Source organism: Numida meleagris, chromosome Z, assembly GCF_002078875.1.
Source record: "Numida meleagris isolate 19003 breed g44 Domestic line chromosome Z, NumMel1.0, whole genome shotgun sequence".
Lineage (NCBI taxonomy): Eukaryota > Metazoa > Chordata > Aves > Galliformes > Numididae > Numida > Numida meleagris.
The window spans coordinates 44,567,837-44,639,925 of record NC_034438.1 but is presented as its reverse complement, the minus strand read 5'-3'; the positions used below and the strand labels follow the sequence as shown (position 1 = coordinate 44,639,925).

General features: G+C 39.8%; 1 protein-coding gene across 2 annotated transcripts; it reads left to right on the top strand.

The window, feature by feature from the left end:
- Positions 20,717–54,569, top strand: SPTLC1 (serine palmitoyltransferase long chain base subunit 1). Of its 2 annotated transcripts, XM_021380598.1 has the most exons (15): positions 20,719–20,909; positions 23,038–23,145; positions 29,970–30,064; positions 32,145–32,238; positions 32,560–32,632; positions 39,388–39,520; positions 41,029–41,158; positions 41,909–41,998; positions 42,736–42,843; positions 44,212–44,307; positions 44,578–44,674; positions 45,627–45,681; positions 51,625–51,742; positions 52,657–52,730; positions 53,143–54,569. In XM_021380598.1, the coding sequence occupies exons 1-15, from the start codon at positions 20,844–20,846 to the stop codon at positions 53,234–53,236; spliced, it is 1,431 nt and encodes a 476-aa protein (XP_021236273.1). In that variant the 5' UTR covers positions 20,719–20,843; the 3' UTR covers positions 53,237–54,569. The 2 variants fall into 2 exon arrangements, with proteins under 2 accessions (XP_021236274.1, XP_021236273.1); XM_021380599.1 differs by lacking the exon at positions 23,038–23,145 and having other exon boundaries at positions 20,717–20,909.

The window sequence follows — 72,089 nt, the reverse complement described above, 5'->3', positions numbered from 1 at the left end:
CTCCCCCTCCAGACCTTTCACATCTTTGTAGCCCTCCTTTGGATGCTCTCTAATAATTTTTTAGATTCAAATGTGTAAAACAGCTAAAATAGTGTTTGTGGGCCAACTGCTATGACTTTGATAATAAAATGGGAAATGAATTAGTTATTCTTTATACATCAAACTCACTGCTCAATACATTCTGTTTCTCCATCATCCTAGCATGAAAGCTTTCTGAAGCAGTGGTGAGAGTGGTTTTATTTCAGCACCTTGCAACCCCTTTAGGAATCCCCTGGAGAAGACCACCTTCACTTGGTTTGGTTTGCTTTTTGTTGGTTGCAGGCTTTCCTGTTTTCTGTTCAGTTGTTTGGTTTTGTTTTTAGAATATGTGGAAAGTTAATTTATCTGTGGTTTGGCCCAGAAAAGATATATTCTATCAGACTTACCATGACAACATCACCGAGTCTGAACCTACACTCTTTTGGGTACAAAACTCTTTTGGACACTCAAAACCTACACTTTTTTGAGTCAGTAAAGTATGAGACAACTGTCACAGTTAATGCACTGAGCATTTGTTAAAACTGGGTAGTGAAAAGATATTTGAAAAATCCCAAAGGTAGATGAGAGAAACACAATTATTTTTAATGTCTTCTTTTTCTCAGTATTTGCTTTGCCTCTTGAATTTTAGGCTAAATGCCCTTATTAATAGGACTACACTGACTGAAGGAAGCAGACTTGTTTAGCATTCATGATGAATAAATATCTCAAAAAAAAAAAAAGATAAATTATTTCTGAAAAAGTTTCAACAGTTGCCTAATGACAGACACCACGGTACAGATTTTCCACATGGAAAACTAATGTAACTGTGTTACTTGAAAGTGACATAACTACAGAGGGAAGTCCCAGGAATAAACAGTAGATAGTTTTTCCAGAGAAGTATCATTGTATGCCTGGTCTAAAATGACTCTGACAATTTCTCCCTTTCCACACTGAATAGATTTTTTTAAAGTTTGTCAGTATTATTTTTACCCATTCATGTATTTGCTGGACTGTCTCAGGATTGCTAACCAGCCTGTGCAACTCACATACATGTTAAATATAACTCAGTTGTGATGGGACCACTCGCAAAGTTGTGGCACTCCTACTAATTTCCAGGGCACACTGTTCAGTGTAAGTGCTTCCCACTGCTAATCTTGCAGGTTGCTTATAGATGCAATAGCTATAGTAAATAATATAACCATCAATTCAGTTGCTGAGGCATGTGGGTGAGGAGTCCTTCTTACAGCTCTGAGGTAAATAAATCAAGAAATAAAGTCTGTTCTTCCAGCTCCCCTATCTTGCCTTCCTACTTCCCTATCCTACCATAAACACTAAAGGAACAAGTAGAATTAAAAAATAAAAAGAACAGAAAGGAAAAGATGGCAAGTAGAAAGGCCCCTTCTCCCACTCTTTCTTAGATCTGCATAAACACGTAAGGTAAATATAATGATATCTGTCAATTTTACCTTCTTAGAACACTGTTGCATGAACTAGCAGTTAAGTAGTGTCAGTGCACTGCCTCTCATTGGCAGCAGATGTCCCCTTACGTCCATCACTTTGCATTTCTAAAAGAGGCTAGTAGCTGCAAAATTAAATGAACAGTCAACTGCTGAAACTTTGTTTTCCATAAAGGTCTGGGAAAATGCAAAATATGTTGCTCCTATATATTCAACAACAAAGGATTGAGAGAAACTGTCAAAAATCTGTGGATCTATTTAGTTTTCATTTTATGCTTTCAAAGGAGGAAAATTAGCATGATACTTTTTAATTAATTTTGCCATCTTCCCACAGAAATAATGAGAAACTCCATGAGTATTTCTTGACTGGCATTTAAGCACATTTCCTCTCTAACACAGTGCTTCTGTTACATAACTGATCACCTAAACATCCGTTCTCAGATTCTGGCTTTGGCAAGTTAGAGATATAAATCAGACAGTCAGTAAAATATTTCAAATTTCTGAATTTAATGTTTTGTACTTCAGCCTGCATGTCTGATGGTAGCTGAATTCATTTCTGAATGTGTATTGTTTGAATAAAAGCATAATTTTACGGGTTGGAACACTAGGACAGTACAGTTCTTCTACATCAGTGGGAGCAGGAGTAATCTTCATAAGTCATTTAAAAGAGACTCCTACTTTCAGCTGTCAGAGCTACTTCAGAGACATTATGGAAAGCTTACACCACTCACCAAGAACTGCCTTGGTGGAGGAGGCTCAGAATCTGACTGGTAATGTTGCTCTTTCAGATCCTGCAATGTACTTTTTCAGATTTCTAGGGACAACAATCAGGTACAGATATTTTGCACAAGTTACTGTATGAGGCAACAGAAGTGTGGTTAAGAGGGAAAAAAAAAGCCTTATTCTTGTGTCTAGCCACACATATCCAATTCTGGTTGAAATACTTAACTGAAAAATCACTTGGAAAACATATTATAATTTTGCAAATTGTTTTGACACATTTTTTTCCTCATATGGAATAAAGAAATGTGTCTGAGAATGCTGGCACCATAGTGCTAAATTCTTATTGCCTTGCTCATTTCCTGATGAGATCCATACACAAAAGGCTTTGAAATAGAAATTGACTGTGAAGACTCCTGCTGTACAAGCCACTGCTTTAATGATAAGGCTGTTAGGCAGCTTAACAGTATATGATCGCTGTTTCACCAGCTGTGCTTGGAGCAGAAGGAAACGCAGGTAATGTTACAACATCCCAAAAAACTAACGTAGAAATCTAAGGAACTACTGAAGGAAAGAACACCAGAACATACCAGTTTCCTTTTCTCCATAAATGCGGACATGACCTAAGGAATCAGGACTTTTTACCTTCCAGGTACAGAAGGAACTCAGATTTGTTTAGAAGTAGCTCTAAACATCCTAAGTGTTTCTCTCTTTTTGATAAAAAGTAAATGTATTATAACTGAAAAAACTGAAAAGCCTCCAAGTATAGTGGCTGGATTAATTTACTGATAGCAACTGTCAAAGCTGGTAAGGCTGATTATTTTCTTTTGTCAAAGAAATTTAGCAAAAAATATTTCTTTAAAGAAAGATGCATTTGTCAGACTTTTCTTTAATTAAGCCTCTCCCTACAAAAATCAAGTATTTGTATTTGAATCTATCAGTAGACACTTAGTAGTGGAAAGTAAGCTTTCATCTTATTCTTCTGTGTTTGATTACTGCCCAGACAGTGAACATGTTTGTCCTTTCTTGTCTCTTGGAAAATGAAATTGGAATCTTTAAAGAGTTATTACATTTGGTGTTCAAGCAAAGAATAACGGATTTTAAGATGCTTTATCACCGTCAATGGTTTTGGACTGGTTCAACTGTAGGAGTGTTTTTTTTTATGCCACTTCTTCATATCTTCTCCATGCTCATGTAGGTAAGTCCACAAGGCATACGCAATGTAGACTTACTATTGTCACTTGTTCTAGCAGGAGGACATCTGCTTTTGATAGCTGAGGTATTGGATGATACAGGTAGGGAGCAGATCAATTTGATCAGCCCCTTCAGTAGACTGTTTTGATAATCCTGATTCTCATCAGGTGTCTCTGATGCCACCACAAGTTCATTGGGCTCATCACGATGAAGCAATGTACGCAGTTCCTCAATCAAATCTTCCTGTTTACTCTCCATTCTATCCATACTTTCGAAATGGCCGATATACAAGCTTGTGGAGCGGTTAAATATTGATCAAAGTCATGAAGTCTAATAATCAGTTCAAATAAAAGGGGTCTTCTTTGCCCTCTGTCATACATTCCTGCTAGTGTACTGGCTTACTTTTCTGGTGCAGTTCTTGTGCATTTCCACCGCATATTTGGTGTACATCTGACCCTTCCAGGATCGTGCTTTTGGTGTGAATCATCAGGAATGAATGTGGAGTCATGTAACATTTCCACCATGGCGAAATCTCTCAATTAATGGATGCCTTTTTCCACAGTAGTCCATTTCTTTATCTCAGGCATCAGATTGTCTTTGAAGGGGCATTTTTCCTTCATTGCTAATAACAACTATTTCCAGAGGGTGAAGGCCTCATCCTGACATCTACTATAACTTTGTCAATGGCTGAGTCCTTAGCAATGCTTCCCAGCTGGTGAGCTTTACTTTCTAGTGACACATTGTTGGCCCCACTGTCCCAGTATTGAAGTAACCAGGTGACAATGGGTTCATTTGGGTACTGTGAAAAGTCTTTTCTTGAACCTCAAATTTCAGCCATTTTCAGAGATCAAGTAGTAATACTGACACTGTCTTTCTCACCTTCTTCTCTTTTAGTTTTTGCTGTTGCCTTCCTTGGTGTTGCTTACAGTTGTCTTGTGGAAGGTCCCTCCCCTGAATATTTTTCCTCTCCTTTCTCCTCCTCTTCTTTCTTCCATTCTAAACAAGGTGATATCCATTTCAATTTTTGTCCTTGCCCATGGGCAATTGACATCGATACTGGTGCCTCCTTTGATTGATCAGGTTGCACAGTTTCAATGCCCTTTCTCTCTAGCTCAACTTGGAGGCAGTCCTCTTCAGATTCAAGTCTGTCTCATTCAGATTGGAGACAGTCTCGTTCATTTCAGAGATTTCTTTGGTGTGGAGACAGTCTCGCTTGACTTGGAAATGGTCTTGTTTGGATTGGAGGGTGTCTCGTTCAGATTGGAAGAGGCCTCATTCAGATTGGAGATTCTCTCTCTCAGTTTTGATTTTCTCTCTCAGCTCAGAGATTTTCCCTTTCAGATTGGAGACTTTCTTTCTCAGTTGGAGACTCTCTTGCTCAGCTTGGAGATTCTTGATGAGGAGACTCTCTTTCTCAACCTGGAGATTCTCCCTCTCAGTTTGGATTCTCTCAGAGACTCTCCCTTTTGGCTTGGAGACTCTCTTGCTCAGTTTGTACTCTCTTGGAGACTCTCCCTTTCAGCTTGGAGATTCTTCCTTTCGGCTCAGAGACCTTCTTGCTCAGTTTTGGAGACTCTCTCCCTCTCTGGGCTAGTATTGAATAATGCCTGGTAGGCATAAGCCAGGCTCAAAATAATTTGTGGCTCCTCAGATCTACCTGAGTTGCAATCTCTCTGTCTCAAATATCTGCTTAGGTTCCTAGGATCTTGCAGGTGTTCAGGAGTAAAGTTCTATGACACCAGCAATGCTCATCTCTCTAAAGTCTCTTCCAAGGCCCTCCACATTCCCTGCTATTCAGTATTCTCTGGCTTTGGGGAAGGCTTCCTCAAAATATTATAAATACAGATACTGAGTGAGAGGATGAGGAGTACATTCAGGGAGACTGACAACATGATCATCGAATGAGCATTCAAAAAACACATAAGGGATTCAAGGGAAAAGCCTGTTTAAAAATCACACGTTCTGTAAAATTAGGAACTCCCTCTCGGACATAATTTTCAATATCCAATTGAATACCACATTGTATGCAGACACCAGATAGGAATTTCCGTCAGTGTTTTTAATTTACGATATATACTAATAGCTCCACGGAGCAGAGTGTCGGACTTAATAAAGGCCCAGTATGTTCTGAGTATTAAAAGAGGAAAAATGATAGAATGTAATCTCTTGAAGAACAGTTTTACAAGAAAAAGCAAACACTTTTTTTTTTCTCTTTACAAAAGAGAAACATCTCATTTTTGGCACAGTGCCAAAAAAAATTGGTGCAGCACTAAGACAGTTCACAAATATCTAAGAATATTGGCAGTCTGCCTAGACGTCAAGGCCTTGTTTGCAGGCCTTCAGCTAAGATGAAGCAGCTAAGCTTTCTGCAAAACTCTTGGAGAGTACAGAGAGGTTTGTTCTAAAAGTACGTTTTTCCTGGACAACGCACCAATAAATGTCAATGGTTTTGGGCCAGTTCGACCCAATTCCATTACTAATGGGGTGGAAGGACCCACCGACCCACACCCCAGGAGAGAGGGAAAGGGGAAAAGGCAGGGAGATGGGCCTAAAAACAAAACAGCAGCAATGAGCTAAGAGAGAAAACTAATGACTAAATATAAAAGTGAAATGAGAGATAACACAATATAATACAACATAATTGGAATTGATGCTAATAAATCAAAATGAAAGAGAGAATGTCCAAAACCAAAGGCCTTACTCTAATGCTGAAGGATAGATGGCTAGGGAGCAAACACTGCAGAGATGAGCAGTAATTTAAGGGGCAGTCTTGTAACTTGCAAGCAGTTTTATCTTTCTCTCTAAATGGAAAATGGAAATGGAACAATGAAAATCTTCTGGGATATGTAGTTCTTCTCTTCTGAGAACAAGGTACACGGAAAAATCAACAATCCACAGAACTGGAGCATTGACTCTTTAACTCCCAGTGCACTACATGATATTATGATACAGATAACAAAAAAAATCATAAAACCATGACAATCATCTAACATGTTAATTAAAACTAGTGTCTTATTTTTAAATAATTAGTTAGAATGCAACCCAAGGGTATAGAAATAAAAGTCGCAAAGAAAAACAGCAACTGAAAATTAACTTGCTTGTTTTCAGAAAGAAAAAAAAAAACAGTCTAAAGAGACATCAATTCACTAAATTTCTCAGAAGACTGTCCTAAAATATCAGCTGTCCCACTTTTAACATTCATTCTAAGTGAAACAAGGGTATAAATAGGAATTTACATTTAAAATATTCTATCATTATAGTTGCAAAATTGCAGTAATTTCATTTTCTCTCAAAAGAAGGGGAAATTTATTAGGATAGTCAGGAATAACTAGAACATTAAGAGGAAGCACAAGCTAAGTTGTGCTAGTTTTTACACTTGAAATTGTACAGTGAATTCAGCAGCTGACACTCACAACTGTGTGCAGTAGACTTGTCCTCCCACGCAAACCTCTTACAGAAACTAAGCCTGAACTGCTATTACTACTACTACAACTAAGTTGAATTTCTGGCTGTATACAGAGCTACCGAAAAGTCAAATCATATTTCTGAGCTCTCTAACAGTTTTATGCCTGCAGTGCAGAGTCATACAATCCCTTCCCTTGCCCGGTAGCAGCTCTGGGCCTGATGCACTCCAGAGTACGGTTGCCAGGGCTCATTGCTGACTGAGACTGAATGTACACAAGTCTATGGGGCTGGATGACATGCATCCCAGGGTCCTAAACGAGCTGGCTGAGGTGGTTGCTGAGCCACTCTTGATCATATCTGAAAAGTCCTGGCTGTCGGGCAAAGTCCCCAGGGACTGGAAACAAGGAAACGTCACTCCCATTAACAAGAAAGGGAGGAAGGAGGACCCAGTGAACAACAGGCTGGTGAGCCTCGCCTCTGTGCCTGGGAACAGATGGAACAGATGTTTCTGGAACACATGTTAAGGCACATGAGGGATGAGCAGGTGATCCACAACAGCCAGCATGCCTTTACCGAGGGAAAGTCGTGCCTGACCAAACTGGTGGCCTTCTGTAATGGAGTGACAACATCAGTGGACAAAGGGAAGGCAACCAATGTCATCTACCTGGACTTGTGCAAGGCCTTTGACCTGGTCCCCCACCACATCCTTCTCTCTAAATTGGAGAGACAAGGATTTGAGGGGTAGACTATTTGGTGGATAAGGAATTGGTTGGAAGGCCATAGACAGAGGGTTGCGTTGAATGGCACTATGTCCAAGTGGAGGCTGGTGACAAGTGGTGTTCCCCAGGGGTCTGTCTTGGGACCGGTGCTCTTCAAAATCTTCATCAGTGACACTGATGACGGGTTCGAGTATATCCTCAGTTGGATATGTGTTGGATAATGGCAAGTTTGCCAGTGACACGAAGCTGTGTGGTGCAGTTGACACGTTAGGAGGAAGTGAAGCCATGCAGAGGGACCTTGAAAAACTCAAAAGGTAGGCCTGTGTGAACCTAATGAGGTTCAACATAGCGAAGCACAAGGTTTTGCACTTGGGTCAGAGTTACCCGATACATACACAGACTGGGAGAAGAACTCCTTGATAGTATTCCTACAGAGAACAACCTGGGGGTCCTGGTGGATGAAAAACTGAACCTGAGCCAGCAGTGTGCTCTTGCAGCATGAAAACAAATTATATTCTGGGCTCCATTAGAAGAGGGGTGGCCAGCAGGGACAGGGAGGTGACTGTCCCTCCTGACTTTCCCCTGGTGAAGCCATGCTGGCTGTCTCAGATCACACACTCATTCCTCATGTGATCTAGCATGTCATCAAATAGGGTCTGTTCCACGATCTTCCCAGGCACAGAGGTGAGACTCACTGGCCCGCAGTTCCCCGAGTCCTCCTTGCTCCCTTCTTTAGAAACGGGAGTGACGTGACCCTTTTCCAGTCACCTGGGACCTCACCTGATAGCCACAATTTTTCAAATATAATGGAGAGTGGCTCAGCAATCACCTCAGCCAGCTCCTTCAGAACCCTGGGATGCATATCAACCGTACGCATTCCTTGTACGCATTCAGTCTCAGGAATTGGTCTCAGACTTGCTCTGCCCTCACCGTGGGGGAGGATTTACTCCCCGAGTTCCCACCTAGAGGTTTAGGGATGCAGGATTCAGGGACATGAGAATTATTAGAATCCTGGCTGCCAGTGAAGACTGAGGCAAAGAATTCATTCAGTACCTCAGCCTTCTCCACATCTGTTGAAGCCAGCTCTCTTTTACATTTACTAAAGGAGGTACAATCACTTTGGCCTGTCTCATCTGGCCAATGTACCTGTAGAATGTCTTCTTATTGTTTTTAACGTCCATCACCAAGTTCAGATCCGCCTGTGCCTTGGCTTTCCTGATCCCACCTCTGCAAGTCCGGACAGCATCCCTGTATGCTTCCCAGGTGACGCGCCCATGTTTCCAAAGCTTGTGTGTACCTTTCTTTGCCCTCAGTTTGCCCAGCAGGTCCTTGCTAAGCCATGCTGGTTTCCTGCCTCCTCTACCCGCTTTCTTATTCAGAGGGATGGAGAGCTCTTGTGCTCTCACAAAGGCATCCTTGAAGAGTAGCCAGCTTTCCTCAACATCTTTGTCTCTAACGACAGCATCCCAGGAGATCTCGGCCAACAATTCCTTGAACAGCCTGAAGTTTGCTCTTCTGAAGTTCAGGGTCCTGACCCCACTCTTTGCCAGGCCCACATGCCTTGAGATCACGAACTCAACTAGGGCACGGTCACTGCAGCCCAGGCTGCCTCCAGCCTTCACGCCTTTCTCCTCCGCACTGGTGAGCAGCAGGTCCAGCAATGCTTCACCTCTGGTTGGTTTGTCCAATACCTGAACCAGAAAGTTATCATCAATGGATTCCAGGAGTCTCCTGGATCTCTTGCAGCTTGCTGTGTGGTTTTTCCAACAGATATCTAGATGGCTGAAGTCCCCCACCAGAACAAGAGCCTCTGAGCACGATGCCTCCCACAGCTGAAGCAAGAAGGCCTTGTCAACAGGCTCCCCTTGGTCAGGTGGCCTGTAGTATACTCCTATCACCAGCTGGCCTTTATTAGTCCTATCCCTAATTCTAACCCACAGGCTCTCAACCTGTTCCTGACTGTTTCTCAGAAGGAGCTCTTCACAGTCTATCCTCTCATTGACATAGAGGGCAACTCCCCCACCCTTCCTACCTTGTCTATTCCTTCTAAAGAGCCAATACCCCTCAATGGTGGTATTCCAGTTATGGGAGTCATCCCACCATGTTTCCGTGATAGCAACAAGGTCATAATTTTCCAAGTACATCACAGTTTCCAACTCATCCTGCATTCATTCCCATCAGCAAGGGCTCATTATTTTCTTAATTTCTACTGTTAAGGTTGCTCTGAAAGATCTATTTCAACACTAACTTCGTGTGAGAAAGGTTCTCAGTTTTTTTTCCTGGAATTATTATTTTATTATGTTTATTTTATCTTTTAGATTTTAACTGCTCACAATTACTTAGCTATGTGAGACATCTGGGGAGACTATGGATGCTTAATAATGCACAGTTGTACACCACTAATTTGCTATGAAATAGAAGTTGAAGAGGGAAATGTGTTTTCACTCAGACCTCACTCAGGTAAACTCATAGAGACTAAAAGCCAGGTAAGATTTTCAGAGCTTGAAAGACTAATGCTCTGTCAGTTCAAAAATGTTTCAGCTACGTGTGTTCTGAATTCAGAGCATTTACATTGCAACTCTCTGGGTAGCGAATGAATGCAAGGTATTGCCTTTCAGACTTGAACAGCTCTGCCAACACATTCACACAAGTTTTACCTGTAACCACAAAGAATTTCAGCTTGTGTACTGGTACGTGTTACATGAATGTGTAAACATTACAGTGCCTTTATCAACTTCAGTACATTGGCAAGAATCACAAGTTGGCAAATGACTATTTTGCATTTTTCTAGCTGAAATTTAGTTGCTTCTTCTACATGCCATTTTACAAAAATATTTTCAAGTGAGCAAAAACTTTTCAAGCCTCTCTCTATTCTGATAACCCCATCTGAAGTTTCTAAATTCAAGTATGCTATTAACAGCTTTACAGTCATATGCTGCAGACCGCACTGTGACCATTAAAATGCAGAACCATCTAGACAGCATAGGAACTGAACAAAAGGAAAAACGAAAACAAAACATATACCGGTAGAAAGTGTCACAAAGTCAATGACTATATTACAAATCAGTCCCTGTTACAGTCAGCACAATGGAGTTACCGAAAACACTCAGTATTCTGCAGACATCGGTGAAGAAACCCAGTCAGCTACAAGGAAAAAATGTTATGCTCTCACACATAGCGCAAGCTGCTCCCAAAATTCCTGGAAATAGTTTGTAAAGATTTCTTGCTTGCTTAAAACTTGAATTAAACATTCAGTTCTGACAACCTGAGGATGTTAAGACACTTCATGCTAAAATACTTCAATGCTCTATGATGCTACATGAATGTATGAAGCTACCAGACATTGAGCCATGTGCACTATGATCAAGTTAGGATCAAGAAATGCTCTTGCTTTTATGGAAATCTGCAGGAAATCTAATTTCTGTAGTTCCATCTTTCCCCAGGCCAAAAAAAAAACGATTGCACACAGCACAACTTCATCCTGCTTTTGATCTGAGTTCTGGAATATTGCAGGCCTGAAAAAATGTAAGAATTATTTTCACCAGAAAGCCTTGCTGACAATTAACTGTGGAAAAATGAGGAGGATAAATCTGTTTTTAATCTCTGAATTTGATCAGCTGCCTTGATTTAACATGCATACAAATATAAGACCCAGAATTGGATCGGTGGTACTTGATCCAAAGCCAATTTATTGAGGCTGGTGCTGGAAGGTAGGTACCTTCTGCAATTCAGGAAGACAATATTGCAATTTTAATTTAAAAAAGAAAAATCTTCAAATCCAGTACCATTCCTGTAAAGTTCCTGGCATCTGAACCACACTCTAAAGTTCAGATTTTGGAGGAACACTTACAGTTCAGAGTAAGAAAGAGATCACAGACTATCTGTGGCATGGACACAGACTTTCACAAGCTTTACATATGAACTCTGTGGAAACTGAAGTTAGACACTTACCTACAGTATCATGATTATGCAACCACCTCTTTATCTTCCCATTCTTTGCAAGCAAATGAGATCCACAGTACTTGCTACTCTTTTTTACTAAAATAGATTAACTGTCTTACTTCAAAAGGTCCTAGTATCTGACTAGAACAACCAAATTCTCACCTTCATCTTGTAGTCAAAGCATACCTGTGTACTTATAACTTCAGCCCAGCAGCTTAATGTTCATTTGTTTTTTTTTAATGAGTTACTTGAGGCATCTAGTTGCAATTATGAAAAGTGAAAGCTGCATACATCACACATCTATGCTTCTAAGCATTGCAGTGTTTGAAGTTCCCAGCATCAGAATAACCTATAAAGGATAACCCCACCGCTTAGTATAGGAAAGTACTCATTTCAGACCCCATCTTTATGGATGTCAGCCAGTGGATAACTGTACTGTAAAAGCAGAGGCATTTGTACAAACCAGAGTGACCTCCATGTAAGCACAGAGGTTAAAGGGTATTTAGGCTGGATTAGAAGACAGCATTTTTAGGTAGTTGGGGTATCAAAATTGTTCTAGGTAGACGACAGAACATGAAATCCTCTAAAATTTATACCACAAACCAGTAAGTACTGACAAGAAAGCTTCTTAGACATTCTTCAAGTAAATAAGCTTAAGTGATTCAGGGTTAATTTCCCTGTGCTTCTCTTCTAGTTTCATTCTTAAGAGGTTAGCCCTATAAAATGATAATTGAAGGATGGGTGTGACACGAGGTTTCAGTGCTTCTTAGGCTTTTGTTGTCCTCCCTATCAACAGCTAAAATTTAAGCCAACTGTATTTTTCTTTCCCATCTTCTTTCAGGTCAGGAGCTCTACACTGCATATGATAAATGCTAGGCATGTTACCTGCAAGATGTGTCAGATTACTCCACTGGGCCAAATTTAAATATACCATATGAAATGTATTTTTCAGCCTAAAAAAAGTTTTTCAGTCTGATGCAAACATGTAACTTTATGACATAAAGCACTTTGAACTGATACATTTGAATCTACACAGTTTGGACACTTTGCACATGGAGAGTTGATGGTATTTCACAGCACACTCCATTCTTTATTTTGACTGACACTCTTAATGAAGCAAATTAGAGTTCACGTGATCAGCCTGCTTTAACTCTATCACATAATCATAGAATGGCTGAAGTTGGAAGGGATCTCTGGAGGTCATCTGGTCCAACCTCCTGTTCAAGCAGGGGCATCTAGAGCAGTATGCCCAGGACCACCTCCAGGTGGCTTTTGATGATTACAAGGAGGAAGATCTTAGAACTTCTATTCCAGTGCTCTGTCACCTGCACAGTAAAGAAGTGTTTCCTGATATTCACGCAGATCCTCTTGCAGTCCAGTTTGTGCCCACTGCCTCTTGTCCTGTTACTGGGCACCACAAAGAAGAGCCTGGTTCCATCATCTTTGCACTCTCCCTTCAGGCAGACATTGATGAGATCCCTCTGAGCCTTCTCTTCTCCAGGCTGAACAGTTCCAACTCTCTCATCTTCTCCTCATAGGAGATATGCTCCAGTCCCTCCATCATCTTCCTGGCCCTCTAATGGACTGTTTTCAGTATGTTCATATGTATCACACTGGGGAGCCTAGGACCGGACACAGGTGTGTCCTCACCAATGCTGAGTAGAGGGAAAATATCACCTCACTTGAATGGTTGGTGATACTTTGCCTAGTGCAGCCAAGAATACCATTAACCTTCCTCACAGCAAGGACACACTACTGACTCATGTTCACCTTGGTGTCTATCAAGAGCCCTATGTCTTCTTCTGCAGAACTGTTTTTCAGCTGGGTGTCCCCCAGCATGTCCTGGTGCCTGGGACTGTTTCTCCCTAGGGCTGTAAGACTCTGCATTTCTCCTTGTTGAACTTCAGAAGGTTCTTGTCAGCCTTTCCAGCCTGTCAAAAGTCCCTCTGGATGGCTGCATGGCCCTCTGGTGTGTCAGCCACTCCCTCAAGTTTCATGTCATCTGCAAATGTACTGAGGTGCACTCCACCCCATCATCCACATTCTTAATTAAGATGTTAAACAGGTCTAACCTACTATTAACTGCTGGAGTCATTACAGTGACTTTGGATAAAAGTTTGCCTGTCACATCTGCCATATTTTTAATCCAAAGATGCAGATAGACAATTCACTGTGAAGAAAAGGTGGGGCAAAAATAAGTGAAAAACACAAATTCCACGTTGTTGTATTACAGTACTTGTGTTTCTAGAAGATGAGAGATTCAAAATGAAGCAATTTAGAGTAAGTGTCATGCTGTTTTGACTATGGTTTTGTAGTAAAAGGTGGATATCAATCCAGACGCATATTTTTGTAGAGGAATGGGTGAACCATCCATCTACATCCTTCTGCAGTATAGCAAACAGCCCAAGAGAAAGTTCTGGTCTGCAAATCCCCAACCTGAATATACCTGAAGTATGATTTGAATCAGAGAGATGTGGGATTTAACCACACGACAGAAAACTTAGCTCAGCATTGCAACACTGCATATGGGTAACTGTCTCTCTGTAAGGCAAGCATTCACATTTAGCGTCTGTTCTGCTAGTGATCTTAGCAGTCTGATTAAGACGCTCTTGCAAGTTCCTAATACAAGTTTTCTCTAATCATCACAGAACTGGGCTTATCTGTTGTCAATTCCATGTTAAGATATTTTAATCTGCCATTTATTGGAAACTTAAGTGCTTAGCCCAGTGCTGAAAAGCTCACCTAGTCACTGTTTCTTGAACGCCTCCAGGGCCAGTGACTCCACCACCTCCCTGGGTAGCCCAATCCAGCGCCTGACCACTCTTTCAGAAAAGTAGTATTTTCTAACATCCAGCCTGAATCTCACCTGGTGAGGGGAGAGAGGCTATTCCCCCTCATCTTGTCATTAGCTACAAGAGAGAAAAGGCAGACCTCCAGCTCACTGCAACCTCCCTTCAGGTAGTCACCTCTGAGCCTTCTCTTCTCCAGACTGAACAACCCCAGCTTCCTCAGCCACTCCTCATAAGGCCTGTGCTCCAGACCCCTCACCAGCTTTGTCGCCCTCCTCTGAACATGCTCCAGGGCTTCAATGTCTTTCTTGTAGTGAGGGGCCCAAAACTGGACACAGTACTCGAGGTGCGTCCTCACGAGTGCTGAGTACAGAGGGACAATTACTTCCCTACTCCTACTGGAAACACTATTTCTGATACAAGCCAGGATGCCATTGGCCTTCTTGGCCACCTGGGCACACTGCTGGCTCATGTTCAGTCAAGCATCAACCAATACCCCCAAGTCGGTTTCCTCCATGCAGTCTTCCAGCCACTCCACCCCAAGCCTGTAGTGTTGCCTGGGGTTGTTGTGGCCAAAGTGCAGGACCTGGCACTTGGTCTTGTTGAACCTCATCCCATTGGCTTCAGCCCAGCGATCCAGCCTGTCCAGATCCCTCTGTAGGGCCTTGCTACCCCCAAGCAGATGGACACTTCCTGCCAGCTTGGTGTCATCTGCAAACTTACTGAGGGTGCTCTCAATGCCCTCATCCAGGTCATCAATAAAGATATTGAAGAGGACAGGCCCCAGCACCGATCCCCAGGGAACACCACTTATGACCAGCTGGATTTAACTCCAGTCACCACCATTCTCTGTGCCTGGGCCTCCAGCCAGCTCCTTACCCAGCAAAGATTGCCCTTGTCCAAGCCATGGGTTGCCAGCTTCTCCAGGAGAATACTGTGGGAGACAGTGTCGAAGGCTTTGCTGAAGTCTAGGTAGACCACATCACACACACACACCAACAGCCTTTCCCTCATCCACCAGGCAGGTCACTCAATCATAGAGGAAGATCAGGTTGGTCAAGCAGGACCTGCCCTTCACAAACCCATGCTGGCTAGGCCTGATCCCCTGGTTGTTCTGCAAATGCCGCATGATCTCCCTCAAGACAATCTGCTCCATAACCTTCCCTGGCACTGAGGTCAGGCTGACAGGCCTGTAGTTCCCCGAATCCTCCTTATGGCCCTTCTTGTGGATGGGAGTCACACTGGCAAGTCTCCAGTCTTCTGGGAACTCTCCACCTGACCAGGAACACTGACAGATGATGGAAAGTGGTTTGGCTATCACCTCTGCCAGCTCCCTCAGTACTCTCAGATGGATCTCATCCAGCCCCATGGACTTGTGGCAGTCCAGGTGGGTCTCTGACCGTTTCCTCCTGAATCGTTGGAAGTTTTATTCTGCTCCTCATCTGAGAATTCCAGGTCAGAGAGTAGAGTACCCCAAGGACAACTGGTCTGAGTTTTAAAGACAGATGTAAAGAAGGCATTGAGAACCTCACCCTTTTCATTATCCTCAGGCCAAGTTGAGTTTGAGCTGGGCCTTTGCCTTTCTAATTTTCTCCCTGCACCTCCTAACAATCTCTGTGTAGTCTCCCCGAGTTGCATGTCCCTTCTTCTGCAGGAGGTAGATTCTCTTTTTCTCCTGGAGCCTCAGGAAAAGCTCCCTGTTCAACCATGCCGGTCTTCTTCTCCACTGGCTCATCTTGCGACTCAGGGGGACAGCCTGCTCCTGTGCCTTAAGGACTTCCTTCTTGAGGAGCAACCAGCCTTCCTGGACCCCTTTACCCTCCAACACTGAATCCCAAGGGACCCTCCCTACCAGTCTCCTGAACAGCTCAAAGTCCGCCCTCTGGAAGTCCAAGGTAGCAGTTTTGCTATCCCCTCTCCTGGCTCCACCAAGAATTGAGAACTCTACCATTCACGGTCACTCTGTCCAAGACAGCCCCTGACCTCCGCATCTCCCACCAGATCTTCCCTGTTTGTGAATAGTAGGTCTAGCAGGGCACCTCCCCTGGTAGGCTCTCTCACCAGCTGCAGAAGGAAGTTATCTTCCATACACTCTAGAAACCTCCTAGACTGCTTCTTCTGCACTGTGTTGGACTCCCAGCATATATCGGGGAAGTTGCAGTCCCCCATGAGGACAAGGGCTGGTGATCGCGCAACTTCTGCCAGCTGCTCGTAGAACACCTCATCTGCCCCTTCATCATGGTTAGGTGGTCTTTAACAGACCCCCACCAGGATGTCTGCCTTACAGCCCTTCCCTTGATCCTTACCCATAGAGATTCAATCTTATCTTCCCCAGCTGCAAGCTCAATAACATCAAAACACTCTCTAACATAGAGAGCCATGCCACCATCCCTCCTTCCTTGCCTATCCTTTCTGAACAGCTTGTAGCCATCCATTGCAGCACTCCAGTCATGGGAGCGATCCCACCATGTTTCTGTAATGGCATTAAGTCATAGTTTGCCTGCCACACAATGGCTTCCAGCTTCTCCTGTTTGTTGCCCATGCTGCGTGCATTGGCATAGACGCACTTCAGCTGAGCCCCTTGCCTCACCATTAATCCCGTTGTTGCTCCCCTTTTTTTATTATTTATTATTTCCAAGAGGCAATGGTATGTGGCTTGAGACAATACTAAACTTATCCTGTGCTCCACTTGCCTTACTCTTATGCATATCAAGTAAATTTAGAACTCAATATTCAAGTTCTCCTTGGTGCTTGCACAGTACAGCCTTGCAACATCTTTCTGCTCCCCACTAGGAGTTGAGACATGTTTTTGGGGCTTAAGACTAAGCTCCCAACTGGCTTGGTACATTTTTTGTGGCTGCAACCAACACCACCTTGGTTGAGCATCAGGTTTCAAGACAACAACAAAAAATGCCAAACTAGCACTGCTGCTGTACTCTCCTTGCTGGTACAGGATAACATTCCCAGTACTTTAAGAAAAAGCTCTGGGATTATTTTTTCAGGGAAGCCACAGAGTCAAGAAGTTACAACTAGGCACACTGAAAACACAAAAATATAAGCTAAGCTTTTTTCACCCAGAATGTGTCAGAATGGTTGCAAAGACTCCTTTATGTCCCTCATCTCCTTTGTTATCATCCCCCTTCTATATACGTGTGTGTGTGTGTGTGTGTGTTTGGAGGAGGTAGGGAGAAAGTGAATGATCCTCAGGACCTATTCCTGCCATTTCTAACATTTTTCCTCTTACCATCTCTTCCATGTGCATATATTCAAGACAGCAATACCAGTAGGTACCAGCAGTCATCACTATCCTGTGCACAGTTACGTGACACTTCCTACTGCTATTATCCCCCATTCTTTGTTAATACTGTAACCAAGTCAAAAGATGCCAGGAGTGAGACCCAAGAATGTAGGAGGAGGGTAGAAATCATTTCCTCATGTCCACTCCTAGCTCCTGTTATCTGCTTCAGGCTTGACAGAGTAAGAATGGAAAAATCAGAGGAAGAACTAATGGGGTAAAGAAGGCAGAAGGTAACTGGTGCTGGCTATCTCTGTGATATTTAGGAAAAATAAAATTCCTGATAGCTGTATCAAGTCTCATTTTCTGCTTCTGGAGTGACCTGAGAACAACTGAAAGTAAGTGGAACGCGCGTGCTGACCTGTGGAACTGGAAATTTTGAGCAGAGTCAGGGAAATGAGTGAGTTGATGAGGAAGTCTGGAGTAAGTCCACTTTAGGAAAACTGTGCAACTGAAGGCTATAGAGAAGACAAAATTTTACACTTAAAGAGCAGGAATTTCCAAAGGACACTATCTCAATAGCTTTCATTGCAACTTTAGAGACAGACTCAGGTATTTTTTACTCTCATTTTCCTTCCCAGCCATAAATTGCCATTGCAAAGGAGTTCTCTCTTCACCACCCTTTTTTTTTTTTTGCTGTCAGAAGCATAGCAGCCTAAAGCTACTAGCAGCAGTTGCTCTGTGTTGGAACAATGAAAATACTGAACAATAGGAATAGGATCACTATTACAAGAGGCCAAGCCCTAAGATAATCCAGGCCAGGAACTCAGAATTCACTACCAGAAGAATTACTGGTTGGTATGTTATTGACTGTGCTATATTTCAAACTGGAAACAACTCTCCCAGTGTCTCACAAAATGAATTTTTAGTCTCCCAATCATATATGTATGTGTCAAACATTTTAAAAATCAGAACCTGCAACTGAGAGTACGAGGTTACTTACTCTGCCCCCACCAGGATGATTAATGTGGCCTACTGTTTGGGAGTCAGTCTGAGACTGGGATGCATACTAGACACTTTCTTTCAGGCTGGTAGTAGCAGCCATATCCCAAGAGCCGGACTCCTCTCCAGCGGCCGCAGCAGTGCTTGACAGTGAACAGAATATTCTTCATGCAACTAAAATACAAAGGAGACACTTATTGTCTCTGTCCTGACTCTTGAGATAGCCTAAAACCATGATTTTCTCTATACTGTGTAAAGCTTGGAATTTTAGAAGTGTATCATTAAGTTCAGAAACTGAGGGTGAATAACTTATACACTTGTCAGCAGTCAAAATGAAATTCACTGATTTGAGTAATTCACTACTGTAAAACTATAACTTAGTGCTTGTGTATTGTTAGCCACAGTGCTCAAATTTTTCACTATCATCCGTCTACCCAACAGCTGCCCCAAGTTTTTCTTTTCTAACCATGATGAAGAATACTGAGTGAAGCCCCAAAGAAGGTAGCTGCATGGTGGTCTCCAAATGGTCACCAGAAGCCCCCTGCAGCTACTTACCTCCAGAGAAGCAACTCCCAAACACTTCCTTGAACAGCAGCACCCTTTGTTTCTTTTCAACAAGCACTAACTCACTTCCTAAGCAAATTTCTTTCCAGCTCCCCCTTCCCATCCATTCCTCGCGTCTTAGGCACTCAACCACTTCCCTGTGCTCAAATGCATTCAGGCACACTCATCAGAGTTGCCCTTCTTGTTCAGGGGTCAATCTCTCCCCTGCTCAGCTTTTAATGCTGTTCACCTCTTCAGGGTTCTTAGGGTTGTAATTGCTCTACTTATTTGAATTTACCTGTAAAGTCTTTTCCACTACAATCTGGTTTTGCTTTTGCCATTCAATTCATTAACCACATTCTTTTGAAACTGTTTTTGGGAAGCCAGTCACTGCTCTGTGTGCAGACAGCAAGCACTGTGTATACTAAGGAGAGAAGAAAATGCAGGCTCTGCCTCCCTGCTTACAGGCGAGGACAGTAAGCACTGAGAAAAGTGAACCATTAGGCTGGCATGTTTAATGAACAGGACTGTTTCTAATATGTGGTGAGGAGGGATACACTAACACATAGACTCATAGAATCACTGAATGGCTTGGGTTGGGAGGGACCTTGAAGGCCTCCCATTTCCAACCCCCTGCCATCCACTGGATCAGACTGCCCAGGGCCCCATCCAACCTGGCCTTGAACAACTCCAGGAACTGGGCATCCAAGGCTCTTCTGGGCAGCCTGTTCCAGTGCCTCACCCCCTATGAGGAAAATAATTTCTTCCTAATACCTAATCTTTTAATTTAAAATTCTCCCCCCTTCTCTTATGACTATCAGATCTTGTAAAAAGTTGGACTCCCTCCTGCTTATAAACTCCCCCCAAGTACTGGAAGGCCACAATGAGGTCTCCCTGCAGCCTTCTCTTCTCCAAGCTAAACAAGCACAGATTCCTCACCTTTCTTCACAGGAAAGGTGCTGCACACCTCTTTATCATCCTTGTGGTCATTCTCTGGACCCATTCAAGAAGCTCTGCATCTTTCCTGTCCTGGGGCCCTAGGCTTGGACACAGTACGCCAGATGGGGCCTCATGAGGGCTGAGCAGAGGGGACAACCACCTCCCCCACCCTGTTGGTCACCCTTCTTTTGATGCAGCCCAGGATATGATTCGCCTTCCAAGCTGCAAGTGCACAGTGCTGGCTCACATCCATCTTTTCATCCATCCAAGACTGTCTTCTTATGCAACTCCATTTTATAACTACTTGAATTTACATGAGCAAGTTCCCAGCCCAGCCTCGCCCCTCACCAAAGGAGGTAAGCGCTGCTGTGACATGCCAGGCTCATGGCACAGGACTTGCACAAGCACCACCAGGTGAGCTACTTAACACCCACCACTATGCAAGGCTACCAGTTCCCTGCCAGGTTTCATGGTACTGTGTGCGTGTCGGGAACATTGCTCCAACATGCCCAGCAATCCCATTATGAGAATGCATCAGTCCCTTTGGTAGGGGCTGAGCCATGTTCCTCTCGAGCTTCTCCCAGCTTTGCGCTCCACTCTTCCCATCTGTCAGCCTTCAGCACAGGCAGCCTCAAACGCCACCCCGGCACTACGCCTCCTCCCGCCCGCCGGGGCTGGCGCCGGGCCCAGCCCAGCACGCGGCCCACAGTGGCGCCGCCGCGGCCCCCGCTGCACTGCAGCCGTCAACGGTCTGCCCCTCCCCCTCAGGGCGGCAGGGAGGGCTCTCCTCGGGCTGCGGGCGGCGGCCCCTCCCCTCAGGCCGGCGTCGGGCGGCCGGGGCGGAAGCTGATGGGCTGTGACTCGACAGGCGTACGCGGCCATGGCGGCGGCGGCGGGCATAGGGCAGCAGTGGGTCCTGGTGGAGATGGTGCAGGCCTTTTATGAGGTGCGTCGCTTCGTGTCGCGTCGGCAGGCGGGTATGCTGGGTGGTGGGAGCTGCCGCCCGAAGGAGTCGCGGCGGGCATCGAGCAAACGGCGGCGGGCCCGAGGCCCAGCCGAAGCGACTGAGGTCTTTCGCGGCGGCTTCCTGCGGCTTTGGCCCTTGTGGTTGGCATTTTCTGCACAGACAGCGGAAAGCAAGGCTCCGACTGGCCGGGTCGCAAGGACGACGCAGCGGCGGGCTAGCGCGGTGCCTTGCCGGCGGTGCAGTCAGCGCCTTGCGCCTGTGTTGAGCGTGCAAGGCTGCAACTGTGAGTATGGCATCAGAGTATCTCAACTGGAGATCATCACTTGGGAATCATCAAGTCCTGTATATTCCTGCGCTGTATTTGTACATATAGATGTAAAAGCGCACGTTTGTCTTTCTGTATCTTCTAAGTTCTGGAAAGCTATGTTTGAGATTTATATATGAACATTAAAATTTAATAAGATGGATGGCATTCTTTGAATATAAGATCAAGGCTGGTGTTTTATAAGGTTTATAAACAGGGGTTATAAACGTTTACAAATGGGATTTGTAGTTCTCTTTTGGAGAAATCAACATGGCATCCTTGTTCCCAGATTTCATTTCATGATGTAAAAAAAGGGTCTGCTAGTGATGGGCAGTATTCTGTATCGACAGTTCATTTTTTTCCCATTCTTTTGTAAATTCATCATTAGGAAAATAGTACGGGCTTTTGAAAGCAGAGAGAGGTCAAATATATGATGTTTTAAAGATGCAGACGGCTGAAAAACCTACAGTCTGTGGAATGGCTGCAGTGTGTGAATTGAAGTGAGCGATTCAACAAGTGCTTGACTTGCCTCCGGTTACAAACAGGTGCTTTTGTTTCTTTCCAAACGGTGTTTTAAGCTGCTAGCAAGTGGCATGTTCTCCTCACTCTGTTGTTTGTGGCTTTACTTTGATGCAGATCAGGAGCTCAGCAAAGCTATCTGGAAAGAGTTACTTATTTGTTTTCCTTCTTTTGCAGGTGGTACGGAAAACTAGGCAGGTGGTAAGGAAATAGAAGTCTCAGTTGGGAAGCCTAGTTTACTGAATAGTTCATTCACAAAAGTTAGGTGTTTTGACAAGTTTTATTCTCAGTCAAATGTGAACAGATAGTGTGAGTTTGGATTCAAGCTCTGTCTTATATCTGCATAGCATTGCTGGTAATGCTTGGGCAAAATCCTGAGGGCTGTGCTCAAAATGTGAGCTGAAGATCTAGCACTCAAGGAAATACCGTCTTTCTACTATGTGTGTGCTTTGAGTCTTTTAAAAATAGTAGGCATCTACAGTATAGACTGTAGCCTTACTGAAATGAATTAACTGAACCTGTCCTTCAAACTACATGTCAAATAATGATGCCATAACTCCACGAAGACCTTAAATTGCTTCTGCTGCTAGAGACGATTGACTTTCCTCCCTCTGAGTATCCAAAAAGGCTAACTCTAACTTGGATCTACTCTGTTTTTGTTTGCTGTATAAGTTTCTGGATATTGTTTCCACAGAAAAGAGTAAATGGTATGGAACAAAACTGCTTCTTGTGATTTTTGTTTGGTTATACCTATTCAAAGTCCTTGTGAATGTAAGCAAAAATGAGTTCTGTGGGCCAGATTAGGTCTCTTTTTGTAAACACTAGCTAGTATTGCTGCTGGTGGGCTTTAAGTTATAAGAATTCAGGGTTGAAGTTGGTTTGTGTAGATGACACAAACCTAGAAGTTTCTGTCTGTGATTGTAAAAACTTTCTGCCCTCATAGACACCGGTGTGACCCACAGGGCTTATCTGCAGTTCCTTCACTCTCAGTATTCAACTGATGTGTGTTTATAGCTAAGACTACTTAACAATGTAGTCTGAACCTTGTTCATCAGCAGTAGGACAACTCCATTCATACTCAACGGCTAAATTTGGTGGTTGAGAAATAGTGCATTTTTTATATTATCGTAAGTTTTGCTGGAAATGCTTATCAGCTTTTGATCAGCTTTGACTTTCCGAGAATGTAACTAGAGGAGACAAAACTGTTGGAAAGTATCAGACTAGTTCAAATAGAATTAAGGGTAGTTTTTGTGCATTTTTGTGCTTTTTGTGCTTCATTTTCAGGCTCCTGCTTACCATCTTATTTTGGAAGGAATTCTAATTCTATGGATAATCAGACTTATTTTCTCCAAAACATACAAGCTTCAAGAGCGATCTGATCTAACACCTAAGGTATGGTGGAAAAAATATTTTTCTTTATGGAAACAGTTGATAGATGTGTTGACTGTTGAACCACTCCAGTAAAAGAGCAAATTATGCTAGTTTTTCTAGGGAGCATTTCAAGAGCTAAAATTCTGAGTAAGAAATTGCTTAAACTCTTCAGTTCATGGTTTTAAAGTAGGCATGATATTTGGGAGTCTAAAAATATTTAAAAAAAAAAAGTAACAAAGCTAATGTAACCATGGAAAGACTGATGAGCTGGTAAAAAGTGACTTTAGTCTAGGGTGAGTTTAGTCTAGTCTGGAATAGGTTGCCCAGTGAAGCTGTGACAAACAGAAATGAATACAGTTTGTTTTACAAATATCCCTGGACTGCATACAGTAAGTTCTTGCTGTGATACTTCTTGTGAGATTCGTTCGAAGTTTCTTGAACTTGAGAGGTGGAAAGGAATGTTAATTGCTAGGAAAAAAAAAATAATTACATTATATAGGTATTGGATACAGTAATTCTCAGTTGCAGGGCACAGAAAAATAGAAGTTGAAGTGCTAAGAGCTGCATTACTGCAAAGGGTATAACTTGAGATGTTAATAATTAACACCTCTAGCTTTTTGTTATCTGAATCTGGGTGATCTGATTTCCTGGGTGACCTGCTCTAGATGTCTCTGCTTGATCAAGGAGCTTGGACCAGATTACCTCTGGAAGTCCTGTCCAGCCTTAACCATTCTTGATGGGAAGTATAGTTTGAGGAAATGCTTTTTAGTCTGATAATATATTTAGGTTATTTTACTGATAAAGGACATGTAAATTGATCTGATCTCTGAAAATTGAAGGAATGTTTTCAATATGAACTGCTGTATTTAGAAGGGAATGTCTTGGAAAATAATGCTTATATACTCTAAATAATGTACAATGCTTGCATTACAATAACACAATGTAAATATGCAATATGCAAAACAATTCTGTAGTTTACTGAAAGTAAGCATAAATACAGAAGTGAAGTAAAAATGTGAATTAGCCTTCTACAGCTGGAGGAGTGCTTAAGCAGACTGAAAGATCAAAGCTATAGTGGAATTCTGTCACTCTTCTATAATGCAGGTGATGTGAAAAAGCTCTTTTACGTGTGAAATGGTTGCAGGTGGGGAAGAAAACCTTAATCTTCACTAAATATCCTCAGATTGTTTACCTGTTCACAGGTAGTTTATCTGTCTAATGCAATATGGGTTTCTACCCAAGCAGGTTTCTCTGTCTCTGTTGAGCTACATGTAGTGACATGCCAGCAAGGAGAGTGCTGTTTATTTGCCCTCTTATTTGTTCTAGTTCAATTCATGCTGTGGTGTCTGGTCTCTGCCACACAAGGAGTGACTGGGTTGTTTGTGTGACGGCAGTGGAGATACGTCAGCTCACACAGAGGAGCTCAGACTTCCTTTATGTCAGCCAGTTATGTAACGATACTTGGTATTTCTCAGTGACTTGCTGTTGGGGGTGCTGCCAGAGAAGAGCTGACTTCACATGATAAATATTACCAAAGAATACCACTGTAGCACAGCTATATGGCATGATCTGTCAGGACCAGTCTGACCTGGGGAACCAGAATTAGATTATATGTTGTGCAACCTCATGAACATACAAGTCACACTTCTAAAACGATGAAGAAATCCACCAAAACATGTCTTCTGGGTTTAGGCAAATGTGTAGCAATAGTGCTGTGAAATCTAGTGCAGCAATTAGCTTTCAGGCTGACTGTCATCATTCATAACAGCGCTTGCAGGTATTGCTATTGATTCTATTAAAAAAAAAAATGAAGCTCTTGAATAATTAACTAATAAACTGGAGTACTTTCTCTGACTGTAACTTCTTGATAGTTTGGGATTTCAGGAGGTACGAATAAATCTATGTCTAGACAGAATACTAGACATACAGATTCTTGTGGACTTCTTATTCAAAATAAAATCTACAGAAAAGTAGCAAAGTGCCAGTGAGGATTGGTCTGGGTTGCCGAAGATTGCATTCCATCATTTAGCTACAAACTCACTGTCCATCCAAGAACAACTTGTGCAAAAGAAAAAAACCTTCTAGATCTGGTTGTCTTTCACTCTGCAATAACTAATACTGAACTTTTCTCAATCTGCAAAACACTACTAGGAGCCATGTCTTATACTTCTGTATGCAAGAAAAAGTTGTGGGTTTTTTTTAGTTTTAGAATGTTCATTGTGGTAGTAGTAGAATACATTTAATTAGAGTAGTATTCATGTGGAGACTAGAAAGTTATTTTCAGAGAATGTTTAATGCATGGACAGGAAGTACTGTAGGCCATGAGAGCTGTCTCTTGCACACATAATGCTCAAGAATTGATCGGGATCAGAAGGTATTTAAAGAGAAAAGCAGATGTAGTTCCTTCCTGTGAAGGTTTCCTGTTCTTTCAGGCCAAGATTCCCACATAGGTAAGGACATTTACCTATTGATGGCATGATTCTGTAGATACCAATAATAGCTATTATTTGAGGACTGGTATGACTGCAAATAAAAATTTGTATATTAATCTTTGCATATTGACACAGGTGTATGCATTACACTGTTTCAAAACACTTGTGCTAGTAAAGACGTGTCTCATGAAGATAATTGCTTCGTACTAGTAAGGGAGGTGATTATAGAATCATTATGCTCTAATGCTCTGCCCTTGTGTGGCCCCATTTGGACTGCTGTGTTCAGGCCTGGGACTCTAGCACAGGAAAGATGTAAAGCTGTTTGAGGAGGTCCAGAGGAGAGCCACAAAGAAAATTAGAGGGCTGGAACACCTCCTGTGAAGAAAGGTTGAGGGAGCTGGGCTTCTTCAGCTTGGAGAGGAGAAGGCTCTGGGGAGACCTCATTGTGGCCTTTCAGTAGCTAAGGGGGGACAACAAGAAAAACCGGGAGAAACTCTTTACCAGGGTGTGTGATGACAGGACAAGGAAGAATGGCTTTAAACGAGAAGAGAGGAGAGGTTTTATGCTAGGAAGAAATTCTTGTTCTGGGAGTGTGATGAGGCACTGGAACAGACTGCCCAGAGAAGCTGTGGATACCCCATCCCTGGAGATGGTCAGGGCCAGGTTGGGTGGGGCCCTGGGCAGCTTGATCTGGTGGGTGGCAGCCCTGCCCAAGGCAGGGATGTTGGAATCAGGTGGTCTTTAGTTACCTTTTCAAACTAGTGCATTCCATGATTCTATGACTTCTTGAAAATCAGGGTTAAAAAAAAAAGCAACAACTTGTTTAATTAATTTGGATTGGATGTATTTACATCGAAGTATTTCTTGTACCAAGGTGCATGGTTTTCAAATATTAAAACCCACCACTGATTAAAAAAATAATTATTATTTGTGTGTGTATATTTAGATACAAAAGAAGTTTATATACTTCTTACCTCTTTGTAAGATAGTCTTACAAAACAAAATATTCTATTTTGTTTTATGAAACAAAACATGAAGACAGGCTGAGAAAGTTGAGGCTGTTCAGCCTAGAGAAGAGGAGGCTCTGAGGAGACCTTACAGTGGCCTTCCAATACTTAAAGGGAGCCTATAAGAAAGCAGAAGAGGGAGATTCTGTAAGGTAAAGTGTGGTGACAGAACAAGGATAATAGTTTTAAATTAAAAGAGTGAAGATTTAGAATAGATAGAAGAAATTCATCACTGTGAGAGCGATGATACATTGGGACAGGCTGCGCAGAGACACTGTGGATGCCCCGTCCCTGAAAGTATTGAAGGCCAGGCTGGATGGGGCTTTGGGCAGCTGGGTCTAGAGGGAGGTGTGCCTGCCCATAGCAGAATGGTTGAAACTGGATGAGCTTTAAGGTCTCTTCCAACTCAGACTATCCTATGATTTTATTTCATGTAGAAGAAGAAGACAGGACTTTGCCGTATCTTGTCGGTGGCTTGTCATCTGTGATGCAGTTCCTGCATACTGCAAACTTTTCAAATGGAAGATTGGAAACTCCTACCAATTTAGTATGAGTAGTAGGGAGAGAATTACTAACTCCAGATTGCTAATTATGTTTACAGATCTCGATTTCATTTGCACTGTGCTAATTTAGTGTAGTTAGTTTCTTTCTGTAAATACACTTTTCTTCTATAAGTAGAATTTTTGAGCTGCTACCTTCCTTTTCAAAAAGATTTTTGTTGAATTGATGTTCCAGTTGTTGAGCTGCTTGGTGTTATTTTATACCCTTAAAAATAAATAAATAACAGCAACAAAAAACTAAACTCCCAGATAAATAAAAAAAGCAAAGCATGTGCTTGCCTGGTTTTAATTCTGCCCACTTTGGAAAAAAAGACACTCTGCCTTTAAGCTACGTTATATGAAAGTCATCCAGATGTTTTTTGAGATTAAACATTAACCAGCTCAGCAGAAAATGCACCATACTTTCTAAGTTCTTCCTCTGGAGGCGTTGGAGCTTATTTATTGCTCTTCTTTTTTGTCTATCTGTAACTGACAGGCTGCAGCATTTCTCATCTGAATTTGGCTGATTTCTAAAAATAATGTGAAAAGTACTTTAAAAGAGACACAAAACTGTTGGTGCAGGCAACATTATGTTTCAGGGCTTTGAGGCCTTTATCACCAGCTACATTGGAGCAAACTGCAGGCTACATGGGCAGACATCTTGCTTTCTGACCTTCAGAAATCTTTCTGAAGCCTTATGAAAAGGTACAGGGTACTGCTGGGCATCTTTTACTCAGGATTTGTTTTTTTAGTAGCATTAGTCAGTCTAGGTTGGGACTACTTTGTTGTGGCCTTTAGCTTAGCTGTATGTCCATGTTGCTTTTGCTAAATTAGTTTTCATCTGGATCATTTTTCGGAAGGAGGTTATTGTCTGCTTTGTGACTGCCTGTGCTAACCAAAGGAACGGGAAAGTATTTATATCTCAGAGAGGACTGCATAGCTATGGGTTTACAGTGCTGTGGGTCAGCACCCGTTGCATCAAATTCATCTTTGGTAATAGTTTTTTAAATAGCAATCTGGTACAGAGTTGCACATTAATAATTGTTTTGACTCCAAATCAGAATACCATTCTCTGTTTTGGATCAATTTAGCATGCAGAGTTAGGATTGTTGTTTCACTGAGAGTAACCTGAATTTAGGTAACACTTTTTCCTCCATTTTGGTACTATGTTACACGTTAATCTTTTTAGGATGTATCATCCAGTAATCTGCCATAGGATTCTGAAGTTGTTTGCTGAATCTTGTTGAACGTGAGATTTACAATAACAGTAATAAGTAGTAGTCATTAGTATTGATGCACAGTTTAATTTATTATTAGTTTATCTTTGATGCTTTGTTATTTGTTATTTTTTTTAACTGAAGCATTAAAATCTGCTGTTTAACCTGCATGTGAATGGTACTAGTATGAGGTAGATGCTTAACCCTTGATTTAACGTTTAACTGTTACCTTAGTATATGGAACATCATTTCAGTGCATGTACAACTATGTGCGGGGCCCAGTGATCTGTTCTGCAATTGCTGAAGGAACTAAGTACCTTTTCTAACATGAGTGTGGCCATTTCAAAATACTGGATGAATTTAATTGTGTTTCATGTGTTAATGGCATTTTATTTCCTTTAAAGCATAAGCCCCATGGGTAAAATTGCAGTAAAAAAAAAATCTAACATGAAAAAGTAAAATGTAAAGGTATTTAAACTACATCTGCAAAGTATTAGAAATACAGATGACTATGCTCACATAAAAAGTGAAATTTCCGTTTGTATTTTGCAGTAGAGATTTGCAGAGCTCTTGGGATACTAATTTATATTCCAGAAATACTTAGAATTATTAATTAGCTTAGTAAAAAGAAAGTGATGGAAGTGCACAAAAGTAAACACTTCTCTGGCATATAGTTTCCTTTTGATTTTATATATCTTAATTTGTTCTTGTTCTTTGAAGGCGTTGAAGAAAGTATTTAATGGAAAAAAAAGAACTGCTTCTGAGTTATTTTTAAAAATCACAATTCCTTTATTTAGGTATTAACATAAGTAGCCTTAAATATTCTGTAGAAATGTAACACCGTTGTTGTCAAAAGTTAGTTAGCAAGTATGATATCTGGCATACCTTATTATACTAGTAAATAACCCTCTTGAAGAATTCTTCTTGGTTGGTATGAAGAACAGTTCTGGTGGTTTTCCTTAGTAGTTGCTGATTTATGTGGAACTGGTCTAATGCAGCTGCCTTGCTGGTCCAGTACAAATCCTTCTGAAAATCATTTAGCTGAGGTTTTCTCATATGGTTAAAAACACTTTTAAAATAAATATGCATTGGGTATTCTTCCATGATTAGATGGGGAATATGTGGTTTAGCTTTGTTGTTGTTGTTGCTACTATGCCTTAAATGTTTGGCAGTTTGTATTTCCTGTTGTGTTCTGATCATGTTTGTGTTACTTTGTTTAGTGTTTTAATGTCACAGTTGTTTGAAGCACACCGTTGAAGACTTGAGAATGTGAAATGAGGCAATTTATATTCAATTATTATATTATTTGTATTAAATTACATGCTGTAGAGGAATATTTTAATAATTAGGAGACTGAATGAAATAATGCCAAATTCAGTCAATATTACCAAATTAGTATCTGTGTTCTTAATTATCATATCATGAGATTTATAATGCGCAGTCACAATCTTTCTTACACATACTTCCCTATGAAGAACTCAGTGACTCCTAGTTGACCATATAGAGATATTACCAACCCCATGTGTCTCAGAAAGGTTATGTGCAGTAGGATATGTAACTTAATATATAACTGTTAACAACTGTTCATTAGAGAACAAGGACTTTTCTAATGGAAATCCATTTTGAGCAATTTTCTTTTCTGTTCTTCAGGAAAAAGAAGAATTGATTGAAGAATGGCAGCCAGAACCTCTTGTTCCTCCTGTATCAAAAGATCACCCAGCTCTCAACTACAACATTGTTTCAGGGTAGGTCTAACCAAGATAATTTCTCTTTTTTACTTCAACTAAAATATGTTATATCCATATTTTAAGCATATTACTAACAAAGTATTTCCTTATCCCTAAAAACTTTCATAAATTAATTGCATTTTTAGAGGACAGGACTGAATTTGCCACTGAAGAGAAGGTCCTATACTTGCAACCTTATTGAGATTCTTATTAAAATAATGTTTACCTCTTTGAATGTTTTAATTTAGGGTTTTTGTTTGTTTTGTTTTTAATATTGAGTAGATACTTTTATCTTTGTCTTCATTCTGGGTCTGTATTTTTGATAGTAATTTGATCTTAATTTTTTCCAAATATTAGCATGTTGTTTACTAACTTTCAGTAAGAGGTTAGGGGGATCTGTGCAATTTCTAATGCTGCAGAAGAAACTGATTTTTGCCTAGCTACTTGGCACTTCATGAAAAGTTATTCTTTCTTAAAATCATAGATTTGGACTATCAGAATGCTTGATGGGAAAGTTGTTTTGAATGCACTGTCATGTGGGACAATTTCAGCTGCTTTGCACAAGTCCAGGTAGATGATGTCAGATGTTCTTCCCTCATCTCCCGACACTATAATCCTGTTGTAAAAAGCCACCAAGTTAATTGAGATTTGCCCCTAGTGAAACTATGTTAGTTGTCTCCTCTCTAGTCTCTGTGTAACTTAGCATTGTTTCCAGGAGAATCTGCTCCATGGTCTTGCTGGACACAAAGGTGAGACTGACTGACCTGTAGTCTTCTGGATCTTCCCGTTTTCCCTTTTTAAAAGTGGTGATTAGGTTTCCCCTTTCCCAGTTACTGAGAACTTCACTGAGCTGCCACAACTTCTCAAATGTGGTTGATAGTGGCATCCGTCCCTTTACAGTTCCCTCAGGACTCCTGGATGTATATGTTAGGTTCCATGGACCTGTACATATTCACATTCCTCAGATGGTCTCAAACCTGCTCGTATCCTTCATTGAAAGACTGATTCTTCATTCTCCCAGTCTCTGCTTTTGCCATCTACTTGGATCTACTTGATCTCTACTTGAGATCTACTTGGATGGTAGATCTCAGTTTTGTTATTTGTCAAGATACGTAGAAGTGGACAGACATAAGGTTTTTGTAATTAGCTTATCTTTGAGAATTTCAGCACTGAGTGATTAGTTGAAGCTCTTGAGGTTATAGTATTGAAGTGTATAATTGGTGAAATACGATTGCTTTTAGAATGGAGAACACACAATACATTTAAAGGAGTAATACCTATTTTTCATTTTTCATTAATTGCAATAAACTTTTATCTAAACCATAATTTTTAGTGCAGATTTTTTTTCTGTTCTCTGCTTATTATGATCTTGGTCATTTGTTAATACTGCATGTTTTCATGGTTTTTCTATTTCCTGATTACATAGTTTATTTAAACTGTTGTGGATTAAAGAGAATTGGAAACTCAGTTAAACAGAATACTTTCGTTTGTTTACAGTTAGTACTGGGCAGTAGAAGGTTGGTATTATGGATTGGTTTATGATAAAAACAAAAAGTTCTCTGGAGATATTCAAGACCCGCCTGGATGCCTACCTGTGCAGCCTGCTGTAGGAGGCCTGCTTTGCAGGGGGATTAGACTGGATGATCTCTAGAGGTCCCTTCCAACCCCTAAAATTCTGTGATTCTGTGATTCTGTGAAGTTTTAAATATATTTTTATTGTACAAGTAAGTAGCAATAAAATTTCATTTTTATTCTTACTACTCTTTCAAACAGATATCACGTAACTTTTAAGTTAAGGAGAAGCTTTATTTATCTCTTGAAGAATCATCTTTGTATGAATTATGTTTTCAACAAAGAATCGTGAAACTATATAGGAAGATATTTAATAATACTTTATGAATATACAGGAGTAATGACTGCGGAGTTTGGCCTTAGTATTAAATTAAACATCAATTGCTAGTTAAAGAAAAATGGAAATGAGGAATCTTGAAAATACTGTCTCTTCTTAATAGGAAAAGCAAAACTTGTATGCTGTTGAATTGTTTATGAAAATCATAAATGTTCATTCATAACAATAGGTTTCTATTAATTTTTTCAGTCCTCCTACCCATAAAATCATTGTTAATGGCAAGGAATGTATAAACTTTGCATCATTCAATTTTCTTGGGCTTTTGGATAATGAGAAAGTTAAGGTGAGTTCTTCCAGTTACCATACAGTGTATTATTAGTCCTCTTTTAGCTCGTGTGCTTCCTTGAAATTGAAAATAACTTCAGAAAGCATAAACTTTGTTACAGAAATATGCCTTTAAAGCAACAAGGAAGATTTTGTGTTATTTATTTTTACTAAAATTTTATCTTATACTAAAATTTTGTCTGACTTGGAGCTAGCTAATTATTAGATTATTATCTAATATTCCTAGTAGAATTTTTAAAAAATGTAAATGTGAACTCTGTAGAAAAATTAGTTACCAGTTGTAGGGATAAATATTTCACATAATTGTTTTCTGTTAAAGAGTGCGGCTCAGGCATCTCTGAAGAAGTATGGTGTTGGTACTTGTGGACCTAGAGGATTCTATGGTACTTTTGGTCAGTAATTTTTTTCTAATCTACCTTTACTGTTTTTAAGACTGGTGTGGTAAGTTAGCCAAATTAGTTCTGTGTTTAAGAAACAAGTGATTTCAATTACTCTGAAGAACAGTTATCCTTTAAAACAGTTTTTTTCTGTAATTGGTAAGGATTGTTGATAGCTAGCAATTTTCTTCATTATTCATTTTATACCTTTTCTTAATCTTTCTTACTTTCTAATGCTGGTGTTGGTGGAAAGGTAAAGAAAAATATACACCAGAAATTTACCAAGCCTGGTGAATTTCAGTGTAACTTAGAAACATGTTTCTACATAGACCACAAGAGGGCAGTCTGACATCTATTTTCAATGGTAAATATTAGTATTCAAGTTTATCTAATGCTGTAGTTATAATAATAAAGGTTTTCTTTACTGATTACTTTATGGTTGTAATTTAGAATTTTTATGATGTGAGAGGGTGTACTGAGGGTTTTCTTAATTCTGGTAAAGAAAAAGCAAGTTCTTAATATCAGCCTCTGGAAAGTAGTTCTTTACAGGCATTGGTATTTTGAAATACTGCTTGGAAACCTAAGAGTAATAAATAACTGTACAGTTGGAGGCTAAAATGACCAACTCATTATTTTGTAAACTTTTCTGTCTTGTCAGAGGTATTGGAATTCATGGTATGTTTGTACTCAAATGATTTTTGTATCTTCCTTTAGCCTTGACTTTAATTCAAGACTGTTTTAAACTTTTTCTAGCTAGTCCTTTAAGTGATTAAACAGTTGCTCTACCTATTTTTTTTTTGTTAAATGTCTATATATGAGATTGAAGCTGAGTATTTGACAGCAGTCTTAGAGACTTTCCGTTAGTCTACAGCTGTAATTCATTTCATAAAAAAAAAAAAAGGAATAGTAATCTGCTTGTTATTGGTGAGCTTTTATGAAGCTAGATTCCCTCAGCGACCTCAGTTCCACATTGATTTGTTAGAATTCAAACAAGGTTTAAAATACTCTGAAAAGCTCAAAGAAACTTATGTACTCTTTCTCCGTTTTGAGTCCAGGTTGACATTAAGTGTTGTTAAATCTTGATTTTAGTGCTTCTTTGTAGTAATTTTTCAGAGCAGAATGTAGTTAAAGTAGATTTTCTCTGGTAAATGAGAGATTCTTTGGCTTGTTTCCTACCTTCTTTGCAGGTATAATCTTAAGTTCAAAACTGTTTAGCTTTTGCCTTTAGTTTGATTACTGTTAATTGGCTCCTGTTTTATGGGTAGTAAATACTCAATTTCACAAAACAGGAGGTGTAATCTGTGATAATGCTGCATGACATCACTAGTAAAGTGATGTTACACTGACCTTTTTGAGATACCATCTTTCACAGAAAAAGTTATAGAGAATTGCTTTCAAATTTGAGACAAACAATTGCTATTCTTGTTGGATCCCAAAATAGCTTCCAGTTTCTCCTTCAGTTTACGCATTTAAATACTGTAGGATTTTGAATTTCAAATAGGAAACACTTCTTACTTCAGTAATATTGTATGCCTTAGACTATTCTGTGTGCTCTAACTTTGATTAACAAGTTATTGTCTCTAGAACTGCATAGTTTCGTGCTCCTACTATGTTAGTTGATGATTGTCACTCAAAGTTATTCCCACCTAAGGGCTGATATTTCATGTTAATATTAGAGGTCTTCTTATTCTTCTGTCTGCCTGTTTGTGCGGATTTTGTGTATTTAATGAGTTCCTATTAAGAAATTGTTACATTGTGCTGTATATCTGAGAAGTGCTTCCCTGTCTTCAGCCTTGAAATGTTAGTATCTTCACACGAAACGGAATCTGTACAGTAATGTTCTCTTCATTACAGGTGAGATGTGTGTCTGTGGATTTGAGGATGGTTTTTGGTTTTGCTCTTCTTTGTTTTTTTTTTTGTTTTTTTTTTTAAGACTGTTGGTTGCCTAACAACCATCATTTCAGTACCCTTCAGAAAGATGAAGACAGGCTACCAAATAAAATGCATGAAAGGAGATGTAGTGTTTTGGTCTCAGTTCTTCTGCTCTTGATTTGCATGTGAGCACATACTGGACACTAAATTGGTACTTCATGGCTCTTGTGGACAGCACTAGCTTAATTAAGGTTTTATATGTACGCAGAAAGATGTTAACAGTCATATCTTTGTGCAAATATAATCTATGTAGTGTTTTCAGCTTTCACTTAAGGTAGATTAATCCAAGTGATGTAATCAAATGTCATATGCATATAATTACAGTGAAGAACAGAAAATTAAGTAGTATTCTGTTTTTATCATAGTAGAGTGGTAGTAAAACCTTAACTAATAGAGTTGTTAACTTTTCGACCTTGCAGTTATGTAAGGCATTCATTTCCTTACGTGATGATGCATCGATTTTGTGTATGCTGTATCTTGCTCTGACCTGTGGTTCTTGTTTTCAGTAGACCTAATGTTCCATCCCTGGTAGAATATACTAGGTTTACAAAAATTTCTATCTTAACATGAATATGATTGTATTCACTATCTGGTTATAGCTCACAGTACTTCTTTTTGCCTACTGTTCTTACCAGGTGTTCCCGCAGTGTAGTGTTTGCTGTTGCTGACTAAAGCTCAGTGACAAGTATGCAGAATTCTTATTTTTAACTGTGGTGGCCTTGTTATCTCTTCCAATTTATTAGTTAGGGAATGTTATGGTCTTTTATGCTCAAACAAAGCGTTTTTTCACCTTATTGCTCTCAGAGCAATAGTTTAGTTCTTGTTTATTATTCTTATTCTTATCATTCTTATTCTTATTTATTCTTATTTTGTTTATTATTTCTTATTCCTTCAAAAAGGAACATTTTTTTGCTAAATGTTCTTTATATTGTGTGTTTTATTTGCGACATGGCCAGCCTCCTTTTTTTGTGCTTACTGCCAAAGAAAGATCCTCAAGATTCTTCTTGGGCTTTTTTCTAATACTTGAAGTAAGGTTTATCCATTCTGTTTTGAAGCTCAGTTTAGAGATTTTTTCATTTGTTCTGAAGTCTATGAAAAAACAAAGGAAAAATGCAAAGGCTCTGAAAAAAAGGCTTCCTAAAATCTCTGTCAAGAAAGTAGGTTAGATAAGTACAAAGAGTACTTCCTTACAAACACTTCGGAGAAGAAAAATTGTTTTAGGTTTCTCATGAAATAAAGCAAGGGAGGCAGGAAACCAGCATGGCTGGACAGGGACCCACTGGTTAACTTGAGTGATAATAAGGAAATAGACAGTGGAAACAGTGTGCCCTGGGAAGTGTACAGGGGTGCTGTCCAGACATGCAGAGATGAGATCAGAAAAGCTAAGGCACAGATGGAGCTCAGCCTGGCAAGGAGAGTGAAAAATAGCAAGGGGGTCTGTAGGTGCATTAGTCAGAAGACAAAGACCAAGGAGAATGTACCCCTTCTGATAAATGAGAAAACTGGCAACAGCAGACATCATGAAGAAGGCTGAGCTACTCAGCAAGTTGTCTCAGTCTTTGCTGGCCATCAGGCTTCCCACATCTCTCACTTCCCTGAGCCTCTGGGTAGGGGTTGTGGGAACAAAATCCCTCCTGTGGTATGAGCAGGGCAATTCTGAGACCACCTGATGAGGCTGAATGTGTACAAATCTATGGGGCCTCAGCACCCCTGAGAAGAAAGGTTTGGGAGTATTGGTTGATGAAAGATTCAGCATGAGCTGGTAATGTGCACTTGCAGCCCAGAAGACCAACTGTATCCTGGGTTGCATCAAGAGAAGTGTGACCAGCAGATCAAGGGAGGTGATTCTGCCCCTCTACTCTGCTCTCATGAGACCCCACCAGGAGTACTGCATCCAGTTCTGGAGCCCCCAGTTCAAGAAGGACACAGAGTTGTTGGAGGAGGTACAGAGGAGAGCCAAGATGATGATCAGAGGGCTAGAACACCTCCTCTATGAGGACAGGCTGGGGCTGTTCAGCCTGGAGAAGAGAAGGCTCCAAGGAGACGTTATAGCAGCCTTCCAGTAGCTGAAGGGGGCCTACAGGAAAGCTGGGGAGGGGCTTTTTAGAAGGGCAGGTAGCAAGAGCATGAGGGAAGATGGCTTTAAACTGGAAGAGGGTAGATTTAGACTAGATATTAGGAAGAAGTTCTTTACTGTGGGGGTGGTGAGACACTGGATCAGGTTGCCCAGAGAGGTTGTGAATGCCCCCTCCCTGAAAGCATTCAAGGCCAGGCTGGATGAGGCTTCGAGCAAGCTGGTCTAGAGGGAGCTGTCCCTGCCTATAGCAGGGGGGTATTGGATCTTGAAGGTCCCTGTCAACCCAAAACATTCTATGATTCTATGACATGCATCCCAGGGACCTGAAAGAGCTGGCTAATGTGGTTGCCAAGCCACTCTTCATCATATTTAAAAAGTCATGGCTGTCAGGTGAAGTCCCCGATGACTGGAAAAAGGGAAACATCGCTCTCATTTTTAAGAAAGATAGAAAGAAAGACCTGGAAAACTACAGATCAGTGAGCCTCAGATCAGTGCCTGGGAAGGTCATGGAACAGATCCTGCTGTAAGCTGTGTTGAGGCATGTGCAAGATGAGAAGGTGATCTGAGACGAAGCAGCAGAGCATCACCAAGGGAAGATTATGCCAACCAATCTGGTTGCCTTCTGTGATGGACAGCATCAGTGAACAATGGAAGAGCAAATGATGTCATCTACCTGAACTTCTGCAAGGTTTTTGACATGGTTGCACACAACAACCTTATCTCTAAGTTGGAAAGATATGGATTTGAAAGGATGACTGTTTAGTAGATAATTAATAGGTTTGTTGGCCCTAGGGGGGGTCGTGGTCTACAACAACACCCCCCTAAGCTAGGGGGTAGCGGTCAACAACTCTATATCCACATGGAGGCTGGTGATGATGTAAAATTGTTCTTGACAACTTGGAGGCTGTTACCTTAGAATAAGTAATCTGGAAGGGACGTTCAAAGATTCCATGTCCAACTACCTGAACACTTCAGGGCTAACCGAAAGGTAAAACATGTTAATGAGGGCATTGTCCAAACTCCTCTTGAATGCTGACAGGCACAGGGCATCAACCACCTCTCTAGGAAGCCTAATCCAGTGTTCGACCACTCTCAGAGTAAAGAAATTTTTCATAGCGTCCAGTCTCTGAGGTATCTCTGCTGTTCCTTCACATCCTGTCATTGGTTCCCAGGGAGAAGACACTGGCACATCCTTCAGCTTTCCATCTGCAGGAAGTTGCAGGGAGGATGCCTCTGAGTATCCCCTTTTCAGGATGGACAACCCAAGTGTCTTCAGCCTCTCTTCATAGTGCATACCCTCCAGCCCTTTTACCAGCTTTGGTGCCTTCCTTCAGGCACGTACAAGTACTATAACATCCTTTTTATATTGTGGAGCCCAGAATTACACATAATATTCAAAGTGAGGCTGCACTGACATGAACTGTGGTGGGATATTCACCTCTTCTGATCATCTGGCTGTGCTATGTTTAATGCATCTCAGACTGTGGTTAGCCCTCTTAGCTGCTGGGGCACTGTGCTGGCTCACGTTGAACCCGCTGCCACCAGCACTCCACGTCTCTTTGAAGACGTACTTTTTGTTCTTAGTATGTGACATTGCAGATCAGATGGATACACCCCTTTGGAGAGAGCTGTGCTAGATATATTTCATAGAACAAAGTTAAGATTTTTACAAAACCCTTCCGTGTTGTACCTTTGCTGTTAATATTGGGTTAGAAGTCTCAATATTGACGTAACTGAGCTTCATAGACTATTGAAAAATCTGTATTTTTTCATATTGGTTCATTTAAGTTTAGTTTCAGTGTTCTTGTGAATAATTGCAAAAATGTAATCCTTGGTGATGGTGGTCTTTCAAGTCACATTCTTAGGATCTCTGTTTGCCCCTACAACCTGTTTTTTTTCCATTTGGTGATTCTCTGAATAACGTTTTGTTAGGAGAAGCTTGCAGTGACAACGTTTTTGCGTGATTAAAATCATCATTTATCATACAAACAGGTTATTTTGCTTAGGCACAGTACCTAATGCTTTGGTCACCTTTTTGCTTTCTGGCTGGTTCTGGTGCAACAATTCACTCACTGTGTGGTATTGTTCTTAATCTCTTGATTTAGTGGCATTTCATTTCTAACACAGACCATTCTGAGTGAATTGGTTTGGGAAATGCATGTGTGTATAGTTGTGTAAATTTAATTTGAGGATGAGTTATCTCTGGCATGGAGATGGTGACCTTTTGAATTAGCTGAATTGCATTCAGGAGGTAGTATGGGATTGCAGTCTGACAAGGATGGTTTTCTATTGTAATGATGGCTGTGTTATATGCAATGGAAACATTAGCTTGGACGAACTGACAGCCTGCCGACAAGACTTCATTAATTGCTATAAATTAGGTTGCTATTTATTTTATGCTGAAGTAACTATGTTCCCTAGTCACTGACCAGGAACCCTGCCTCGTTTACTCATGATCTAATCAGAAGCAGATCTTAATTACCATTGTGTAAGAGTATGAGAGAACCACATTACTTAAATATTTTTCTAATCTTTCAAAGTTTCTGTTTAATATTGGTTTACTTCTCAGTTTAAGCAAGATTTTATTAATTGCAGCTAGTCTTTTTTTTTTTTGAGAAGTTATTTCTTGTAAAACTTTTCTTGTGAATGAACAGTAATTTTGTTTAATTAAATTAGATGATTGCTAAAAGCAATGAGTTAGTTTTTCTGATATGAAAGCAGCTAAACTGCCTGAGATCTTTTTATTTTTTAACTCAAATAGATGTCCACTTAGAATTAGAAGACCGGCTAGCAAAATTCATGAGGACAGAAGAAGCTATTATATACTCATATGGATTTGCAACAATTGCCAGTGCTATTCCTGCATATTCAAAAAGAGGGGACATTGTGTTTGTGTAAGTATTGTTTTCTCTGGAAAATTCCAGATTCGGGAGTTTTCCTTTTGGTTCTTGTTTTTCTTATTGTAAATCAAATTAAACCATCTGTTTAGAAAATAATGCTGTTTTGGATCAAGTATTTTGTTGTACAAAATTTAAATACCCCTTCTTGGCCAAATATTCCAAATCAAATCAGTCACTGCTTTTATTAAGGGAACACAGTCTTGAGCACTCAGCTTAACAACAACAACAAAACATCCAAACAAACTGAAAAAGCCACAGACTTGTGTATGCAAGGACTAAGTCTAATATCTAGACTTTTTCCTAAGAAAATGGATAGTTGTATTTGTTTTTCTCCTACTTCTTGCTGACATTTTTTCCTTTCCCATAAGGTGGTTGCTCCCCCCATACATATCTGCAAGGGATTGCTTGGGTAAAGATCGCTGTATATAGAATATCTATAAAGGTTCAAACCAAAGATTCAGCAAGCCCACTGTATGGTCCCTAAGAGTAGCTAGTCATAATTCATATGGAGAAGAATAAAGTAATAATAGCAATACTCAGAACTTCCTGAGACCAAGAGGAGGGTTTGGATTCAATAGTATTTGATGGATTTTTATTATCTCACAATTCTTGTTGTACTTGTCTAGATATCTAATATTCAAAATACTCCTATGACATGTAATTTCACAGTTTAACTTGAACCTTTTATGAATAAATATCTTTGAGCATAACACTAGTTTAAATTGATGCATTTGCTTTTTAGAGAGTGAAGTGACACTATTTATCCCTTAGTTAAGCTTTTTTGTCTTATTAATCAAGTTGTTTTGTTTTGTTTTTTTGAGTTAAATGACCGGCTCTGAATGCAGTATTCATGGTGTCAGTGTATCCAGGAGTTAAGTTTCTTACACTATTTCAACTTCTTTGTGACAAAAGTTTTAAAGTAACTTGCTTGAAATTACTGCAGTTAGCATATGCGAAAGGTTTGACTTAGTTGCCACTTTTAAAAGATTGCTGGACTTACTTACCTAGCTATGAAATTGCATACCACATTCTACACAGAAGTTTGGTTTTCCAGGACTTAGAAATGGTGGGTAATTCTTCGAATACCATGGTAGCAATACATAAGGGATATTAAAAAGAAGGTTTGAGATAATCAGAGGACCACTGCAATTTTTACAGGCACATCTTTGCAACAGAGCAAATGGAACGAGAGCTTCTGGGATGGCTACTAGGTTATTGTACTTGGTCCACAGAATATGGTGCTCGTATGAATTGCTGTCACAAAGGGACCAGCGTACACTTAAAGAAAAAAAGGGTGCTTGTAGTATATGGGGAAGTTGAGAGACTTTGGAAGGGTTTTTTCAAAGTGTAAATAAAAATTATGATGCTTTAATAAATCCAGTTTTAACTACCGCTAAGTACAGGTTATCTGCTCAAAAGTAGTACAGTCCTAGTAGTTGCTTTTCTTCTTTGAATGGATGTTAAACCAAGTTTAAACTTAGAAGGGCTTCCTGTATTCACAGAGATGAAGCTGCATGCTTTGCTATTCAAAAGGGATTGCAAGCATCTCGTAGTAACATCAAATTATTTAAACATAATGATATGACTGACCTTGAACGACTGTTGAAGGAGCAAGAGACTGAAGATCAAAAGGTATGTTCGTTACAAAAATAATTTTTTTTAAGTCCCCTCTGTCCCAATGCTTTTAAACTGGATTCTATAATTGAATGGGCCCAGTACATATAGACATCTGTTTGTTTTTTGTAAATCTCCCTTGAGCAATTAATGTTGCTTATTTAATTAAGATGGACTTTATTTATTGCATTAATCACTGTAATGCCTGGAAGTGAATTCACAGGCATTGGTGGTGGAGGAATATCTCTATGGGTCTTTGACTGAAGCATGGTTGTTTTTTTTGCAGAGCTTCCATTTTGTTTTTTAAAAATTTGTGTAACTCTCTTTACTTTATAAGTTGGGCCAGCTAATTACCAATTTGAATGCCACACCACAAAATCAACTCAGAAGTGGCTAGTCCTAACCCTCAAATTTACATCAGCAGCATGATTTATTTTTACCTTTCTTAGACACCTCTCTTGTCTTGCATTCAATTCTTAAGATGTTCTTAAGATACTCTGTCTTGAAAAATATGGGTCAGTTTGATGGCTTACTCCTCATTCTGACAGTAACGCAAAAGGATGTCCAAAAACAGCTACAAAAACCCGGATCAGCAGACACTAATACTCTGTTCAAACCAGTTTTAAAATGCTTATGTGAAAGAGTTACTTGAAAAGGCAACATTATATTCCTTTCCATCGTATTACCTTCTTTTCTTATCAAGCAGTTTTCAGAGCTTCCCTTGTTACTAACTGTTGAAGTTAACTGAAACCATTTCTTTCTCTGAAGAATCCACGCAAAGCCCGTGTAACTCGAAGGTTTATTGTGGTGGAAGGGTTGTATATGAATACAGGAGACGTTTGCCCTCTTCCAGAATTGGTAAGTAAGGGGTTTCGATTTGCCTTTTAAACTTAAGGTATGAGTGCATGTAACTAATGAAATATTAATGATGTATTGATAAGCCGACATTGAGAAGACCTGCATGCATATATTTTTTAATGTTTTTTGCTTTCTCAAGTGTTTTTTTCTTGAAATGTTCCAAATCTTGTATTTTTTTGAAATGTCTGATTAGGATTAGAATTCTGAAGCTATATGTAATGAGACACGCAAATGAATACCTAGTTAAGGTCTTAGCTTTTTAACCTGAAAGTATATTGTATTTGCAGCTACTCTATAGTAAACAATTAAGCAAAAGTTGTTGCTAAAACAAATATGTGAAATTGTAAAGAAATCCTCACGCAGCTATGAAACAATGGCCTCCGAGGAAAATGTTTGCTATTTAGTATAAACTGAATTTTGTTGAGACTATATTCTGGTAGATAATGTAAGAAATACTGTGAGAATGTGTAGTATTAGAAGTACTTGACAGCCTATTAAATACAAACTACAAAAATATAAATTTTTATACGCAGCCTTTGGTATTTATGAGATTTAATGGTAAAACAATTTAGAAGGCTTTTTAAATGCCTTTTATGACTGAACGCTGCTCTAGAACTGACATTTTTGCAATATTCAAAATATTGTACATATCTGTCTTTACCTTGTCACCCACACCCATTTTGTGACCAAACTCTAATGGTTGTGACTTGTATTTTATATAACTTGCACTATTTTAGATAAAATTGAAGTATAAATACAAAGTTAGAATATTTTTGGAGGAGAGCCTTTCTTTTGGAGTCCTTGGAGAACATGGGAGAGGAATCACTGAACACTTTGGAATAAATGTAAGTGCCATATTTTTGCATTTTTTTTGTGAACAAGAGATTTGTGCAGAAGCAACTAGTTGCACAACTAGTTTCTCATACCTGTGGCATCAGAAATATTTACTAGGGGATGACACAGTCTTAAACATAGTTTTTTGTTTTTTCCAGTTAAGCTTAAAGCATTCAGGTCTCTGCACTTTTATTTCACCTGCTTACTTGAAATCTTTTTTTTTTTTTTTTGAATACTTGTATTGGTGAGAAGTATTGTAAAAATTTTTACAATTTCACAATTCTATTCTCATTTTGGATGCTCAGTGAGATAATGATTGCAGTGTTTTCCTGCCCCATACACTTCAAAATATCATGCTTACACAGAAATATTTGAATCTTAGGGATAAGTCAGAAAATTTTCTCTGTGTACAGCCAGCCCACTTTGTTCTATTGCCATTTACTCCAATGGGAAGAAGTAGGATAAAGCTTTTCTTGGTTCTCTTACTTCTTTACTTGTGGATTAAACCACGCTGTTCTCCAAAGAGTCTGTCTTTTGTGGTCTTTCTTCAGCTGATACATACTTGCATGGAATGATGAACTCTTTGGAAATCGGAAAGAGTATTCTTCCAGTGGTTAGCTTCCACAGCCACTGGAGCTAGGGAAGGAAGGCTCTTTCAGTTGCCATTGTTCTCTACCGACAGTGTCTATATTCAGCTACAGCATGAAATATCAGAATCTGATTCTGTCTTCCTCCATCTCTTTTTTTGTTTCCATGTAACTGTTTTAATGCAAAATATGGAAAAAATGAACATTAGAAAGCTTTGGAGAAGGAAGTGAACAAAGTCGGAAGTGTTATATATTTGGTTGGCTTCTGTGTTAAAGCCATGTACAAATAGCTTCTTTCTGTTTTGTCTAATCAGAATGGGAGTCTGTAGTGTTGGTTATTTGTGTGCATTACAGAACTTGGCAAAAAGAAGAATGTTGCTAAAAAGTGAAATAAGACAGTTATATTTCTAAGGTTCGTACCAGTTTAACTAGATTTTTTTCAACTGATTTTAACTCTTCATGCAGTAAGACTGCTTACGTTATTAAATGGTACTGTCACACTGAATGCTTTGAGGAATTGTCACTTGTATCCACATAACTTCTTTTATTTTTGTTTTGTACAATGCAATGCCTAGAAAAGAATGATCCTTTATATTATATGCAGATCCATAAATCTTAATTTCTAAAGTCCCTTTGGCGTTTTTTAAACCTATTTCAATTGCATCTTCATTCTAATATGTGATAACATGTTGGATCTTCTCTAGTATCCATGAAAACATGAAGAAGATAAATATTTATCTTCTATATTGTTTTGATGTAATTAAAGGCATCTCTTTTTGATTTAACTTGCAGATTGATGATATAGATCTCATTAGTGCAAACATGGAAAATTCACTGGCTTCTATTGGAGGATTTTGCTGTGGAAGGTCTTTTATAATTGACCATCAGGTAAGTCTTTTTTTTTTTTTTTTTACATGATGTGGCAAGATTAGTTACATAAAAATTAGCAACTGGTATCAATTTGCAAGGAGTTATATGATATGCAACATTTGATTGTATTTAGAGACCTACTAGTTCTTAGAAACATTGTGTATGAATTGAAAATTTGTTTTTCAATACTTCCATTAGCCTACTGATGTGGAAAACAGGTTTAAATATGTGCAAATTAAAATCTTGTCAATATTGCTGTAAATAGAATGCTATTTTTTTTCTCCATAGCGATTGTCTGGTCAAGGCTATTGCTTTTCTGCATCCCTGCCTCCTTTGTTAGCAGCTGCTGCTATTGAGGCTCTGAACATTATGGAAGATAATCCAGGTACTTAATTCAGAAAAATCTTATTCTTGAGTCTTTCTTCACTCAAAACTCACCCTTCTACTCTTTTACATCTTCTCTCATTTACAGCTGTTTAATTTTACATGCATAAGTTTTAGTTTTTATAATCTCACATTCTGCTTTTTCTTTTAAAATCTTTAATGTTTCCTTTCCTTGTCCCTCTTGGCACTCCTTAATTTCTTTTCTCTTCTAAATGAGCATCCAAACAGGTGTATTCTGAGATCCTGCTGGAGGTACATCTGTGATTCTGGCAGCACCAAGTACAGGACACTTAAATAAGGCTGTCAGGCAAGAGTTTCTGCTCTAAGAGTCAGAGAAGTGCTTTTGTTCCTAGAATCTAAGAATTAATTTTTTTGTGTGAGAGACATATAATAAGGACAAAATAGGCCATGTCTTGTTGTGTATGTTTAAAATATTCATTACCATAAACAGGTTGGAGGATACCTGCAGACAGATGTAGTATTTAATTTATCACAAATAAAAAGCATTGGGTCTGTGTAACCCACACCTGGTCCTCAGAAATTAAACGAAAATAGGAAAAAATAGAGAACCAAGGGTTGTAGATCCATCAGTCAAGATTTTCTGTTTCAGCATCTCCAGTGAGTGGGTGAAAGGATCAAGGGGCGGAGCCTGCTTAGCTGTAGATATTTTATAGATAAATTTGTAAATAAGTTGAATCTGCAATTTCAACCTCATTTATCAAGGGTTTGTAACTATGATCTATGAACCACTCCACCTGGAGTTTGTCAGATCTGTAATTTCCTTGCAGAAATGGGAATTGGGAACATTTTGAAGAGCAGTGAAGGGAATTACAACTTCTATTTACATATATAAGAAAAATAAAAATTAAATCTCCTAGTTTTTCCTTTTTTTAATCATAGACTTTAAGAATTTAAGACAGAAATGGGAGATCTAAGCTTTTTTTTTTGTGTAGACATTTTTCAGACTCTTCGGGCTAAATGTGAGCGAATTCACAGAGCTTTACAGGGGTAAGTGGTTCCAAGTTTTTAAACTCTGTCTATAGCTGTTGAAATGAGATCATGCTTTATTTCTAGTAGGGATATTTATAAGCCCTTAGACAATTTAGTCTTCAGAAGAGTGTTGCAGCTCTCAGTAGTACAAAGCATATTGAAAAAACTGCCTAAATAAAATCATTTTGTTTGCTAGTAGCTTGGGTTGTAGCTTAGCGGATAAGCTTTCAGGTGGCTCAAAGCATCTTGCGATCAACTTTAATACAATATTGTTCTTCTATATGAGACTTGAATCTGAAACAGTAATAAAATATTGATTATTCTGGAGACATACAGCAAACTGGTAGAATTTATTGAAAAATAAAGATTCTGTTTAAAATTCTGTAACTCTTCTATTTTAGGAGATGACTATATTGAATAATTGCTTTTTTGATAGATATTATTAGTAAAAAATATAGAATTATTGTAACCATTCAATTTATCAATTATGAATTGTATTAAGTATTTTAGAATTCATTTTCTTCTGCAGTTTTCTGTTGTGCTTTACAGAAATAAAGAAAATATTACATGCAGAAAATCTATAGTGTGTTACTAATTATACTGCCTGGTTTTATTTATTTATTTTTAATATTGGTCATTTATTCAGTATGAGCTACTTGTTATTTTAAATAAGCATCTGTATTCTGATAGCAGTCTCCTGCTTCACCCCATGTTTTATGCTAGAGCTTTAGTTGTGTTCAGCTTCTTTGGTGTAGTCTTGGTCTTCTTTTGCTGTTTTGTGTCCGTGCATTGATTTGAAATACATAGGCTTTCAGATTAAAAATACCTTGATGCTGTTCTGCTTGGAATATTTTGCAGTCACTTGAGAACAGTTGATGTCTCATTCCAATTAAAGGAATGTTGTAACTGAGAGCTAAAAGGGGAATAACTGTAATATTTTCTGTACCTGTCGTTTTGAAGTGGCAGTTATGTTTAAGTACAGGAAGATACACAGAGAATTTATCAACCTGTTACTCATCAATATCCACTGAAAAACAATAGCCTTTAAAGCATAGCTGACTTTGTAATCCTGTGTTTGATTCTACCTCAATCACTTAAATTCTTTAAGTGATTAAAGTAGTCACAAATTAATACATATCCAAATTGCCTAAGTGTCCCCTAATAGGAATCTTGTATTACAAAAAATACAGCGGTAATAGAGAGGTCCGAAAAAAAAACAAAACCAGCAAGGGAAGTTACTTCTCGGTCACTCTGTGAAACGACTTACAGGACTTAACAGTACAAGGCAATTGGGCAAGGCTTTAGCTGGTAAAAAATTCATTAAATAATGAATTAAAAATGCCTCCCTGGGCAACCTGTTCCAGTGCGTCACCACCCTATGAGTGAAAAACTTCCTCCTAATATCTAACTTACATCTCTCCTGTCTCAATTTAAAACCATTCCTCCTTGTCATATCGCTATCCACCCATGTAAACAGTCGTTCCCCCTCCTGTTTATACGCTCCCTTCAAGTACTGGAAGGCCACAATGAGGTCTCCCCGGAGCCTTCTCTTCTCCAAACTAAACAAGCCCAGTTCCCTCAACCTCTCTTCATAGGAGAGGTGCTCCAACCCTCTCATCATCTTAGTGGTCCTCCTCTGGACCCGTTACAAGAGCTCCGCGTCTTCCTTGTACTGAGGCCCCCAGGCCTGGATGCAGTACTCCAGACGGGGCCTCACAAGAGCGGAGTAGAGGGGGACAATCACCTCCCTCTCCCTGCTGGCCACTCCTCTTTTAATGCAGCCCAGAACTTAGTTGGCCTTCCAGGCTGCATGCACACACTGCTGGCTCATGTCCAGCTTCTCGTCCACCAGGACCTCCAAGTCCTTCTCTGGAGGGCTGCTCTCAAGGAGTTCTTCCCCCAGTTTGTATAAATACCTGGGACTGCCCCGGCCCAAGTGCAGCACCTTGCACTTGGCCTTGTTGAACCTAGTTAGGTTCTCATGGGCCCAATTCTCCAGCCTGTCCAGGTCCCTCTGGATAGCTTCCCTGTCCCCTACCGTATCGACTGCGCTGCTTAGCTTGGTGTCATCTGCGAACTAGCTGAGTGTGCACTCGATTCCATCGTCTGTATCACTGATAAAAATGTTGAAGAGCACTGGTCCCTAAACTGACACCTGAGGGACACCACTTGTGACCGGCTTCCACCCAGACATAGAACCGTTGACCACAACCCTTTGGCTGTGTCCAGCCAACCAATTCTTAGTCCATTGAGCAGTCCATCCTTCAAATCCATACCTCTCCAATTTGGAGAGAAGGATGTGGTGAGGGACCACGTCAAAGGCTTTGCAGAAGTCCAGCTAGATAACATCCGTTGCCCTTCCCCTGTTCACCGATGCTGTCACTCTATCATAGAAGGCCCCCAGATTGGTCAGGCAAGATCTGCCCTTGGTGAAGCCATGCTGGCTGTCTCGGATCACCTGTTTGTCTCGTATGTGCCTTGACATGTCTTCTAGGAGGATCTGCTCCGTGATCTTCCCAGGCACAGAGGTGAGGTTCATCAGCCTGTAGTTCCCCGGGTCCTCCTTTCCCCCTTTCTTAAAAATGGGAGTAATGTTTCCCTTTCTCCAGTCACCGGGGACTTCACTGAACAGCCATGATTTTTCAGATACGATGGAGAGTAGCTCAGCAACCACATCAGCTATCTCTCTCAGAACCTTGGGATGGATATCATCCGGCCCTGTGGACTTACATACATTCAATTGCATGAGGAGGTCTCGGACTTTTTCCGCTGTTACAGTGGGACGGAATCCGCTCCTCTCGCCCACACCTCGAAATTCAGGGCCCTGGCAGACACGGGGAGTGTGACCACCAGTGAAGACCGAGGCAAAGCACTTATTGAGCACCTCAGCTTTTTCAATGACTGAGGAAGCCACTTCTCCATCCTCATTAATCAGAGGGGGAACACTCTCCTTGGCCTGTCTCCTCCTGCCTATGTACCTGTAGAACCCCTTCCTGTTATCTTTCACATCCCTTGCCAAGTTCAGCTCCTTCTGTGCCTTGGCGTTCCTAATCCTATCTGTATGCATGCGGGCAACAGCCCTGTATTCCTCCCAGGCTACAGGATCTTTGTGTGTTTATTGTAATGTTGTTGCATTAAATGCATTCATCTTCCTTGCCTAACCATGGCTACTGCTCGACTCCAGCTCTTTATTGTGTTCTTGTGACAGAAGTGAACTAGCTATTGGTTTAAGAGAGAGCACAGAGAAGAAAAGTAGAACTGTACACAAATTACGTGAAGAGGAACACACAGCTGTTCTCCTTTCTTCCTGTAGAGCAAACACAGTGACAATAACAAATAAAAAACAATCTTTTTTTAGCCAGTGAGTAATTAACCTGTAGAATCTAGGGCTACGTGCATAACAACCAATTCGTGGTTAATGTTCTGAAAAAGTGCTTGCATATGGACAATAGGAGAAAAAAATAATTAATGTTGTAAGTTAAAGGGACCACTGGTTTTGCTTCCTTTGGGTAGCAACCAAGTACCCATCTGTGGAAGAAATTGAAGAATTCTTCTGAAACCCTCATAGAATTACATTCTTGTGTGTGGTGGTTTATGTACCACAAGAGAACAGTAACAGATGGAATACTTAACATGTCACAAATAATCTTAACTTCATAAATAATCTTAGATAATGTGGATTTCTGTCTTGTATTTTAAAATGTCTAGTATCTTAATAAACATATGAAGAAGCTTTCTTGCAGGGAGACAGGATGGAATGAGGACAGAAATTTTACCTGTTTCAGATGCCTGACAGTATTAGATAGTGTCTCTTAAATAGTTCATTACTTATGACTTTCCCTGCTGAGATTTTTTTCAGTAAAGTTTTCATTGGGGTAAAGCAGATTTATTTCTAAAGATTTCCCCTCCTGGTGAAACTTGATGTTTCTCAGGGAGACCTCATTCTAGTTTTATGTTCACAACACCGACTGCAGTGTTTGACTTCCTTCTCTATGACTGTCCTTTCAGGCAGAATTTCCTACAGCTAAGAGCTCAGTCTTACAATTCAGTTCTCCAGTTTAGCCTGATACTTGAGGCACAAAGAGTCTGGTATGCCTTTTGGGGGAGCTTACTGAGGTTACACACGTACCAGCACATTAATGTCAGGAGACATCCCTGGTCACTGGAGCATACTTTCATCTCTGTTCCTTTGTTAGAGTGGTCTGTGGCATGGATTTGGCCCAAGCTGAGCAGACCACTTTGAAATGACTCCTGGATACAGTTCAGGAGTTAGGACTAGTCAGGAAATATTCCCAATAGACAGATGGGATGTGGCCACCTTGAGTTGAAGACTCAGATTTTGAAAAGTATGGATGTGAGTCATTCCATACTTGCTGGCCTCAGGACCAGCACCATCTAGTCCAACCATCCATTTACTACCAATATTTCTCCAATAAAACATGTCCCTTAATACAGAATCTGAATGTTTCTTGAATACCTCTGGGGATAGTGACTCAACTACCTTCCTGAGCACACCATTCCAGTGCTTGAGCACTCTTTTGGAGAAGTTGTTCCTAATATCCAACCTGAACCTCCCCTGACACAACTTGAGGCCATTCCCTCTCATCACGAGTTACGTGGGAGAAGAGGCCAACCCCCACCTCGTCACAACTTCCTTTCAGGGAGTTGTAGGAAGCAATAAGGTCTCCTCTGAGCTTTCTCTTCTCAGGACTAAACAATCCCAGTTCCCTCAGCCACTCCTCATAAGGCTTGTGCTCCAGACCCCTCACCAGCCCCATTACCTGGACACGCTCCAGGGCTTCAGGCCTCAGCAAAGCTGAGTACAGGGGGATGATCACCTCCCTGCTCCTGCTGGACTGTGCTATTTCTGACACACTTCGGTTGTTGTGGCCAAAGTGCAGGACCCGGTACTTGGTGTTGTTGAACTTCATCCTGTTGGCCTCAGCCCAGTGATCAGTGCTCTCCAGATCCCTCTCTGCAGAGTCTTGCTACTCCTATGCAGGTCAGCACTTCCTCCCAACTTCGTGTCTTCTGCAAACTTACTGAGGGTGCACTCAATCCTTTCATCCATGAAACAGAACAGGCCCCAGTACTGACCCCTGGGGAATACCACTTGTGACCAGAGTTGCATATGTGTCAGGACTGTAGCAACCAAATTCTAAGATGCTGATTAAAAACTGTCTACAGGTGCAGGCATGGGAGCAATTCTGTTAAAACATTTAGTGTTTAGATGAGCTTCTGATTAAGTAGCAGAAGGTGTTTTAAAGATTTGCTGTGGGAAATAATTAAAAATCAAAAATTTTGCCAAAAATAAACCTTATTTCATACAATCACTTAAGAGGATAGAAAGATTTACCATTATTTAGATACTCCTAACATTCTTCCTATACCTTTGGAAAGATCCTTCTACAATTTTTTAGTCTTTTGCAAAAGGAGGAACTAGTTACTATTACACAAATTTGCTAAAACTACATTTAGTTAACTCTTCAAGAAAGGTGCTGTCTTGTTAAGTTTTGTTATTTTTACCTATTGCAAGCTGAAGTGTACATGTTTTGCCTGCATTAGTATGGTGAATAGTCCAAGCTGTGGAAGAAAGTGGAAGTCCTCCAAAACAGCTAGGAGAGAGTAAATGAACGCATCAGAAAAAAGTGCTTCAGTACTGTGCTATAAATAATCATACTCAGTCTTTTGTCAATGTTCTCAGGAATGCTTAGCTTCTGTAAAGATTATTGAGAGGAAGTATGTCCCTGTATGTGTTGATTTTTACTCTGTGAATACTAGCGCGGAAGATTGTTAATGAACAGTTACTCCTAATGTAAAAAAAAAATTTAATAATATTTTCTATGAAATATCCTTCTCTTTTCATTCTCCAGCTGGAAAGGGGAAACACTTACTGTCTAGAACTTCAACACTTATGTATTAGTAGGATGTGCATTAATTTTTTTTTAATTATTATTTTAGGATTTCTGGCTTAAGAGTAGTGGGAGAATCATTTTCTCCAGCATTGCACTTACAGTTGGAAGGTAGTTGTGGATCTCGAGAAAATGATGTGAAGCTGCTCAAGAGAATTGTGGATTATGTAAGTGTCCGTCTAACAATTAAAATATATCATTGCTTTTCACTGTGAATAATGAATGAAATGCTAATGTGTAGAGTGACTTCTTGGGTAATTTGTTGAGTAACTTGTTGGAATGTCATGCTGGAATGCTGCAAGAAATCACTTTCTTCACTGACTCTAAGGCTACTAAAAAACATCTTTTATCAATTTCTCACTGCACATGTTTAGATTTGTAACACTTGATAAAAATACATATTTCTTGTTTTTACTTCAGAATATAGCGTTATCCTGTTATGAACTTCAAAACTCAAGTTTGAAACAATTGCTTAGAAAACTTCTATGATGTTCAAAGGAATCCAGGCTATTGTCTGAAAAGAGTTCAGCTGGTGTATTTTAACCAAGACCTAGCTTTCAGTAGTTTTGCATGTTTGAGGCAATTAACATGCTGGGTTTTTTGTGTGAAGAGTCCCATGTTTTGAATATAGTATTTTTTTTCTATCTTCACATTGACTTACTGTTTCTTTTGTAAAGTAGATTGAAAGTGATGGGGATATTTTAGATTTCAGGTGGCAGGTAACAAGACTGCACAACAGACTGAAACTTGATTATCCTTGAAAACACACTTAAATTTGTTTGAATAACCTAATTAATGCAGCATTCTTGTCTATTATTTGGAGAGGAAAGCTAAAGAAGCTACATCTAACTTCTCCAATTTTATGTGTCTACCTCTTATTAAAATTAAATACACTTTTTGCACAACGTTCAAAACTTCCATTTAGGAAAAAGTAATCCTGATACAGAAGTAGTGAAAATTAGTTATGTGCAGTTGGTGATCTAAATGATATACCTTTAGAAATTTCCAAACTGTATTTTCATCTATACAGTTAACCTTTTGTTTTGTTTTCTTTGGTTTCTCTCTGTACTTTCATCTGTAGTGCATAAATAGTGGTATTGCATTAACTCAGGCCCGCTATCTGGAGAAAGAAGAAAAATGTCTTCCTTCACCCAGGTAAGAAGAAAATCAATATATTATTTCATTTTATGGGATATGACTGTCTATGTGTTTTCATGCAGAAGAATTTTGAGACAGGATGCTGATGCCCTGAAGTAACAACTGTATCAAAACAACTTGAATCCTACCAATCAGCGTGACACTGTCTTTGCTTGTTTACCAGGCATGTTTCCATTATCTGTGTATGTGCAGACAACAGTAAAATTTCTGTCCTGCTTGTGTATATGGAGAACAAGGGGAAAGTATTCTGACCATTTCTATTTAGTCATGTGTCTTGTGTCTGGTCAAATTTGAATTCATAATCCTTTCCCTAGAGGTAGTAATGTTAATGTGTTAATATTAGTACAGGAAAAGCCTAAAACTAAAGGCAAGGATTATATATACATATGTTGTGGTTTTCTTTTTCTAGTATCCGAGTAGTGGTAACAGTGGAACAAACGGAGCAAGAACTGGACAGAGCTGCATCACTTATTAAGGAAGCTGCACAGTCTGTACTGAATTAATCCACAGTTTTGGATTCCTTTTTCCTCAAATTATAAGAATAAATGTTTTACACTGTGTAGTAAATTCCACTTCAGATACTAAAGTTCATCCACTACAGACATTGAAGCCTAACTAATGAGATTGTTCCAGGATGGTAAAAATACAGTGATGTATAGAATGCTGAATTTTGGAAATGGTGAGTGACACAATGTACTTACAATTCAAAATGTACATTTTAGTAACATTCCTAAGAATGGAATATCACTGTTGCATGCAGGTCTTTTTATACGTTTCATCTTTAAAAGCCTTAAATTTATTTCTTCAACCCCCTAAATGTTACCACAGAGGGAGAGGGGGAGAGAGAGAGAGAGAGAGAGAGAGAGGGAAATGAGATGTGTATATGTATGTATATGATTTCCCCAATACATCTAAAATGTTTATCTTTCTCTGAACATTATCAGTATGTAGGAAATTTACTTGCTTTCAGAATGAAGACAGGTTGTTCCTGATACTACCATAAAAGAGGGAACAACACATTAAGAGATAATTGTGTGCTTTATTGAGTCATTCATAGTGGGAACTTCAATTCTTACTTGTTTATATCTCTGTTTAACCATTTCTGAAAGCAGTTTTTCAGAATGCCTGGTGAGATAATTGTTATCGAAATGGTGAATTCATATTTAACATTGTTTGCTTACTGCATTTCATATATAAATATATGCATATTTGATTTATGGGTGAGATTTTTCTTATCAACTTAAACTCCTAAACTGAAAGCTCTAAATTGTGAGAATGTTGCAGTATCATTATAGTACGTTCAGTCAGGGGTCTTTTGCACTTGTTTTGAAGAGGAGGCATAAACAACATGAAGAGGAACCAAAGTTTTGAAATGGCAACTGAATACAACATTATTCAAACAGCTTGAAGCACTAAAATGGTGTGTGTTAAGTTATAGCTCTCAACAGCTGCTATGTATTAGAGAGGAACACTCACAGTTAATAAGGGTTTAGATGGTACACATACTACTGAAATACAGCTCAGTATGTGCACATAAAACCCCAACGTAATTCGTAATATTTAGAGTTTTATGCTCTTGTAATTTTCAGTAATCACAGAGGAAACTGGTAAGGATGGATGACAGTAAGCCATAATTTTTAATCAAATAAAAAAGGAATTTCAGCATTTTTTTAACAATGCCTGTTTAAAAAAACTTTGTATTCTCCGTTATCTGTATTCTGAGTTGTTTTGTACTTGTCTTTTTGGTTGCTGCTGCTACAAGGACTACAGTACTATTTTTGAGAAAGATCGTTGCTTAAATAAAACATTTTATTCAAATTTGTACGTATACCTAGACACTGTAGCATGATTTGGCCATATTTTGTTGAATATTCTGCATCAGATGAGTGTAGTCTATCTGGTCTCTTTCAATTCTTGATAACTTCATCTTTGCAGTGGTTTACAAAACTTCTGAACATTGTGCTTTTAGATAAAACATGATCAAGTTACTCTTGGGAACTTTTCTTACTAGTACTGTTGGCACGAGAAATACTGAAATAGTTCTTGGTGTAGTGTAGACACTTCATCCCAATGTGCAAAAGTATTCATATTATATTGATGTTTTTCTCTCTTCAAGTATAATCCTGTGAGAAGCCAACAACTTAAAGAGCAAAAATGTGAGGATGGAAGTTGATTCCTGTTTTGTGGACTAGTAGTGACATGTCCAGCCTGGCCTTGAATGCCTCTAGGGATGGGGCATCCACAGCCTCCCTGGGCAACCTGTTCCAGTGCGTCACCACCCTATGAGTGAAAAACTTCCTCCTAATATCTAACTTACATCTCTCCTGTCTCAATTTAAAACCATTCCTCCTTGTCATATCGCTATCCACCCATGTAAACAGTCGTTCCCCCTCCTGTTTATACGCTCCCTTCAAGTACTGGAAGGCCACAATGAGGTCTCCCCGGAGCCTTCTCTTCTCCAAACTAAACAAGCCCAGTTCCCTCAACCTCTCTTCATAGGAGAGGTGCTCCAACCCTCTCATCATCTTAGTGGTCCTCCTCTGGACCCGTTACAAGAGCTCCGCGTCTTCCTTGTACTGAGGCCCCCAGGCCTGGATGCAGTACTCCAGACGGGGCCTCACAAGAGCGGAGTAGAGGGGGACAATCACCTCCCTCTCCCTGCTGGCCACTCCTCTTTTAATGCAGCCCAGAACTTAGTTGGCCTTCCAGGCTGCATGCACACACTGCTGGCTCATGTCCAGCTTCTCGTCCACCAGGACCTCCAAGTCCTTCTCTGGAGGGCTGCTCTCAAGGAGTTCTTCCCCCAGTTTGTATAAATACCTGGGACTGCCCCGGCCCAAGTGCAGCACCTTGCACTTGGCCTTGTTGAACCTAGTTAGGTTCTCATGGGCCCAATTCTCCAGCCTGTCCAGGTCCCTCTGGATAGCTTCCCTGTCCCCTACCGTATCGACTGCACTGCTTAGCTTGGTGTCATCTGCGAACTAGCTGAGTGTGCACTCGATTCCATCGTCTGTATCACTGATAAAAATGTTGAAGAGCACTGGTCCCTAAACTGACACCTGAGGGACACCACTTGTGACCGGCTTCCACCCAGACATAGAACCGTTGACCACAACCCTTTGGCTGTGTCCAGCCAACCAATTCTTAGTCCATTGAGCAGTCCATCCTTCAAATCCATACCTCTCCAATTTGGAGAGAAGGATGTGGTGAGGGACCACGTCAAAGGCTTTGCAGAAGTCCAGCTAGATAACATCCGTTGCCCTTCCCCTGTTCACCGATGCTGTCACTCTATCATAGAAGGCCCCCAGATTGGTCAGGCAAGATCTGCCCTTGGTGAAGCCATGCTGGCTGTCTCGGATCACCTGTTTGTCTCGTATGTGCCTTGACATGTCTTCTAGGAGGATCTGCTCCGTGATCTTCCCAGGCACAGAGGTGAGGTTCATCAGCCTGTAGTTCCCCGGGTCCTCCTTTCCCCCTTTCTTAAAAATGGGAGTAATGTTTCCCTTTCTCCAGTCACCGGGGACTTCACTGAACAGCCATGATTTTTCAAATACGATGGAGAGTAGCTCAGCAACCACATCAGCTATCTCTCTCAGAACCTTGGGATGGATATCATCCGGCCCTGTGGACTTACATACATTCAATTGCATGAGGAGGTCTCGGACTTTTTCCGCTGTTACAGTGGGACGGAATCCGCTCCTCTCGCCCACACCTCGAAATTCAGGGCCCTGGCAGACACGGGGAGTGTGACCACCAGTGAAGACCGAGGCAAAGCACTTATTGAGCACCTCAGCTTTTTCAATGACTGAGGAAGCCACTTCTCCATCCTCATTAATCAGAGGGGGAACACTCTCCTTGGCCTGTCTCCTCCTGCCTATGTACCTGTAGAACCCCTTCCTGTTATCTTTCACATCCCTTGCCAAGCTCAGCTCCATCTGTGCCCTGGCATTCCTAATCCTATCTGTATGCATGCGGGCAACAGCCCTGTATTCCTCCCAGGCTACACAACTCTGCTTCCACTTCCAGTACATTTCTCTCTTTTCCCTCAGTTTAAGCTGCAGGTCCTTGCTCAGCCACGTCGGTCGCCTGCCTCCCCTGCTCGACTTCTGCTGGGGGATGGAGAGCCACTGCGCTCTCAGAAGGGTGTCCTTGAAGAGCTGCCAGCTCTGTTCTGTTCCTATGCCCTAAAAGACAGTTTCCCAGGGGATCCCACCCAGCAGTTCCTTGAACAGTTCCTACCTTCCTCAAGATCACAAACTACACCAGGGCGTGGTCACTACAGCCCAGGCTGCCTCCACTCTTACCCCCTCTAATGCTCCTTGGTGAGCACCAGGTCCAGTAAGGCTTCACCTTGAGTCGGTCTCTCCAATACCTGGACCAGGAAGTTATCCTCAACAGACTCCAGGAATCTCCTGGATTGTCTGCCACCCACCATGCCGCTATCCCAGCAGATATCTGGGTGGTTGAAATCCCCCATCAGGACAAGAGCCTGCAAGTGCTGAAGCAAGAAGGCCTTGTCAACAGGCTCCCCCTGAGCAGGCAGCCTGTAGCAGACCCCAACCACTAGGTGGCCTTTACTGGACCCAACCTTGATTTTTAACCCATAAGTTGTCAACCTAGTCATGGCTGTTTCTCAGACACAGCTCTTCACAATCTATCTACTTCCTAACACAGAAGGCAACTCCCCCTCCCCTCCTACCCTGTCTATCCCTTCTGAAAAGCCTGTAGCCCTCAATCACAGTATTCCAGTCATGAGATTTGTCCCACCATGTTTCCGAGATGGCAATTAGGTCATACTTTTCCAATTGTTCCTCCTGTTTATTTCCCATGCTGCGTGCATTGGTATAGAGGCACTTCAGCTTGGCTACTGGCCTCGTTGCCTTCTCAGAGGAGCCCTCCCTAGTACCTCCAGGATGAGTCTTGGGTTTTCCCTACTGCCTCCCTGTGATTGCATTCCCATGCTCTTCTCTATCTCCTGGTATACCCCGTTCCCCCATCGTATCTAGTTTAAAGCCCTGCTAACCAGCCCAGCCAGCTTGCTCCCTAGAATATTTGTGGCCCTTCTAGACAGTCGCCTCCCATGGCAGTCACCATCTTCCTTCTCCATGGCCTCCCATCTGCTGTCAGCATTCTCCTTCTCAAGGCTGCATCCCAAGCCATAGTACCCAAAGTGTGACATCATTCACAAAGCCATTCATTCAGCATGTCTGTCATACTTTTGTCCGGATCACAGTCTCCAACCAAGAGGACAGAGGGAACTTGCGCTCCCGATCCATTCAGCAGTCTTCCCAGAGCCCTAGAGTCCCTTTTGACTGCCTGAGAACTTATTTTCCCTACCTCATCATTGCCAACATGAAAAGCTAGTAAAATCAGGGGGCTTGACCAGGCGAGTGTTGTTCCTTCCATCTCTCACCTGGGCTCCAGGCAGGCAACACACCACCCTGTGGGACGGGTCTAAGCGGCATATTGGGCCCTTGGTTCCCCTCAAAAGGGAGTCCCGTATGATGACAGCCCTTCTTTTTTTTCCGATTGACATTTTAGTGATATGGGGAGCAGTCTGACTAGCCCTGGGCAACCTCTCCTGTGTGGATGGACCTTCACCCACATCCACATCCCCCTCTCCGTTCAGCTCCAGAGTCTAATATCTGTTATTTAAGGGCACCTGGGAAGGTGGGACAGGCCGAGAGGCAGTCTGCTTTCTGCCCCGAACAGGGACTCGTTTCCATCCCTTGCTGTCTCTGAGGTCAATCCCTCCCATCTGACTGTGAGAGGGCAGATGATCCCCCACTGCTTGAAGAGCATCTCCCCCGTGCAAGCTTTATGTGTGCCTCATATATTTTTGATTGATTGTTGTTGTTTTGTTTTAAGTAAAGTGATGAAACCTGAATTGGTGAGAAGCTGAGCAGGACTTCTGTCAATTCCAAAATTTTTCTGATGGGATAGAAGTTAAAGTATGTTGTTAAGATATGTTATTGTTAATTCATTTAGCAAACACATACCTATCATTAAAACATTGAAAATCTGTCTTTATCAGTTTTTTGTTTTAGTAATTGTTTAGGAAATTAGCAGTTGGATGACACTAAAGTGAACATCTTTTTGTTTTTAGCAGTTTAAGTATTGTTACTAATGTGTTTTCTACTGAGAGGTTATATACATGGTCTCTTTGAAAAATTAAGATGCTTAATCAGTGTAGCTGGTGGAGAGAGATATCCCTTGTCAGTTTGAGCATGTCTTAGTCCTCTTCGTTTTTTCTCTTCTGATAAATGTCTGTTTTATATGGGAAGCAGATGAAGAAGATCAACAGTGAGTAGGGAAAAATGTTGGTTCAGGTTAGGGAGATAGCAGATGATAAACTTTTGACATTAGAAAATCAGACTTGGAAGCCTGTTAAGGTGTTTAAATTCTTGGTGCTCTTTGCCAATAAATGTATGGACAAGCCTGTTTCAGTTGTTTTAGGTTTTTCTTGGATGACATGGGACTCTTTCACTTATTTCTTCAGATGCTGGAGTGAGACTGAGGTCCTAGTACGTAACTGGAAAGTTATTCGGGATACTGTGAGGTGAATCAAAAGCATCCTTCAGCATTTCATATTGAAAACAAAGATCTAGATTCTTAATTTTAATTCATCTGATTTATTTATTTCACCCTGCCACCTATTTGGAGCAGAGTTTTAATTAAGTGGAAGCATCGGGATGATAAGTGGTTATTTAATAACACACATACTCATCCTTTATAAGACTATATGCTAGTTGAGAAAGAATGCATTTTAACTACAATAAGGTTGCCATTGAATAAAATGATGAAAATTATTATTTCTGATGAAAATTATTTGCAGTATATAGGGATTGAGAATTTATATTTGGAAAGTATTTTTGCATAAGGAAATATGTTTCTATTTTTTTTTAAACCGAGTGATCTGTGTTCTGTCCATATTTAAAAATAGCTTATTGCTATTTCTTTGAGTTCATTTTTTAATAGAAAAACCTACTGATGACTTTTCTGTTTTTTATACTAATTGTTATTTTTGGATAGGCAGTAAAATGCATAAGGAAAGTATTAAGAAAGAAGTATGGCTGGATAACTTTGATTTTTTTTTTTTCACCTTTGAAATACAAACCCAGTCACTGCACAGAATGGTGTACTGTCTCCTTTCTGTCACTCCATCTGGAATTTATTATTTTAAACAGGCTTGTGGAGTGTTGGCATTCTGTGATCTACACAGTTGCTACTGCAGAAGTGTATCACATCTTGAGATGACTCACAAAGTGTACATGAGCAGTAAATGCTGCTTAAATGGGGGAAATATTTACAACTAACACAAAGTATTTGTGCATTAAACTGTTTCAATGACCCAGTAAAAGGAAGTGCCTGGATAATGTTTCTTGTTGAGTTTTTATGTTCTTTGGCAGTTTTCATGCTGATAAGATAATGGAATTAGGCTGTCTTGCTATTGATGGATTGATCAGATGTTCATTTCCTGTTGTGAGTGTGCTAGGTCATGCCAAACTAAGTGTAATAAAAGTCACATACACAACAAATCAGATGAGTTGCAAATTACTAGAAGGTGGAAGTACTGATCAGGGAAGGACTGCTCTATACACAACCTGTTTCTAGTACTTGATAGTAGGTACTTAAAGAAAATAGACACTGGGCCAGATACAGTTTTGTTGTTACTTGATCTGGAATTTCTGATATATCAGCAAACCCCTAAATCTGGGTAAAATATGCCCAGCTCTGAAAGACCCTTACAGAATAAAACACTGTAATTTTGACTGTTGTATTATATGGGTAATATTTGTCTATTTATTTACCCTGATATTAAAGGTGTTCTGACCTGGCTTTGAATACCCTTGGAGTAAATGAGGTGCATTTTTCAACAGGGGAGCCAGTGTTGACAAGAATGAGTAAGTGCTGGATTCAGAGGTAAAATATTAAGTGGAATTGGAAATACAGTTAACCAGGGGTTTATATATTTGATGCAAAACAAAAATGACAATGTGGACGCACTTAAGATATGGGAGGGTAGAAAACTTAAGCTCAAGATATGTAAACTAAACTCTTCAAGAGATCTACATGTGTAATAGGTGAAATTGGTGTTTTTGTCTCTTGGACTGCAAACTTTTAAGCGTGTTTGCTTTCTGTTTGTATGCATACTTGTTTGTGTGAATACCTGATACTGAACAGGTTTCTAGCACCAGTGTAATATAACTGATGTTTCTGATAGGTAAACAGGTTGGAGATACTAAGAATCTTGACCAGTATTTCACTTAAAGATATTCTAGCTGGAACAACCAAGCGAGGCTCTGAAGTACTGACTAACTCAGCCAGGAAATGGCAGTCATTCTTGACACTTGTAGAGTTCAAAATTTCTATTGCAAGAAGCATGTTGATAATACTGAAGAATATCTCAGTAGACACTGCGGGAGGATACAAAAGAAAGAATTCAAATTCAGTGTATTACTGTTAGTACACGTTAAGAGTGATGCTGAAGAGAAGATAAGGTGAAGTAACACCAGCATTTCATACTAGTCTAAGAAGCTGTTTTGACTTTCTGTAATCATTTTTCAATGGCTTGGATTTTTTCTTTCACACAATACAATAATGAAATGGTTGTTCTGTAGAGCTAATTGCTTTAAGAATGAATCTTTGTTTCAACTTTACTCAGCATAATACTTCAATAAGCTAGCTTTAGATCATGTTTATTTTGAGTGGAATTTTGCCTGGTGTAAATGGTGAGTATGAACTTTAGTTACAGAATATATAGAGACTGTGATTTGCCATATTAGAATTACTAGCAAATAGTAACCAATGTTTGCAATAATATGTTTACTGAGTCACCATGTATAAAATAAGAAGTTATGCCAATACATAGTCATAGCAGATAGTTTTGAGATGTACATGTTTTCAAACTTTTTAAATAAGCACATTTTTACAGACTTTGTTTACACCTAAATTGCTATCTTGAGAGTAAGAATTTTATAATGTTTAAGGGTTTACAAAGATCTGAACTTTTTAATAAATACTGTTTCTCAAGTGCTCCATCATTTAATGCACCTTTGTTTTCTAGCCATCTTCCTGATTTCTCATTTTCCAGGATAGCCATAAAAAATAAATGCAGTTAGTTGCTTAAATAATTTTTAAGCATTTGATGTACAGTAGATCTTGTTTTAGGTATTATGTCCACATTTTCTGAGATAGAGACATGTTGCTGTTGTCTTGTGTAAGGCAAGGCATGCACAGAAAGTTGCTTTAAATTGGGGCTTTTATCTGATTGTCTTTAAAACCAAATTGCACGTATTAGCTGGTGTTTCCAGGGAAAATATAATCAGTCAGTCTGTTCCTGGAGTACTTCACGTGGATATGGAGCCCTCTGTACAGGGGAGACGTGGACCTGTTAAGTGCATCCAGAGGATAGCCACCAAAATGATCCAAGGGGTGGAACACCTCCTTTACAAGGACAGGCTGAGAGAGCTGGGACTGTTCAGCCTGGAGAAGAGAAGGCTCCAGGAAGGCCTGATAGCGGCATTCCAGTATCTAAAGGAGGACTGTAAGAAAGAAGGGGACAGGGTCTTTAGCAGGATCTGTGGTGGCAGGACAGAGGGAAATGGTTTCAAACTAAGAGAGGGGAGATTTAGCTGGGATATAAGGAAGAAGTTTTTTAGAGTGGTGAGGCACTGGAACAGGTTACCCAAACAGGTGCTGGATGCCCCATCCTTGGAGACATTTAAGGTCAGGCTGGTCCTGGCTCTGAACAACCTGGTCTAGCAGACAGTGGGTATCCCTGCTCATTGCAGAGACTAGGTGACCTTTAAGAGTCCCTTTCAACTCAAATGATTCTATGAATTGGACAGCTATTCTATTTGGATAGAGCTGGTGAGTACTGTGCAAATTACAGTGTATGTATACATTGAGGCTTAAAGTACAAGTTGAAATCCGTTGAACCACATAGTGACTCAAGTATCAGTGGTCATTTTTAAGTATAGAAAGTCAGTTCTGTCACCTTAATAAGTTTTTTTTGTTTTTGAAACCATAGAATTTAGTGTGGGTAAGATACCACAGCTGCATTATCAGGTATGTTGGAGCTACAGGTTCAAAATGGAAACATTTTTTGAATGTTGTAAGATGAAGAGAGAAAGATAGGGATGTTTTTGATATTAAGTGCTTGTTAAAAGTAATAAGAATACAGTCCTGCAATGGAGCTGCAATAGAAAAAAAAAAATGAACAGGAGAATCCTAGCTATCATTAGTAATGTTACTGGGACTAGATAATTAACTGAAGTTAATTATCACCAGAATGCTGCCCATCCATTGGCTGTCCATCCAAGTCTAGGGAGTGACTACATGGGAGAATGGTGAGCTTGATTCTGGATACCAGGAACTGTTGCATGTCAGAAGTTATTTGTGTTCATAAGGAAAGAATCCTTTATGTGATGATAGTGGCTGACTTCACAGCAAAAGTAGGTGCAACTGGGAAATCTTACAGAAACTAAATTAAAGAAGTTACATATACCCATTGCAACCTGGAGACACATTACAGTGTCTGATGACAAAGGGAATTTATTATGTATCCACACATCTTTCTATGAATACAGTTGCTATTCTGGACTAAGAAAAGTGTTGAAATTAACTAGGTTAAAAAAAAAAAACAACTTTAAACAGTTTTGAGCAGAGATAAGAGTTGGTATTAAATGACAACATTTGAACAACTTTGTACCTATTTCAACCCTTATAATTAAATAAAAAGAAATGCAGCGTATATATAGTGTTTTGTCCACTGTGCAGCCAATTAGGGTGGGAAGAGAAAAGTGTAGTAAGCTAACCCATGACTAAAGGAGTCGTCACAGACAGAAAAATGACAGCACGATTTGCCTTCAGGATAGTTCATTATAGAAATGTTGATGGTCATTGTGCAAGTTTCATGCTGCCCAAATTGTTTGAGAATCTTACTCAGTGACTGAAAGTGACACAGCCTATCCTGAAAACAGGAGAAGCCTCAGAAGTCTTAAGCTGCTGGTATACACCCTTTTGTGTTTGTTTGTCATCCCTTCTGGCAGCAGTGATAGATCTGAGAAGACAAGCTGAAGAGAATCTCACTCTGGAAACAGACTGTGTTCTAGTTGCTTTGTCTCTGTTCAATAGAACGTAGCCTGAGAACCCACAGATTCTTCATTCTTTGCAGACATTGCAATATTGCTTTTACCAGACACTAGTAGTAAAGAGAGGTTTGAAATATCTCTGTTACAGGTGACACTGAAACAGCAACTTCTAAACCATTGGGTAACTTCATATACTTGTGTGTTTACCAAAAGAATCTAGAAGTGAAAGGGGATTCAGTTTTTCTCTGAAGATTCAGGTGTGTGTCCAGTATTCTAGTTAGTACTTCTGTGAAAAGATCTATTGCCTTGACATAATCAAATAATTGCTGACATTCTTGTAAGAGCAAGCTAGTTTTCTCAGATAATTGCTTTGGAACATCAGGCTATGTTTCACAGCAATTTGAGAATGTATGACATTCACATTATTTACAGTTTTCTTCCTATCTTTGTAAAAATGTTTTCAGTATGGGAGGTTTCCAAGACCTACATGAAGTTGGGGGATGTTCCTGAGCAGTAATCAAGGAACAATGTATACCCATGAAAAAAAGAATGCATGAAGTCATGTAAAGTTAAGTATACACTTAAATTAACAAGAAAACAAGAAAACTTGTTTTCTTGGCTGTTGACTAATTATGTTGATGATGTTTCTGTCTTAGAGGCACTAAGATGTCTAGGCAATATGCTTGGTGGTTAGCATAAATATAATGGTGTGGTGTGCTATAGTTCGTCATGTTCGTAAGTGCTACATCCACTTGAAATGTCTCAACAATTCAGAGAAAAATGAAAATTTGTTACTACATTATGTATGTCATGGTTTTGTGATTTTTGTTGTTGTTATTCCATACCATAACATCCTGTAAAGCACTGGCAGTTAAAGATTTAATTCCCTGGTTACTGCAAACTGCCTTTTTTGGTGTGTGGTCCTCTGAGGGGGAGGGGAGGAGATGCACTGCCCAGGGGTCTTTGCGTTGGAGGGTGTGGTGAAGCCGCCTGGGAGACTTGGGGCTGCTTCCTCCCTGCCCGGAGGAGAAGGACGTGGTCCTCCTGCAGTTTACGGTCTAAGAATCTCAATTTGTAAACTCTCTGTTCTGATTTTACTGGCCTCAATTTCAATATATTTAGTAAAATTAGTTGTTCCTCCTCAGATTGGTGCTGCTGTTTTGTTTTAGATCTACCTACGAGTTCCCTACCTTTCTCCTTTGCCCTTTGTTTTGCCCAGGGTGCGGGTCCGTGGCTTCCCTGCCGCTTTAGCCGCCGGACCGCTCGGGGCCGGCCCCTACCCGCCGACAATTTTTTTTTTTCCTTCTTTTTCTCTTCTTTGTTTTTTCGGGCCTGTCCCCCTTGTCACAGACGGAGATCCTTGGATAACACCGTGACAGTGTAGTATTTATTAGCCATCCCATAGTAGATGAGATGGGGAAAAGTACAGCAGACAGAATGTTAGAGAAAAATCTTTCACTTCTTCCAGTACATAAAAATGAAAAGAAATCAGAGAATCATAGAATTGCTCAGGTTGGAAAAGACCTTCAAGATCATCAGCTCCAACCGCAACCTAATCATACTGCTCTAACTCTTAACAACCCACTGCTAAATCATGTCCCTGAGCACCATATCCACATGGTTTTTAAACACGTTCAGGGACGGTGACTGAACCACCTCCCTGGGGAGCCTGTTCCAGCGCTTAACAACCCTTTCTGTAAAGAAGTTTTTCCTGATATCCAACCTAAACCTCCCCTGGTGCAACTTGAGGCCATTTCCCCTTGGCTGTCACCTGTCACCAGTGAGAAGAGACCAACCCCTCTCACTGCAATCACCTTTCAGGTATTTGAAGAGAACAGTAAGGTCTCCCCTCAGCCTCCTCTTCCCCATACTAAACAGCCCCAGTTTCTTCAGTTGCTCCTCGTAGGGCATATTCTCCAATCCCTTCACAAGCCTTGTTGCCCTTCTTTGGACCTGCTCCAGCACCTCCATGTCCCTTCTGTACTGAGGCGCCCAAAACTGAACACAGTACTTGAGGAGGGGCCTCACCAATGCCGAGTACAGGGGCACAATTACTTCCCTAGTCCTGCTCACCTCATCATTCCTGATCCAAGCCAGGATGCTACTGGCCTTCTTGGCCACCTGGGCACACTGCGGGCTCATATTCAGCTGACAGTCCATCAGTACACCAAGCTTCCTTTCCGTCAGGCAGCATTTATTCCTCTCTTACCCAAGCCTGTAGGGTTGCCTGGGGTTGTTGTGACCAAAATGCAGGGCCAGACACTTGGCCCTATTGAAACTCATACAGTTTACCTTGGCCCATCATTCCAGTCTATCCAAGTCCCTCTGTAAAGACTTTCTTCCCTCTGGCAGATCAGCACTCCCTCCCAGCTTGGTGTCGTCTGCAAACTTACTGAGGGTGCACTCAATCCCCTCAAGGTCATTAGTAAAGATGTTGAATAGAAGAGGCCCCAGCCCTGAGCCCTGGGGGACACCACTCATGACTGTGTGTTTTTTGTGTATATGAGATGGAAAATACACATCTATTTGTTCCTTAATAGTACATCAAGTTTTTTTCTTACACCAGCAAACATATAAAATGCAAATGCCCTTAGACAAAAACGTGTTTAGTATTAAGGAATATGCAGTTAGAACTCCACTTAAGCAACTGGTTTCTAACTATTTATATATGTCTTCAGAAAGCAGTTGGTTAATATACACAGTACATAAATGTATGTGTATTATTATGCATAAACATTCCTAAACAAGGTACTCATACTTTGTCCATACTGAATAAGGAACAAATAATCTCACGTTTTTAGTAACTGAAATTTCTGATTATGGAACTCAACCTGATGCAGGTTACTTGTGTTTGTCAGGGAAATTTTCAGTAAGTGACTGCAGAATTCTGTCAACCATGTAGGGAAAGGGGAACTTGAAGTCGCTGAAGAGATTACATATTGTTTTCTTCAAATTTGTATTCACCTAAAATTGTAGGGTTTGTGTTAAATTTTGAAAATAAACCTGTATACTTAACATTCATTTTTTAATATGTGTTAAAGCTTATATTATAAATACCAGTGTTTCCATTACTATGGGGAAATTCTTCGTATAAGGGAGTGTTTTGAAATTTAGAGATGTTGAATTTACTGCTTATTTATGTAAGGACATATGAAATTCAATAATGGAAAATATTTGATTTCTTGAGTGTTGTTATCTTTAAGATTTAAATTCTGGACCATTGTTTCTGTCTGGCGTACGAGTGCTTTTCTCCAGAGTTTGTGAAGAGTAACAGGATGTTTCGCAGTGAAGTGGCATGAAACAATGGTAACTTCCATGGGTGTTAATTAAGAACATTGCACTTGTTTGCATCATTAGTCAGGTAACGTTTCTGGCATCAGTGTTGCTGTGGAGAGCAGCTAAAACATGAGATATCCCTGTAGAATGATAAAATTATGATTTCACCAATTTCATGTACTGACTGCTGCTAATACTTACCCCATAAGGAGAGTAAACTGGTGACATCATCATGTGTATCAATTATTTGTTGTGATTTCTGTATACACCTTTTTAGACAAATACACTGTGTATGACCCTTATTCTGTAAGATTTGAATATTTTTTGTGGATATTCTGATCTTAATTCAGAAACTGTAGCTAAAATTGTTGTGTTGAATAATAATGGTGCTTTTTACCATCTGAATGGAAATGTGTATAATTCTGATTGGAATGTGTAAGCCTGCTTGGCCTACTGACCAGTGCTGAATCTGAAGGTCTGCCTAGGAAGCTTGTGTCCTTCCCCTTGGGTTTTGGCCTGTTGCTATCACTTACCAGTCAAAGTCAGAATACCTTTTTGATCAAATAAGCAAACCTAGATATTTGTGAGGTTTATCAAGTGTTGGAAATCTTGAAAGATTATAAACAAACTGATACGGAATATTTTGAGTCCTGTTTGTACTAAGTGCTGCTTTGATTGACTTGAGAACTGTAATATGGAAGGCAATTGTAGTATAGCAACAAGATCAAGAAAGCAATACATTTACCCTCAGGCAGGTGGTTGTCTTTTTGACCCAATATGACTTCTTTAATCATTTAGCTGCACAGCCGATCTGAGAAGGCTCCAGATGGAGAATGAACCTAAGACCCCCTGACATAAAAACATCTATGATACCAATTACACCATCTGTTGGTCATAAAACTGCATTCTCTATCTTTTCCTGGCTCTTGTGTTATACAAAAGCTGAAGGGTGATATTTTGAGCTATTCTAGTTTATCCATGCACTTTAATGCAGAACACATTTTCACAGAGAGGGAGAACAAAGCACAATAGCACTAAAGTTCAGTTTACATTCTCAATCAGTGAAAACAAAAATGAAAATAAAAAACAGTTGTCTGAGTCATTATATATACTCAAACTATGGTATCCATTGCAGGCTTTTACCCCCAATGTCTGCGATTTAAAACAAAACAAACAAAAAAACAAAACAGCAAAACTAAGAAGAACAACTACCACCACCACCCAAGCTTCTGAAGTCCCTGCATTGAAAGATGACCTGTAATGATAAAAATGAAGTTACGGAGCATTGAGCTTTGCACAGATCGCATCAGTAGATTATTCATGCTTTATACTGATTTCTACACTTACTTAGTATTTGTGTTTTGTTGTAGTGTTTGAGAATATACAATACTTGTGAATGTGGGGTACCTGGAATATATGTAAGTTTAAGATGTGCCCATGCCCTCAAAATCCCTCTGAATTTCTGTCTCTTCTGTTTCAGTTTATTGTTTAGGGTCAGGTATTCTGAAATACCTGATAGATTCTGAATTTGGATCTCAAATTTTGTTCCACTCTGTGTACAGTGCTCATCCCTAGGTGATATACTGTGGTCATCAGAAATGATGAATACTGAGAGCTGGGATATAATAAATTATATATTGAAACAATGCAATTGCAATGTGTCAGGGATTAAACAAGGCATTGGTTGCTAAAAGTAAACAAATGAGAAAATGTGTGTTACTGATGCAGAACTGGTAAGTTAAGTAAGGTACACTTTTTAAAGAATATTTTGTTCACATAATGCAAACTTTATTTGCAGTGTTTGGCTGCGTTGTGATTCTGTATAGCAGTGGCTAACTGTGGAAGCTGTATCTTTAAATTCAGAGTTTGCATATGGTATCTTACAGCAAGAACACTTTTGACAACTATATAACTGTTCATCAGTAGTCAAAAAGACTAGAAAGTTACCTCTAAAATTTACGTGACCCATGCATTCTGGTAACATGTCTGATGGTTCTGTCATTTGTGATCAGTAAAGCCCCTACAGCAATGCATTTTTAGAAACTTTGTGTCCTAATACTGTCATTTATCTGAAACAAAAAATAAATGTCCTGTATATTACGTAAGGAGTCTAGATATATGGTAGGTAGGAGAAAAATTTCTTAGGAGAAAGACCAAAATTCCTAGATATTGCTGGTCCTTTTTTGTGTTCTGGAAACTGGCTGTCTAAGCTAAGAATTAGGCACTGAATAAAGTTGAATTTACCATGAATACATTGATATTTTCCTACTGTTGCTCCATCACTTTTTAATAAGTGATCTTATATTAAAAAAATAAATATTCCATAAAGATGGAAGTGAAAGAAATGGAAACTGACATTGAAAAGTTTCTGAAGAAACCTTTTCCTTGGTAAAACCGAGCAAAATATTTGAGTTTTCTATTTTCTGTTTTATTCCTCTTATGTACATCTCTTTAAGATTATACCAAAGTCTTGGTGAAGCTTTGGCAAAATGTTATGTTGAAGCCAAAAAGAAGAGGAAACAAGTGTGTGTGCTAACCAGTAGGACAGACAAAATTACAACTGAGATACCTGTTTCTTCTGCCAGCAGAACTGTTGAACATGCTGTCACCAAATCCTTGCCTTAGGTTAATGTCTCTTCAAAAAACGTCTTTGATTTTCAGTATTTGTTATGGAATCTTTACTCTGAAAAATAATAGTAACTATAACTTAAAACAGTAGAAAATTAGGATTTTAATTTCTAGGTCCTGAATTTGGTCTTAATTTTGTTGCATTCCTCTTCATAATCAAATTTGGATACTTCAGTGTTTGCTCATATCAATGAAAAATACTTGTCTGTTGTGGTAGAATTTAACTTTCATTGTAGTCACAGGCTTTTTAATACTTTTCTTTATGTGTTAATAATTGCACCCATATTAGTGTTTTTAAAAGATTTTGGAAAGGTAAACTGTTCTGAACCAGAATCAAGTATATACCAATTCCTAGTGGTAGAATCTAATCTTGCTGATACTAGGAGTCATCCACTGAACACAATCAGTAACAGAATAGCCATAATGGATCATACCGAGGTCTGTCTGGGTCAGGAGCTTGTTCTCAGATTGATGCCTACAGCATACTAGAGTACAACTTTAAGAAATAACACTTTACCTCATTTTAGAGCATTGATTCTTTTTTGTAGGATCTTGATCTTGAACATGAAAAAGCAATCAACAGACACCAGACCACTTTAGTGGGCAAGTCCTGTAGTGCTAATTTTATTTTCTTTACTTATAGTCACAATAAATAATACAGAATACATTTTACTCTCTGAAATACACTTTATGTAGTTTCTTCCATGTTTGAAAACAGCATATGCTGTATATAAAGGTGTTCTCTTAAGATTCTCCTAAAGTGCTCTCCTTTGATTACTTTGCACCTTGTAGATAATCCCCACTAGTATATCTTTTTTTTGTATTTTTTTAAAATTCATTACCAGAGAAGCGAGGTATTTATCTTTATTTGGATCACCTTAGTTGCTGAGAAACAACTACATCAATGGTTCCTAAAAGGTTGAGTTTTCAGCTTGAGAATCACAAGGTCATCTTATGCAGTTCACAGTACTTTCCAGAGACTCTGGATGGGGCAGTGTTGCTCCATGCTAGTAGTACAAAAGAATAGAACCTGCAGTGTAAACGCTGTGTTCCCTGCTCCCATCCAGAGGGTCATGACGTGTGATCAATCCCAGTGCAGTGCAAGGCAGGGTCTCCTGATCCCTCTTCATTCTCTTGAAAGCAGAGGATAGAATTTCACCCAGTTGTCTTTACTTTGGTGTTTTGCAATAACGCCATTATTCTGTAGTGGGTTACTATTGTTGTGAGTTGTAGGGCTAGTAATATGAACTGAAAGCACAAATTGAAATTGTGCAGAGCCAAATATTTAGTTGATTTTGTGTACTTCTTTTCCCATGCTCTCAAGATGTTAGAAGTAATGCAGATCAAGTTCAGCAGAGAGAACTTCACTGCTTGAATAGAGAATGAAAGATTTTCACAAAGATGAACCCAGATTTCTGAGGCACAGACCAAAAGTCAAAGAATTTTGAATTTTTGTATCCTAATAAAAAATGAAGGTTTTATTTTTATACTGTCACAATTTCTATAAAATGTTGGTCAGTGTCCCTAAGGGTTTAGTTTCTTTGCTTCTAGAACCTACTTACACAGTTTCTTTAACTTAAGGTTGCATATGTTTGTGTTTCCATAAAAGTTTGAAAATTGTTAATGCAGTGATTCATGTACTACAAAGTATTATTTATGAGACAAATCTCTATTTCTAAGTCTCAGACTCTACTGTATAATTTACAGTAATGCTTTAGATTACTTTGGGAAACAACTGTTTCATCTGAACTCCTCCATAACTTCTGGTAGACCTATCTAAATACCAAATTCTTGTAATATACATAGGTGTTGATAGTAAAAGCTTTTACTTAAGTTTAAATATGATGAGCTGTTCTGAACAGGATGGGTATCAGTGTATGTGTTTTAGATAGAAAAGTCTCTTCTGTGGTTTAATAAGACCAAATAAAGCTAGACAGAATAAAACCAGTAGTATTGCATTGTAAATTTTACCATAAATTTAATCTTCGTGATGAAAAGTAGTGAACGGTGACCTGATAGAAATGTATTGGAAACTATTCTGCTAATTGGCTGTGCATTTTTCTAAAAGCTTGTTGCTATTAGATTGCACCAAGTATTCCTATATATGGTAGTCCTAAAAAATGTCAGCTGTAATGTTTAATCCCTTTGTTAGAAGGTATGCATGTTTTTGTTTAAATAGAAGTTCGTTACATTACTTTTGTTAGACATGTCTGATTAAAATTTGCCAAGAAGGTTGTAGAATAGTTCCCATGTGGGTACTACGTTTCTTTTTATAACATTTCAGATTTTTTTGTTTCCATAAGATTTCAACTTTATTCAAACCTTTGTTTCAAGTTTTCCCAACAAATTTTAGTTA

What these genes read in the sequence shown, in the direction of transcription:
- SPTLC1 (XM_021380598.1), top strand. Translation starts at nt 20,844, where the DNA reads ATGGCGGCGGCGGCGGGCATAGGGCAGCAGTGGGTCCTGGTGGAGATG. An exon ending in AGGATTCTATGGTACTTTTG is followed by an intron (nt 32,633 to 39,387) that starts GTCAGTAATTTT and finishes TAACTCAAATAG; the next exon opens with ATGTCCACTTAGAATTAGAA. An exon ending in TCAAGAGAATTGTGGATTAT is followed by an intron (nt 51,743 to 52,656) that starts GTAAGTGTCCGT and finishes TTTCATCTGTAG; the next exon opens with TGCATAAATAGTGGTATTGC.